This window comes from Phascolarctos cinereus, unplaced genomic scaffold, assembly GCF_003287225.1.
Source record: "Phascolarctos cinereus isolate Bilbo 61053 unplaced genomic scaffold, phaCin_HiC Scaffold_2;HRSCAF=192, whole genome shotgun sequence".
NCBI lineage: Eukaryota > Metazoa > Chordata > Mammalia > Diprotodontia > Phascolarctidae > Phascolarctos > Phascolarctos cinereus.
Window position 1 is genome coordinate 314,104,722 of NW_027555625.1, and position 71,493 is coordinate 314,176,214.

A 71,493-nucleotide genomic window follows, 5' to 3' on the forward strand; every position below is an offset into this window, starting at 1 on the left:
TTGGACACACTGAAACTTGACTCTAGCATAGTGATGGCATTCTGGTCCTCTTTGAGAACAAAGGACAGGGGCGGCTAGGTGGCACAGTGGATTGAGCACCGGCCCTAGAGTCAGGAGGACCCGAGTTCAAATCTGGCCTCAGATACTTGATATTTACTAGCTGTGTGACCCTGGGCAAGTAACTTAACCCCAATTGCCTCGCCAAAAAAAAAAAAAAAGAGAGAGAGAACGAAGGACAACAACCAGCTCATTTTCCATAGGCAACTGGGTAGAGCAGTGAATAGAATGATGGACTTAGAGTCAGGAAGTTGTTAAGTGGTTTTTCAGTCATATCTGACTCTTCATGGCCCCATTTGGGGTTTTCTTCGCAAAGATACTGGGTTTGCTATTTCCTTCTCCAGCTCATTTTATAGATGAGGAAACTAAGGCAAACAGGGTTAAGTGACTTGCTCAGAGTCACACAGCTAGTAAATGTTTAGGGCTGGATTTGAACTCATGAAGATGAGTTTTCCTGATTCCAAGCCCAGTGCTTTATCCACTATGCCACCTAGCTGTCCAGAGTCAGGAACACGAGTTCAAATCCTGCCTCAGACGCTAGCTATATGATCTTAGGTAAATCATTTAACCTCTTTCAAGTAAGTTTTCTCGTCAGTGAAGTAGGGATAACAATAGGGTTGCTATGAGGATAAAATTAGATATTATTTGTAAAACACCTTACAAACCTTAAAGTGCCACACAAATGCTAGCTATTATTATTATTATCTCCTTTGTGTAGGTCCTTCTCTCTCACTGTAATAACTGTCTTGGTGATTTCATCAACAACTTTCATGGGTTCAATTATCACCTCTATGTGAATGACTCACATCTTTAAAATACATCTTAGCTACATCCTCTTACAGAAGACCTTTCCTGATCTCTTCATAACAGATAGGTACACATAATCCCTTGACTGGAAGCTTTGTGAGAGCTGGAACTGGGTCTTATTCGTCTCTAGACTTACCTTAATAGCCATAATTAGAGTTTAAATAGCACTTTAACATTTGCAAAATACTTTATATATTATCTCATTCAAACCTCAAAACAACCCAGTGAGGTGTCATTATCATCCCCATTTTAGAGATGTGGAAACTGAGCCTGAGATAAGTTAATTTACCCAGAGTCAAATAGCTGGTAAGCCTCTGAGACAAAATTTGAACCCAAGTCTTCCCAGTCCTAAATCTAGCACTCCACTGTACCATTGCTGCTTCCTCTCATGTGCTCAGGCCTCTACTCAGAAGCCTTGGGGGAGGCAACACAATTCAAAAATTATTAAGTTCTAGCCACTGTGTTTCTCTGCGGGAAATATGAAGATTGAAAAAAAAAATCTAATCTTTGCCCTTTGGGAACTTACACTCTGATAGTAAAATAAGTGTTCTGTATACTTAAATGTTCTGTATACATAACTGTTGAGTACCTGGGCACACAGCAGATGTCGATCGACACTTCAAAGATCTGTGGTTTCATTGGGGTGAGTAACCCTCTTCACTCCTTACTACACGTAGTCTCAGTCAGTTGTTGTAGCTGAAAAATATTCATTATGTTGGGCAGGTAGGTAGTGCAGTGGATAGAGCACCGGCCCTGAAGTCATGAGATGTGAGTTCAAATCCGGCCTCAGACCAAACACTTGACACTAGCTGTGTGACCCTGGGCAAGTCACTTAACCCCAATTGCCTAAAAAAGGGGGGGGGGGAATTCATTACCCAGTAGCCAACACAATGTTGAGTTTTTCTGAACTTAGTCTGGTCCTTGAACGACAGACGTATAGCTCACCCTGGCTTGTGTTTAAAGTCTTTCCAGCTTGATAGGACCCGACCTGGCTTGTGCTTGACTGACATGTTCTTTAGGAACCCAGGACCTTATGGTAAATAAGTGAATAAAATATCCATATACTTTGACCCAGAGATCCCAATGCTAGGCACATAACCTAAGGAGGTCAGAGGCAGAAAGAAAAGTCCCATATACCACAAAATATTCATTCAGCAAAAACAAAAAGCATCTATTAAATGCATTATTATTAAGTGCTTATTATGCACTGGGCTAAGTGCAGGGAATATAAACATAAGAAAGAAGAAAAACAGTCCCTCAAGGAGTTTACATTCTAATAGAGGAAAATACACAGAAAAGGAAGTTGAAAAGGGGGGTAGGCAGAAAGAGAGAAGCTACCTGCAGGGGCATGATGGAGAAAATCCAGAGAGTTAGGAGCGGAGCCAGAGAGGAATGAAGATACAGATGGCTTGTGCACTTTCCTCAAAATGAAGGTTTGGAAAGAACCAATCAATCAAAGGAAGAGATGTAGCGAAGAAGTAAACTACTAGCATGAGCACTTTTTGTGGTAGCAAAGAATTAGAAGGTAGATGCCCATTTATTGGAGAATGGCTTAATAAAATGTCATAAACGAATAGAGTATAACTGCATTGCAAGAAGGAATGGATAGGAAGAATTCAGAGAGGCATTGGGAAGAGTTATATGAACTAATGCAAAGTGAAGTAAGCAGAACCAGGAAAACAATATACATAAAGACTACAAATGATGTAAACAGGAAGAATAACAAAGCAAAAACAAATTGTGAGCTCCTTGGGCAGGGACTGTCTTCTGCCTTTGTATCCCCAGCACTTAGCACAATATCTGGTACATAGCAGGCACTTAATTTAAGTGTTTATTGACTGACTATTGGCTGAAATTAAATGTGGTGACCTTATAATGACTAACTGTGGTGCCAAGAAGACATACGAGAAAGTACCTACCCCTCTTCTTTATAGAGGTAAAGACTGTGGATATGGAATATTTGACTTTTTGATGTGTTGATCATTTTTGCTGGACTTACCCTCACCCCCTTTTTTCGTTCCTTACTGGGACAGATGGTCCTCTGGGAGGCAAAAGGAAGATTGATTTACTGGTAAACATAGGTGATGTTAAAAAAAAATGTATTTAAAAAAAGAATTCAAGGCTACCTCCACCTATAGGGGAGCACTAAAGGACAATTTTAGTAGAGGAGTCAACATAGGTTGATTAAATGAATGTGAATAAATAGGATGAGGCACTCATAAATTTGAAACAGGGAACAGGCAGAATGGAATTATCAATGTTATGATGCATTCAACTGGCTTGGTAGAAAGTTTTCCTGTCTAGGAGACAGGATCCCTGAGTTCTGATGCCAGTTCTTCTTCTTCTTCTTTGGTTTTGTTTTGTTTAAATTTTGAATAATATTTTATTTTCCCCCAATTACATAGAAAGACAATTTTTAATATTTGTTTTTTGAAAATTTTGAGTTCCAAATTTTCTCCCTCCCTCCCCTCCCCACTCCCTGAGACAGTAAACAATTTGATATAGGTTGTACATGTTTAATCATGCAAAACATATTACCATATTAATCATGTTGTGAAAGAAGATACAGACCCCCCCCCCAAAACACACACACACACACACACCCAGAGTGAAAAATAGTATGCTTTGATCTGCATTCAGATTCCATTAGTTCTTTCTCTGGAGGTGGATGGCATTTTCCAGATAGCATTTTCCGTCATGAGGGTTCTGGAATTGTCTTGGATCATTATATTGCTGAAAAGAGCTAAGTCATTCATAGTTGATTATCACACAATGTTGCTGTCATTGTGTAAAATGTTCTCCTGGTTCTGCTCACTTCACTTTGCATCAGTTCATGTACGTCTTTCCAAGTTTTTCTGAAATCAGCCTGCTCATCATTTCTTATAGTATTCCATCACAATCACATACCACAACTTGTTCAGCAATTTCCCAATTGATGGGCATCTGATGCCAGTTCTAACAACAGCTAACTCTATGTTCTTGGGCAAACTACCTCTCCTCACTAGACCTCTAGACTTCCACCAAATGAGGGGTTTAGACTAGATGATCTCTAAGGTCACTTCCACCTCCAGCCTCCTAAGTTCTAAGACTGAGTTATTTTACCTTTGACATTCTATGCATAAGGCCTCTTCCTATTCTAATAGTCTATGTTCTAACGCCCCTTCCTGCTGTAATGTTCCATGATCTAAGGCCTCTTCCATCTAGCATTCTATGACCTAAGACCCCTTCCAATGCTAATATTCTATTATCTAAGCCCCTTCCATCTAACATTCCATGTGCTAAGGTACTTCTCAATATTAACATTCTATGTTCAAGGTCCCTTTTCTATTCCAATATTCTGTGTTCTGTGATCCTTACTAACTCTTAAATTCTGTAAGGTCTGCTATAGCTTTACCCCAGATGTTCAAGGGCCTTGGCTCATCCCCTCCCCAACCTCTATGCTTAGTATATTGGGGAATGGGGGTTGGGAAGTGCTTACAGGCTAGGAAGAGTGGGCAGGAAATGTGCCTGACTGCTACTCCTGCTTCTGAACATCCCTACTGATCTCTGTCACTCCCACAGCCCCTGCCCCAGGCTCGTTCCCATGTGGGGGAGGGATGGGAAGCTGCTGTCAGAGTGGAGTCCTGGGACTTGTCCCTGACACAGAGGAGTGGGAGGATGGGATGGAGGGGAGAGAGGGAGGGATTGAGGGAGAAGAGGTTGGGCTCTAACTCTCCTTCTACCCGACTCTAGGAGCAGCTGTTCTCCACCTCTATCTCTCCCTGGGCAAGTAAGCTGAATCGACCTGCTCTGATGTCAAAAGTGGTGAGTTTAGAGCCCAACTATGCCCAGCTTAAGGGGTGGGGAGAAAGGGGAAAGGAGGTAGAAAGGGAGACCAGTCATCTAACCCCAGGATGGAGAGAGGTCTTGGGGTGCTGGGAATTATGGGTTTCTTTTCCCCAACTAAAGGTGGCTAACCTTTCTGTTTCTAGATGTTAAGAACTGTTCCTAGCACCTAGACATGGGTACCCTCTCCCAGTTCCTGGATATGAGTTTTTCTGTCCACAGATGTGGGGCACCTCACCTAGATCCCCAGAAGTCATAGATAATGGTATCTCCTTCTGACCCCCCCCCAAATATAGGGAGCCTTTTTTATCCCTTTTTAGAAACTGTATGGGATGAGGAGAACTGAAGATGGCTTGGGTTTCAGCAAGCCTGAGAGCTTCTATCAGGATACCAGGGTGTGTTGTGTGTGTGTGTGTGTGTGTGTGTGTGTTGTGTGTGTGTGTGTGTGTGTGTGTGTATGCTGTGAAAAGAAGAGCTGATAAGCCAGATGAATGTCCCCCTCCCTTCCTAGGTTGCATTAAGCACGTAAGCTGACAATTACTAAGGACCTGCAGGACCAGAGACAGAACAGACGTGGAAAGCTTGGTGGTGGGGGAGGGGCCACAAGCAATACCTGGGTCTGGGAGTTGGACAGCCAGGCCCAGGCCAGCTCCTCCCATACTCAGAACATATTCCAGATGGGAGTCAGAGTCTTAGAATATTAGAGATAGAGGGGCTCTTAGACACTATCCAGTTTAATTCTCTCTTTTTAGAAGGAAGCATGCTGAGGCCCAGAGTGGGGAAAGGACTTGCCCAAGATCACATGAGTTAGTGGTATCAAGAGGCACAAAACTCAGGTCACTGAACATTCTGCCCCATATCTCAACTACTCCCCTGGAGTCAGAACTCTACCTATTCCAAAGAGGGGAAACTGAGACCAAGAAAAAGAAACACGTTTTAAGAACCAATCTATGGGCAGCTAGATGGCGCAGTGGATAGAGCACCAGCCCTGGAGTCAGGAGGACCTGGGTTCAAATCTGGCCTCAGATACTTGACACTTACTAGCTGTGTGACCCTGGGTGAGTCACTTAATCCCATTGCCTAGCCAAAAAAAAAAAGAGAGAAAAAGAACCAATCTATGGGGAACCTTGTGTCAAATTTAAGAAAGCCAGGGAAAATTTGGTGGGAGAGGGAATTAAATAGCTATAGCCCTTGGGAGGACTCTGGGATGGGATGAGGGCCTTTCTCCTACTAAGATTTCTTTGGCCAGCCAGGAGTAGAAGCAGAGAAAGGTGGTCTGTCCCCAGAAGGTATGGCTGGTGCATGGAGTCTCTGAGCTTCAGAATGGATTTTCATAAATGGAGAGCTCTGCTGCTCCTTCCTGTAGGTCACACATGGAAGATCATTCCAATTGTGGGAAGGGGTGCCTCTTTTCAGGTGTGTATACATGGGAGGAAGCCCTGGAGTAGGTATTCTTGGGCCTGCGTCTCCTCCCTTACTCCCTATCCTCCCTTCCCACAGATGTTCTTTCTGCCCTACTCTCCCTGGTTCACCTTGGTGAGGAGAGGAGCCGTGGGGGTCCAAAGCATCCGGCAGGCCCATGGCTCAGGAGATACTGGTAAGGTCCACACCAGCCATCCCAGAGAGGATACCCAGGGTGCTTAGGTCCCCAAGAGCTGATCTGGCATGGGGGAGGGCAATGAAGATAAAGAGACAGATTGGGGGAGAGAGTTTGGCAGGCTCTGTCTGGAGCCTTTCAGACCATGTTCCCTCCCTCTGTCCCTTCCCTCCATTCCCTCTTCCCCCTTCCCATGGGGCCCCTAAGCCCGAAGAGTTCAGTTCTCATGGCCATGAAAGCAAGAACAAAGAGCCAAGTTCCTACAGGAAATGAAGTGCCGTGCAGCTGGACTCTGGGAAGTGTCATTCTCAGATATCTTCATCTTATATGTGCCCAGATGTGTTGGCCACCATCTTTGCCACAGCGCCACACCAAGTCCTAGGATCTGAGGTTCTGGGAATCTCAATCAGCCTGGCACCTGTTTCTGGCACTTACTAGGCACTAAACAAACAAATGCTTGTGGATTTGACTGGTCCAGGAGAGGGGCCTCTTGGGTTGGCATAGCCCAGACGAGTTGAGGACAGATGGCCTTTTGAGCACACTAGGGCGAGCCTAGAAGATGGACCCTGAGTCCTTTGGGACTCAATGAGAGGGAGGAGGTGCCCTTCTGGTTGTCACTCTCCACATCCATGGAGGAACAAGAGGAGGGGTTTGTGTGTGAAAGCAGGACGAGTCTTCAGTCAGACAGAAGGAAAAACATGCTGATTCTCAGAATTATTAGGACTGAGGAGGTCATGGAGCATTTCTCCCAAAGAAAGGATAGAGATAGCAGCACTTTGTCCTGAAGAGTACAGGTTTTCCTGCAGGTAGGGCCCAGACCGTATGAGCTCTCAAAGTTCCTTCCATGAGATGCTTAAGTATCCACAGGAAACCTTCCTGGGGTGAGGAGCTGACATATCCAGGGAGCATCTCTGAGATCAACCAACAGGTAGGGCCAATTCTCTCCTTGTCTCAGAATCTCTTTTATTATACAGTGAATCAAGCAGGAGTTTATTAAGCACTTGTTATATGCAGGGTACTGTAAAAAGTAAAACACTTTTCCTCTTGAGGAGCTAACTTTCTAATGGGGGAGACAACATGTGCATACATAGGTACTTACAAAACAGATGCATGGTAAGTTTGAGGGGAGAGGCCCAAGCAGCTGAAGGGACCAGGAAAGGCCTCATGCAAAAAATAGCACTTGGGCTGAACCTTGAAGGAAACCAGAGATTTCAAGGGGTGGAGGTGAGGAGGGGCTGTCTCCAGGCATGGAAGCCACCTAGGGTAGAGGCTGAGAGACAAGAGATGGAGGGCTGTGAATGAGGTCCAGGAAAAAGGCCAGTTGATCTGGGCCACAGAGTATGTGAAGGGGAGTAATAGGTAATAAAAAGCTGGTAAGTTAGGGAAGGGCCAGTTGGGAGCAGTTTAAAATGTCAAACAGAAAAGTTTAGAATCACCAAATATAAAACTTGGAAGGGATCTACGAGGTCACCAAACCAGTTACTTCATTGTACAAACAGGGCCCAGGGAAGTGATATTTATCTAAGGTCACACTGCAAATTAGTTAACAGAAACAGGCCTAGAGCCCAGAGAGCCTGATTCCTAGACATTTCTTCCATTCTTTCAAGAAATATTAGCACTGACAGTGTCCCAGGTTCCATGGAAAATAATAATAGCAATAATAATAAAAAACATTTTAAAAGCTCTCTTTTCTACACTGCTTTCTAGTTTGCAAAGCCCATTCCTCATTACCACCACCAGCACCACTAGTTTTGGGAGAGATGTTTGTACCACTTGTCCTTACTAGACCTTAGTAAATACACAATCCTAAAATTCTAAAAGGTAATTAAGTCTGGCTGACTAATTGATATCAACTGATAATCATGGGTGAGAGCTTTCAAACTATAGCAAGAGTGAATGTCATTGAGAGGTTATTTGATGGAGAAGAAAGAAGACTGAATCTGATGTCAGGATACCAAGGTCCAAGTTCTGGTTCAGATATTTGCCAGCTGTGACACTGGGTATAACACTTCATTTCTCTAGTTCCAGTCTGTTTTCTCATATGTAAAATAGGTATAATAATCTTTGCTCTACCTCCTTCTCAGAGTTGTTGGGAAGAACTTACTTTGCAAACTGTAGAGTGATATAGAAATGTGAATTATCAGTATTGTTATATGTGTGGTACAAAGTGTGAGGATGGGGGGGCAGCTAGGTGGCACAGTAGATAGAGCACTGGCCCTGGATTCAGGAGGACCTGAGGTCAAATCTGTCCTCAGACACATAACACTTACTAGCTCTGTGACTCCGGGAAAGTCACTTAACCCCATTGCCTAACCAAAAAAAAAAAACACAAAACCCAAAAAACCAAAGTGTGAGGATGGTAGAAGAGAAAGGATTCCACAGACCTGGAGTTGTCAAGGAAGGCTTTTTGGATAGGAAAGTTGGGAAATAAGGTAGGATTTATATGATTTATACACAGAAACAGAATGCTGGAGATAGGGAACCAGGAGGGGAAAGATCACAGGATTCATAGCCTGGACCTTAGAACATAGAATGTTAGAGCTGGACAGGACCTTAGAACACAGAATGTCAAAGCTAAAAGGGACCTTAGAACATTCCACACCAAAACTGGGAGAAACTTTAGAACATATAGAACATCAAAGCCGAAAGGGGCCTTAGAATTTAAAGCAATGTTGGAGCTGGAAGGGGCCTTAAAGTCTAGACCATGGAGGGACAGTGTGGTTTAGTAGAAAGCACGCTGGACAGTATCAGGCTAGATATGGTAAGAGAAGGTTCTGGTTTTCTTGAAACAGAAGCAAGATATTTTAGAGTCTCTCAGAGTCTCAGTAGTTTATCTGTATAATAGGGACAGTAAATATGTGCATCCTTTCCCTAACTCACAAGGCTGCTGTGAGGAAGGCATTTTGTAAGCTTCCAAGTGCTATAGAAATGCTGCTTACCATTAGTGCAAAGTACTCCTCATTTTATGGATGAGGAAACTGATACTAAGGGGAGTGGTCTGAGCCAAGATGAGGAGGGAGGAGCAGGATGGGGGGGGCAAGAAGGAGGTGGGAAAGAGAGGGCAGGAGATGCAAGGGGTCGGATGATCATGGGCCTCTTCCCAGGGGGGAAATGTTATGGATAGGTGGGGAGGAGGGCTCTGAGTCTTGTCGCCCCTAGAAGTAAGGCTCTGGGAGGAGACTGGGCTTCTGTAAAAGGGAAAGCTGGGGCAGGGTCCTCCTCCCCTCCAGCTCAGCCTCCTTGCAACCCTAGCCTGCAGCCAGAAGATGCCTCCATACTCGAACTACCATGCAGAGCGCAATTACCCCATGCCGGATGAGCCCTTCTGTAGTGAGCTGAGCCCCCAGCAGCGGGCGCTGAAGGAAAAGGAGAAAGGACCATGGCAACAGCTAACAGATGCTGAGAAAGTGGCCCGTAAGTTCTTGGTGGGGTGGGACGGTGGGATCTGCCTGGCAGGGGTGGGAGGGGAGTGAGAGTGGAACAGGGCTGAATGGGGTGGAGCTATTGGCCTAGAGCTGAGTATGGTGCTAGCCCCAGAAACCTCAGACTCCCGTTTTGGTCAAGCTCACAAAATGGCACAGGAGAGTGTGAGTCGGCAGAGATTAGGAGGGGGCCTGGAAGCAGCTCTTCTCTGAATACATGAAGTTGGAGCTCATTTTGAGACAAAAGAGAAAACTTCTCTATTCCCCTGTCAGGATGAAGGGGAGTAGGAACAGTGGAGAGCAGTGTGGCAATGGACAGCACTAGGAGCCTTGTGCCACGTGTCATGCGAAGAACACTGAGTTAGCTAGAGGAATTCAACTGGAATTCTGCATCAGCCACTTCATATCTGTGTAGACTTGGGCAAGTCACTTTCCTTTACTGGCCCTTAGATTCCTCCCAGAAAATAATGGGGTGGCGTGGGATGGATTCATGGTTTCTAAGGTCCTGTCCAGTTCTAAAATTTATGATACTGTCTGTTCACAGAAATATTCCAAAATAATAGCAGCTGTCATTTCTACGACACTCTGAGGTTTACAAAACACTTTCCTTACAACATGGTGATAGGAAATGCAAGTAGTATTTTACCCACATTACCAGGGAGGAAACTGAGGCCCAGAAGGGAAGTGACTTGTCTAAGGTCACATGGCTACAAGTGTCAAAGCTGAGCCTTCAGATTCAGGGTCAGCAGCCACTGTCCATTATAGAATCATAGACTTAGAACTGGGTAGGACCTGAGAGGCTATCTAGTCCAACTGCCTCATTTTACAGATGAGGAAACTGAGGCCCAGAGAGGAAGTGACATCCCCAAGGCCACATATACAATAAATAGTACAGCTGGGATTCAAACCTAGGTCTTTCTCTGGCTCTAAATCCAGCAGTCTTTGTCTGCCACTTCTCTCATTCCAGAATGGCTACCTGGACCCAACCCTCTGCCTCTATAAAGATACAGAGATATCCTTGCCATCAGAAAGGAGAGAGGGGAAGAGAGCTAGAAATCAGGACATCTACACTTACAGCTGAATGAGAGGCTTTAGGACAGTGAGAGTTGTAGGAGCTGCAGGGAAGGATAGATCCTCTTGGGCCTGGGTAGTCAGGGAAGGCTTCTCAGAGGAGGCAGGTTGTAAGCCTTTAAGGATGGAGAGGATTTAAAGGTAAAGAGGGAAGAGGTAGTACATCATGTTTGAGGGACTGAGAAAATTGGTAGAGCAGAAGACAGGCAGAGGTACCTACCTGCCTTAGGGGGATCCCCCCTGGATAACTCAGAGAAGAGGGGAATGGAAGGAGCCATGATGGAGGCTCCCTGACCTCTACTCCCTTGGCCGTGGGTTAGAGGAGTGGCCCTCAGGGATATGCAGAGCCCTGAGGACCACCCTTACCTCTTTGGTCCCAGTTTATCGAATGCAGTTCCATCAGACCTTTGCAGAGATGAACCGACCATCCAATGAATGGAAGACGGTGTTGGGGGGAGTCTTCTTTTTCTTTGGCTTCACTGGAATCCTGATATGGTGGCAGCGGCTATATGGTGAGTGGCTGGTTAGACAGGGACGCAGTGTGGTGAATGACAGTTTTTACTTTCCCGCCACCTACCCTCTGGGACCTTCTTTCAGGCCAGCAAGGCATAGCTATGGGGAGGTTTTAGTCAATTTGTCTAAAGCCACAGATTAAGATAGATGGAGTGGGGAGAGGAGTGTTTTTGAAAATAGGGATTTATCCTTAGACATTAGAAGTATTTTACAAGAGCTTCAACCCATTCCCTTCCCCTTGCCCAGAAAACAGTTTAATACCCAGGCTTTAGAGGTGGATGGGCAAGTCATTGGTTCATAGTATTGATGGAAGTTTTTAGAACATAGAATGTCAAAGCAGGACTTTAGGAAGAAAGGGAATAAGCATTTATTAAATGCCTACTGTGTCAGGCAGCTGCTATGCTAAGTGCTAAACAAATATTATTTCATGTGATCCACACAACAACTCTGAAAGTTAGTCACTATTATTATCCCCATTTTACAGTAGAGGAAACTGAGTCAGAGGTTAAATGGTCACACAGTTAAGTGCCTGAGGCCGAATTTGAACACAGGTCTTCCTGACTCCAGGCCCAGCACTCTATCCACTGTGCCACCTAAATGTCAAATTTTCCAAGTATGAGGACTCTTTTTTAATGTCCGAAAATATCATGCATCCCCACATGATAGTAATTCCATTAATTCCATTGACTGAGAAAATACATGATAAAAAAAATCATAATATAAAGATGAATAAAAATCAGCAGCAGTTTAAATGAATTTCTATTTTATTAAATACAATGTCAACTATAGACATTTGGAAAATAATTGTTTGAAATATTCAGCCTACAGAAAGCATGTTCGTGTTATTTGTGTATTTGCAGGCCCCCTGCAGTTAACTCCAATTACCAGCAATGATCGGGAACCACAGCCTTTGAACATAGAATCCCCACACTGGATAGAACCTTACAACACAGAATATTAGAGCTAGTAGGTGTCACAGTGAGTGGTAGAGTCAGGAGTAGAACCCAGGTTTCTGAACTCCCAGCCCACTGCTCTTTTCTTCTCATGGTAGTAAGAGGGAAAGGAAAATATTCTGGAAACATATGTGGCTGGCCAAGGGGCTGAAGAGGAAAGGGCAGGCAGATATACGGAAGCTCTCCCTCCCTATCTTACTCCTAACCCCATTTGAAGTTGAGCCTGGAGGTCTCTTGGAGAACCCCTAGGTCATTTCCCATTTCGGTCAACACTGTGAATATGGTCTTGGCCCTAGGGTGGCTGAGACAGGAGGATCAGGTAAGGATGGTCCCCGAGCAACAGTACCAACCACTCCTCCCCTTTTGCAGTATTTCCGGAGAAGCCCATCACATTGTCTGAGGACTGGAAGTCCAAACAGCTGCAGCGGGTATTGGACATGAAGGGAAATCCAATTCTAGGCTTGGCTTCCCGGTGGGACTATGCTCGGAATGACTGGAAGAAGTGACTCCCCAGTCTGAACTTTCCTGGCTCAGCCTTTCCAAGCCAACAGGCCCGTGGCCACCCAACCCCATTCTTGGGCTAACTCCCACTGGATGCTTCTCTCTATTCCCTTCACTCCCTTTCCTTCCCCTTCTACACCTGCATCTCTCTTCCTGAACCCTTTTTCCCTCAATAAATATCAAACCTGGTACCTGGCCTTCTTAGAGTACAATTTAATTAATGGAGATGATACATTCACAAGATAACCAACAATTCAACATTGTGTGTGCTCAGGGTCCTGTGAATGTGAGTTCAAACACTAGGGGCTAGATGTTCAGGGAAGGTTTCTCAGAGCAAGTGGGATTTGAGCTGGTATTTGACAGAGAGGGAGAGAGAACGTTCCATGCAAGGGGAACTCTGGATTTATGTGGCAGAGTCGTAGACAAAGAGATAGGAAAGCTCAAGGTATGTCTTGGGAATGTTGAGAAAACCAAATTGGCTGGATCTGAAGAGATTCTAAGGAGAAAAAGAATCATAGAATTTTAGAGACTCAGTGACCTTGGACAAGTTACTTTCCCTCCGTCAGTTCTCTCCTTTGTAAAATGAGGGTGTTGGACTGACTACGTGGTCTCCTAATACAGTCAGCCATTCAAATGAGCCATCAATGGAAAATGGGATAAGATAGCATGAAGACAGGCTGACGGATGAAACATGTGGCATTTGCCTCTGTTCATTCCAGCAAGAGGGCCTGCTTGAGAAGGCTCATCGGTTCATAGAGTTAGGGACTTTTAGAGATCAACAAATCCAAACCTTTATTTTTACAGATGAAAAAAGTGAAGCCCAGAGAGGTCACGTGACTTGCTTAGCTAAAGCCACAGCAGTAGCTAGCAGGAAAATCAGGATTGAATCCCAAGTACCTTGGTTCTCAATTTCAGCACTCTTTTCACTACACCACATTATTTCAAGTTTGTGCAAAGGCAATGGCCGAAGGAGGGGAGGCTGTGGTCCAGTGAGCCTGGATGTGACAGTATCAACAGTGGGCACAAGAGGGCAGCTGAACCCTCTCTCTTACACAGAAGTATGGGTAGAGACTGGAGGTAAGGCCTGGGTTAGGAGCTAGGATTCAGGTCCAAAGGGGAGTGATTCTCTCCTTAACCCCCAAAACATTCCAGAGAAGAGAGAATGATGCTATGCAAGGCCCATCCCCATGGCCCTGGGAGTGGCTCTCCCACCCCCCACTCTGGACCTCCCTTTTGTACTCCCCCCATCACACAAGAAGCACTCGCTACCAGCAAATCAAACACAATTTATTAGTTGAACTGCACTTCCACCATCACACAGACTACTTCAAAGAGCCAGGATATGGGAAAAGGAAGACCCCTAGGCCTGGGCTGGGGAATAATCAGTCTCCCCTATACCTAGGGGGACTGAAGGGGAGGGTGGGGTTAAATGGGGGAGGGGGAACCATCTCCCCAAGCGTTCACCACACGGCAGCCCTGCAGAGCCTCACATAAATACAGACACGCTTAACAAAAATAGTTATATCATCTTCACAAGGAATAAAAACTAATCTCAAATATATACAGCAGAGACAAGACTATGATACAGGGGCAAGGTGGTGTGGGGAGGGTCAAGGGGTGGTGGTGGTGGTGAGGAATTGGCTGATCCATCAACTGGGATAAGGAAAGCATTTTTAATAGTAGGGTGGTGCCACTTACATGACAGACTCAGACCCATGAGAGAGGTCATAGGTTGGCTGGCTGTGGAAAGCGACAAACAGCCTGCCCTGGCTAAGCAGTAAGCACCCCAAATATGAATTCTGAAAGCTCTGGGAGGGAGTTTTGGGGTATGGCCTGAGAGGGAAATTAGTATGGTGGAGTCAAATCTTTCTCAGAACGAACTTCCCTTCTCCCCCCTCCCCTTTTTCAGTCGCCAAGCAAACACAGTCAGGCTCTCAGGATCTTAGAGATCAGCCAGTCCCATCTCCTCATTTGACAGAAGAGAAAACTGAGGCTCAGAGGACTGATTTGCTCAAGGTCACACAGATCCTTCGTGGTGAAGTTGAGATTTGGGCCCAGGTCTTCTAAGTCTTAGGAGCAGTATTTACTCCACTAGAACATGCCACCTTAAATGGGAGGGATCCCGAGAGCCCCAGTAAGCACCCCCAGGTATTGCTAGGCATCCTGGGGCCCCCCCTCACCTTTGGGTCTGAGTTCCACCTTTTTTTCAGGGCAATGACTGAAAGTGATTCAGGAGAGAGGCAGGTCCACATTCTCCTGGGATCTCCAAGAACTAAGATGACTAAGGAATACAGCTCTAAACAGCTCTCAGATGCTACTTTTCCTGGGTCTCTCTCTATACCTCCTGTTTTCTCTTAATGGGCAGGAGCTAAATGGGGGGGAAGGGGGGCTATTCCGCAGTTCTAGGACTCATATATGGTGCTGAACTGACACCCATCAATACCTTCCTTCTGCAAGTCCACTAACTCCAGCAAGAAATATTGGTCCAACTTGCCAGCCAAGACAGTGGAAGCCAGGGCAAGGTCACTTTCCCGTATGACTGGATTCCTAGGCTACCTCTGCAGGTAGTGGGCGGGGTATGATCTGGAGTACCAGAAGGAGCAGTATGCCTGCAGAGGTGCCTAAGGCTGGCCAAACCTGGTGATCTGGAACCTGTGACAACTAACTACAGGGTTACACAAGCGACCCACCCACCCCCTGCTTCAAGCAGGAAGTCCTTAGGGAAAATCTGACCTCAGCAATAATGCAGAGGCCTGGCTCTGAGAACACCTCTTCTTGGCCCTTCCCAACATTAGCGACTGCAAGGGGAGTAAAATTATCCATTCTCATAACACAAAAATAAAAATGAAGTTGATTTATTATTTTTCCCCCCTGGAAAATTCTATGGGTGTTTTCATAAGTTTGGGGTTTTGGGGGCTTTTTTTGATCCTTCTTGATTTGGTCACGTTCAGGGAAGGGCCCAGTTATATGAAGTCTGAGGAAGGAGAGAAGTCATGACCAGGGAGCCAGCACTCCCAGTGTGGTAGAGGTTCAAGAAGTTGCATGTTTTTGTTTTTTTCTTTTTGGAGGACTTAGAAATTGAACAGAAAAAGGGCCCAAAGGGTCTCAGACTGCATACTACTAGGGACCTTGGAGGTGGGGAGGGGATTAGGACCATAGAAGAAGGCCAGGTTTAGCCCCATGTGATAGACATCAGCTGCATGTAGTAGATTTCCTCTGTGTCAGGACAGAGTACAGGCCAAGATGGGTTGGAGTGGGTGGATCAGAGAGGTTCCAAGGCAGATTCAGTGCATGGTCACTTCCGGCTGAACAGGGACCCCAGCAGGACTACACCAGCCACTGTCATGCCAGTCAGCAGCCATCGGTTGAAGCGTTCCTGGCCCTTCCGGCTCTCTGCAGCTGCATCGTTCCCATAAAGCTCCACGAAGGTGTCCTGTGGGGGAGAAAGGATTTGTTGGGGGCAGTTGCAACTAGGAGTCAGGGGAAAACCAACCCGGACAAGAGCCCAAAGCACTATCTGGGAAAAAGGAGAAAGACCAAGGACTTTCTTGCTACACAAATATAGTGTACAGTATATAGTGGCCATTTTTTTTAAATTTCCCAATCCCAGCCCACAAAGTTACCTATCACCAGTCCAGTAGCAAAATAAAGAAATGCAACCAAGTCGTTCTTGTAACACCAAACTGAGGAGGGTAGGGCAAAGGCCCAGAGGCCTGTTTTCTAAAGGCCAGGGAGAACATCACTCACTTACTAATCATGAGACTCAGTATGGAATCATAAAAGGGACACTGGACTGGGTAAACTGGGTTCTGCCATCTACTAAGTGGGACTCTGGGCAAGTCATTTAACCTCTGTGTTGGTATCTCATTTCACTGAATGCTAGAACAAGAAGGTCCTTAGAACATGTTGGCACAAAGAACATAGAACATCAAAACTAGAGAGGACTTTAGGACATTAAGTAGAATGAAAGATCTGGAGAGGACCACAAAAGAGAAGGAATAGAGAAAGGAGAATGTCAGAAATTGGAAGGGCTCACAGAACACATAGAATGTCAGTGCTTCTGAAGAGCTGAAATAGATGTCAGGGTTGAAAAGGACCTTAGAACACAAAACAGAAAATGTCTGAGTTAGAAAAGACCTTTGATATCATCTAGCCCAACCCCCTCATTTTACAGATGGGAAAACTGAAGTCCCAAACTAGCAGAATGATAGAGATGAGAACCCAGTCCACACGTACTTATTTTAAGCTGCCTTTCTCTTTAAAAATGGGCATAATAATCCTGTCCCACCTCTCCTGAAGGTAGTTGTGAGATAAGGGATTGCATTGTGCTATACAAACATAAGAATTCAAGGAGGCAAAGTATCACCGACCTTAGGTGGAGGAGGAAAGAGGAGGAAAAGAACGGAAGGGCTGTGTAGGCCAGGGAAATAGGGTTGGAGATCCATGTGGGAAGGAGGGACTATGTCCAGAAGACAACCGTTTGGTGGTTCCGCTGATGGATGTACTCTCAAGGGAGGCACGTGCGATGGAGTGGGAAGGCATAAAATTAACCAGATTTGGAGGCACAGTCATGACAGAGCATGGCTTGCTTTGCTTCAAGGGGAAAAGCAGATTCTCACTACCAAACCCTATCCTAGTCAATGACCCCAGCCAACTGCTTCTGGACCTCCTACCTCTCTAACTCCTCCAAATAACCTGAATTCTAAGAATCTAGGCAGGGGCTCCTCCTCCTCCTCAATATACTTCCTGTACCTTCTTAAACCTAGCTCAACACACACCTCCAGGAAGTCTTCTAGGATTGCCCTCCCCAAAAGTACCTTTATTGCATCTCATCCCAGCACTTAATCAATTTATACTAATCTACACTTGTACCTATCTGCCTCAGAAATTTATTAAAGCATTTTCCCAAAGCTACTGGATGACAGGATCTTCTGACTCCAAACCCAGGGCAGATACCTGATGGCAGGGTCCATAACTTGGCGTCCCTCTGATCCCCACCATACATACTCATAGGATGACTGGATGTGAAGGGGTGGAAGGGATCTTAGAAATCATTTGAAAAGAGAAGAAACTGAGGCCTGGAAAAGGGACAGGATTTGCCCAAGATCACACGGGTAGAAAGTAGCAGAGGCAAAAACTGAACTCAAGCTTTTTGACTCCAAACCCAGCGTTTGGGTTCTCAGGTCTGGGCATCACATGGAGGCTTGGATTAGGAAACTAAGGTCTCTTCTAATTTTTAGATTTAGATTTCAAGCTAAGAGGACACAGCAGACTGATTACCCATATCCAAGAATCTCTTTCTACAAGATGACAGACTGTTAAGAGCTGGAAGGGACTTTAAAAAGCACCTAGTTCAATGCTATTTTATAGAGAAGGAAATTGAGGCTAACAAAGGGGAGGAGATTGTTCAAAGTCATACTGCAAATCAGTGATGGAGCAACAACAGGATTCCAGGTCTCCAGATTCTCAGTCGCGCTGACTCTTTAATATGGACCCTAGAGCAGCAGGCACACTGAGCAATTTGGGGCCAGGCTTCAAGTTCATCCACTGAGGCTGAGCCTACACTTGAGAGCTGATTCATCACCAACAAGCATTTATGGAGCCCTATATATGCAGTGCCCTCTGTTTGGTACTGTGAGATATATAAAGGTATAAAAGACACATTCCCTAATCAAAGCATTTGTAAGGTAGCCGGAGACACAGGACATATGTATATCACTAATAATCCAGGCCATCTGTGCTAGTGTAGTACAACGGAAGGAGCAACAGACTTGGAGTCGGAGGATTTGGGTTCAAAGCCCAGCTCTGCCAATTACTACTTATTTGCAAAACCTTGAGCAAATCATTTAACCTCTATGGGCCTCAGTTTCCTTCTCTGTAAAATGAGGTACCAAGATCCTTTCTAGCTCTCAAAGCCATTCATCATGGTGCCGTGGAAAGAACACGGGGATGCAATCCTCAATCTGCCATTTATTGTTATCTATGTGACCTTGGGCAAGTGACTTAACTTCTCCAGGTGACAGTTTGATCATCTATAAAATGAAGAGCTTGAACTAGACAACCCCTAAATGGTCCCTCCCAGCTCTAAGTCTACCATCCTATGAATCCACATGATCATGGCTGGCTGGCATAGTCAAGTAAAGCTTCACAGGGAAGTAGGACTTGAGCTGAATTCTGAAGGAAAGGCAAGACTCAGATAAATGGATCCAGGGTGGGAGGAAATGTCAGGGTCATTGGTCAAGAGACCTGAGGAACCAACTACAAAGGAGTGCCCACAATGGAATGGAGTACTTTCCATTATTGGAGGTGAGCCAGATCCAAATGGATTCCTTTTCCTGGGAAAGACATCAATAATTTTTCTAATCCCCAGGGAATGAGGGATCCCAGGCAGAAGCCACACGATCTATTTAGAGAAACCCTAAGGGATTCAGGTCTCAACTGTAACCCCTTCCCAGCTAGAGGGAGGATCAAAAAAATCAAGTACAAATGAGCAGCAAGGATCACTGGATCAAAACCTAGTTATTTGGTGGGGCAGAGGAGGGTACCCAACATCCCAGTGAGGCTATCTCTTAACCAGAGGAAGAGATGCCTATGTTCTTGGCAGGCCCCTTCCTAAGAACTGAACTGGGAACTACAGAGAGTTTTAGGTCCTTGCTGGGGCCTAATGAGTAAACAGGCTCTTGTCCCCACACAGACACAAAGCACATACTGTCCAGGAACAGGCACTCAAAGAGAGCAGAGAACAGTAGCTTTGATGCAACAGCAAACAAAGCTCACATGTTTTCCTCTCTCCTCCCTGCCCCCCCTTCAAGCTCTGGTGCATTCCTGTTCAGCTTCTGGGGAGGTGGATAACAGGAATTCATTCCGGGTAAAACACGCCAGGTTCTCCCTGGAATGTGGATCCTGGGCATAGGTCTGGGCCCAGAAAGATGGGCTCTGTTTTTCTAATGCAGCGGAGAGGCAGTGGAGTGTGGGTATATTTAGCTATTGGTTCACACAACACCCTTGGAAACAACCACAGCCATTTTCTCTGTTGGCCCTGATAAACAAACAGGGCTGCCAGTCTGGAAAAGCAGAGATAAGCCCTGACCTGCCCCCTTTCCCCCAGGCCTCCCTCATCACCAGTAGCTTAGGTGGTATGTTATATTACAACTAGGTTTACGTTTGCGGGTGAGCGTTCTGCAGCTACAGAGGCAAAGAGATTATTACGGTTTCTGGGAAGTTACTAGCGAGGAGACCTTTGGCTTAGGCCAGGACAGAAGCAGGGACACTGCTAAGCTAATGGTAATAGCTGCTATGGGGAAATATGCGGAGCTTCTACTTCCTTGTAGCAACATAGTAATGGATGTCATCCTTTGCCAAAAGCTTCCAGTTGGACACCCTGAAGAAAGCTTACAGTACCACAGAATGGTGGGGCTGGGAAAAACTTTAGAACACGGAATGTTAAAACGTGTAATGTTAGAGCTTCAAGGGACCTTTGAACATGCAATGTCAGAGCTGTTAAGAAATTCAGATCATCTAGTCTGACCCCTTCATCTGAAAGAGGAAGAAAGAACCTGAGAAGTGGTCTGTCTAGATCACTAGCTAGAAGCAGAGCTTAGCCTCGAACCCAGCTCTGCGGGCTGCTCAGCCGATATCTAGCCAAAGCCGCTGCTTCTACAAGACTGGTCAAACTTATGGATCCTCAATTCCTACCTTTATGGCTTTTCCCACATCTTTCTTCCTCCTCTTTTCTTCTTGAAATCACACCCTCTATGCCAGCTCATGGTCCTCTCTTCCTCAGAACTCCTGATGTTCTTCCTGCCACGTGCCCCTCACAGGGTCCTTGGCACTGTCAGTGATTTAGCTCTCTAGCTACAGCCTGCTGCTCCGCAAGGCTTGTGTTTTGTTCCTTCATCTATTCCTAACATCGAACAGCCAGTGCCTTCCCAACTTAACTCATAGTACGTCTCCAATGACACAGGATGGCGTGTGGTGCTATGTAGTGAAAAATGCAATTGACGTGGAGACAGAGAACTTGTGTTCAAGTTCTGATTCCAACATGTACTAGCTGTGTAATTCTAAACAAGCCACTTCAACTCTGAGCCTCAATTTCTGCCAGTGTAAAACTTGCACTATCTACACCTCACACATGGTTGTTTTGGTAAAGCATTTTGTAAACCTTCAAGTTTTACAGAAAACACGAGTTAATCTTAACCTCTTCCTGCAGGAAGGACTGTAATGCTCTTGGGTATGCAATGCCAATGAATAAGAGCTACACTTGAGGGCCAGCTACAGCAGCTAGACAGGAATGTCAATTCTGAGGTACCACACCACACCTATCAGATCGGCCAATGTGACAAAACAGGAAAATGATAAATGCTGGAGAAGATGTGGGAAAATTGGAACACTAACGCATTGTTGGTGGAGTTGCAAAACGATCCAACCATTTTGGAGAGCAATTTGGAACTATGCCCAAAGGGCTATAAAAATGTGCATACCCTTTGACCCAGCAATAGCACTTCTAGGGCTATATCTCAGAGAGATCATACAAATGGGAAAAGGACCTACATGTACAAAAATATTTATAGCAGCTCTTTTTGTGGTGGTGAAGAATTGGAAATTGAGAGGATGCCCATCAATTGGGGAATGGCTGAACAAGTTGTGGTATATGAATGTAATGGAATACTATCGTGCTATAAGAAATGATGAGTTTGGAACCCAAAGTTTTAGAAACACATGTTTAAAAAAAAGTTTTCACATGCAACTAGGAAACAAGAAATATAGGAAATGGGGTACAGAAATCTATCCTGCCCTACAGCAAAGGAGGAGGGGAAGGGGATAAGAGAAGGGTGGGGAGAGACAGAAGGGAGGGCAGACTAGGGGAAGGGATATTCACAATGCATGCCATCTTGGGGTGGGGGGAGGGGCAAGATGAAAATTAGAAACTCAAAATCTTGTGGAAGTAAATGTTGAAAACTAAAAACAAATTTTAAAAATATTTTTTAAAGTATTAAAATAAAAAAAGAGAAGTGATGAGCAGGCAGACTTCAGAAAAACCTGGAAAGATTTGCATGGACTGATGCTGAGTGAAGTGGTTCACCAGGAGAACACTGTACACAATAACAGCTACATTGTGCGATGACTAATATTGATAGACTTAACTCTTCTCAGCAATACAAGGATCTAAGACGTGTCCAAAGGCCTCATGATGGAAAATACTATCTACATCCAAAGAATGAACTATGAGTTTGAATGCTGATCGAAGCATACTATTTGCTATTTTTTTTTCCTGCTGTTGTGTTTTGTTTCCTCTTTCTGATGGGTGGTTCCTCCTATTGGTTCTAATTCATACTTACATCACTAATGTGAAAATATGTTTAACAGAAATGTATACGTATAACCTATATCAGATTGTGTGCTGTCTGGGTGGAAGGAGGGGAGGGAGGGGGAGAAAAATGTAAAACTCAAAAGCTTATGGAAGTGATTGTTGATAAATCAAAATAAATTAATTTTTAAAAAATGAGTGGACCAATGTTCAACTATCCCAGTTTAAGCACTGAGCTGGAACTATCAGTGCTTCCTGGATTATTTTCCATTTTTCAAGGTCCAGAGGAAGGCCCATATCATCTATGAAGCTTTCCCTAACCACCCAAGCCCAAGGTCAACTATCCCTCTTCTGGCCTCTTACAGCCCTGCAGACACAGGCTTGTGCTTGCAAGAAATAATTCCGACCTCAAAAGAACTTGTGTCTTTATCCTGTCTTCCCAACCAAACTGTAAACTCCTTAAGGATAAGGGCTGTGTCTTGTACCTTGAATGTATCCTACATAGCTCTGAATACAGGACTAGGCATACAGGTTAGATATGAAACAGCCACTTGGTAAAATATCCCTCAAGTGGCTGAAGGTAGGAAGATCAAGTGACACCACAGGAAGAGTGGGAGGAAGGAAAGGTTGTTGTTGTTCAGTCATGTGACCCTGTGGACAGATCCTCAAGTGGCCTGCCATTTTCTTCTACAATGGATTAAGGAAAACAAAAATTAAGTGACTTGCCCAGGGTCACACAGCTCGTGAGTGTCTGAAGCTGGGTCTTTCTAACTACAGGCCCAAGTGCTCTATCCACCGAGTTACCTTGCTGCCTCTTGGGAGGAAGGGTAGAGGTCATCAATAGTTAGATTTCAAAGTGTTTGGAGGATCTAGTGCAGGAGACCTTAAGAGACAACCAAGCCCAACCCACCATTTTACATGAGGCCCAGGCAAAATGACTTGCCTACAAGCTTCTCCTTCTACTTGCTTCCCTCTCTTTCTACTTTCAGAGCACTCATTTATGTAACTTTACAGAGTGCTATACATACATACATGCATACGTGTGTGTGCCGATCTTGACAACAGCCCTGTGATATAGAAGTATAAAGATTATCCCTATTTTAGAAACGAGAAAACTGAAGCTCAGAGAAAAGTAATTTATTCCAAGTCACCCAACTCATGAGTGCCTGAGCCAGAAATCCAATTCAAATCTCTTTTACAATCCAGGGTACTTTGTAACATCATTGAGTAAGGGACTTTCCTTACCTGGACCAACAGATACTTTGTTAGTGGGGATGATAAAAAACAAACAATTGATCTGGTAGGCCTCATTATCTGTTGAACTGTGGAGTGCTCTCCTAGTATAAAGGCTCAAAGTGAAGCCAGGCCAGTGATAGTGTGAACAAAGTTGATTGCCTAAACCTCAGCAGGCAGAGTGAGAATGGATGACAGAAAAATACACAATACAGGAATGAAGAGGGAAAATAAAACACTCCCTTCTCCATGTCACCATTAGGGAACCAACTCCAAGCAAACCCAACCTGCCCTTCCTCTTGGGTGGTTCCAGAGGGGGCTGGGTCCATTGCTTCCTTCCGGGCTATTTTGGGAAGAGGTAGTCTGAAGAAGAGCGGTGGGGTGGGAGGGAGAAGAGACGGGCGGTGCACTCAGGCAGAACGATCCCCCACACCCTTCTAATCTTAAATCCAGCATGAAGGCTGTGTCACTCACTGAGTCATTTCCCCTTTCTGTGCTTCAGTTTCTCCTTTGAACAAAGGGATGATAATATCCTTTGGGTTTAAGAACAAGACTATGTTAGGAGAGTCTTGGGAGACAGCAGGAAGAGAGTGGAAATGGGGGAGATGGGAGTGTCTATTTAACACTCCTAACAAATTAAGAGGTCAGGGATTTCACCAACTGACTCACTGATTCAAGGGACCCTGGACATCATTTAGTTCAGTATGATCATTTTACAAATGAGAAACCTGGAGCTCAGAGAGACCTACCTGAGGTCACACAGAAAGTAAGAAGCAGAACTGATAGTCCAATCCTGGTTGGTAAAACCCAAGTTCAGGGCATTCCCCCCCCCCCACACACACACCCCTCTAAGTCTCCTTATTTCCTCTTTCTTCAAGTGAACACAACAAGTTCCATATCCCAGGAGGACTGGAAGTTTTGGGGGTTTTTGGATGGGGAGAGGAGAGGAGGAGGGTAAGAGAGAAAGGAGAGGATTTTCTCCAGAGGACTGTCATGAACTTGAGGATAAAAAAATGAGACTTCAGGGAAAGGGTTCACAGAGATTACTATGGAAACTGGGGCAAACTGTACCTGGGGAACACACACAGGTGGGTTTCTTGGTATTGGAAAGTAATGAGACAGGTCTCTTCATGGCTATCTTTCCCCAGCTCTGAGGTTAGCAGCCCTCCCTTCCCCCTACCTCAACCCAATTAAATTCTGAGAAGCCACCCACATTTGGCATTCTCATTTCTTGGAAAAGGAAATGGGGGAGGGGAGAGGGAAGAGAAGATAGAGAGCTATCAGGCACTACAGACAGTGTTCAGAATCTGCAATAGGTCCTCAAGAAGGCTAGTTTGCCAATCTTAGGGTCTGACTCCTACTCACTGCAGGCCCACATTTGCCATTGTCCAAGTGGGAAGTGGAATTAAAGAAGGGCACTGTGGCTAGGGAGATATAGGGCAAGTAAGTTATGATGACATCCTGTGAGGGACAGACCAGAATGCTTTCCTCTCTGGCCTTGTTTCCTTATCTGTACAAAGAGGTAGCTGGATTAGACAGTCTTTAAGGCTCCTCCCAACTGAGGCATTTTATGTTCTAAGAACAAAGTGATTTGCATTAAAGTAAGAATTACTTTTTTCCTTCTTGGGTCAGCTCTGTGGGGTAGCTCACTCTTATTAGTACTTAACAGGCAGCATGTAGTAGGATGAGCACTGGATCTAGAGGCAGAGGATCTGAGTTCAAATTCTGACTACTACTTATTGCTTGTCTGACATTGGACAAATAATTGTTCCTCCTCAGAGCTCTGTTTCCTCAACTATAAAATGAGGGATTTTAATCAGATTATATCTAAGATCCATTCCAGCTCTAAATCCTATGATCCTGTCAGTTCACTACTTTACAGTGTCATGTATCTTGTTCCCCCAATTTGAGAAGGCCTTGGTCTTAAGCATATTTCGCTCTATAAAAAGACCTGTTCTTTCCTCCTCAGTCCTATATTCCACCAAACTCCCTTGCCAACTTGGGAAAGGTAGGAAAGCAAGAGACACTGTAAACCTATGTTCTATCCTCTAAGTAAGATTTTTAGAGACCCAGCAGGGAAGGAAAAGAAAATGGTACTCTCTCATCTCCCTTTCTAGGCATCTCTCACTCCTGGGGTCTTCTTACCTTGGTCCACTCAGGTATCCAGGGGCAATCAAAGTGCTTCTCTAGCTGACCAGGGTATCCTCTGTGCTGTTGCCTCCCCCAGGTTTAACCTTTTCCCAACCCCTCCTCCAACTTTCCTTTCCTTACCCCCATTTTCATCATGGTTGACCTTCACTAAGTGTTTGTGACAAGGTAAAAAGAGTCAGAAGACTAGGTCCCCTCTAGTCTTCAATTTTCTCATCCCTAAAATACGTGGACTGCAGCAAAAGACCTCCAGGGTACCTCCCTTCCAGTTCTAAAATCTATAATCTCTGGTTCTGAGTCCTAGTTCCAGATCTATGATTTAACTAACTCCTTGTGTAATTTTGGGCAAGTTGCCTCCCTTTTCTGAGTCTCAGTTTCCTTCTTTGCAAAACGAAGGGGGAAGACTAGATGATTTTTCAGCTCCAATATTCTAAAATTTTGTTTAAAGTATTTTATGCTAAGGTATGAATGACTAATAAATGGCCTAAACCTTCCCAACGGCTCTTTGTAATCCCAAAATAGAAGAAGATTCATTAATTAGTGGAATGAATGAGAGAATATATTTTTCCTGTTTTTCTGTTTTGCTTTCTCCCCAACCCCAAGCCAAATGAATGTCATATACTTGCCAAACTCTTCCCACACCCCACAAAGGTTCACTATAAATCATTTAATGTTAGAGGTGCAAGGGACCTTAAGAGAGAGAGCACAGAAGAATGAGAAACCGGGTGGTCAAGTGGAAAAAGCACTGGAGTTTTAGCTAAAAATCCTAGTTCTGATACTGGCAAGGTGTGCTGCTTTGGACAAATCACAGTCTCCCTGTGTAATTTCCCTATTTATAAAATGCTGGTTTGGGACCAGATGGTTTCTAAAAGTTCCTTCTGACTCTATCCTAGTATTCTTTGAGATTCACTAGTGTCTAATCTAATCCCTCCTTTCACAGATGAGTGAACTTGAGGCTCAGAGCAGAAGTGACTAGTAAGTGGCAAGGCTAGGATCAGAACACAGGTCTCTGGACTCTCTGTTCTAGAAACTACAACTACTATTTCCCGGAGGCTGGATCAGGCTATGAGAAGCTGCACTTCTCTACACAGGCTATACATGAGGCTCCCCAGGGTGCTCCGGACAGCCGCCTGGCCTGTGTCACTGAGACCTTTTTGCCCCAGCACTAGCTCAGACTAGCCCAGGCAAGTCTGGATATTTTCAGGAACCTTTATCTGATAGGAAATGTTTGGAATTCCTGAGCTGATGGCAACAGACCTGGACCCCCCAGATACCAGCAAATCTCTGTAACATCCCTTTCTCCCCAACCCCCACCACTTCTCCTGCCAAACAAACAAACAAACAAAAAAAAACCTCCTCAAAATTAGCGGGGCCTCGAGAGAGGCTCAGAGTATTGCATTTCCTACATTCCAGTCTGCCAACGTTCTGAGTCCCTCCCCTATGGTCAGTCTCTCCCCTGAAGATGCAGAAACCAAGATGTCTAAGATAAGAAGGAAAATCCCCTGTCCATCAAGAGCTTGTGTAATCAGTACCCTGAAGCCAACCAGAGTGTGGTTCACTATTTACAGACCATCAGCAAAAAACAACTTGTTGATGGTTTTCCAAGGCTATCTCAGAAGCTCCCTGGTCATGCATTGTGTCACATTCCCTTAGTCTCACTGTATCCCATGGGTTGTTATGGAAATGAGAAATCAATTTGGTTTTACAGATGAGGAAGCTGAGGCACAAAACTGTTCAGGAATTGGGGAAAATCAAGGAAGGCTTCCTGACAATGAGGATATTTGAAGTGGGCCTTAGAGAATAGTCTTAGTAGAAAAATACTAGGTCTTAAGATCTAGATTCTACCTTCATCTCCATCTCTGACTGAACTGACTAAATGACCTTGGACAAGTCATTTCAGCTACTCCAGCTCCAGATTACTAATTAGTAAAATAGATGTAAAATGCTTTTCAGGAAAGACTTTTTTTTTTTTGCCTTTGTATCATTACAACCTCATGATACTGCCTGGCACACAGTAAGACTTGCTCAACAAATGTTAGTTGAATTGAATTGAAGATGAGGATCATAATGGTGAAGTGGCAAAAATATTTAAACTAGAAGCCAAGAAAACCTGGCTTTAGTCTCAGTTCTGCTACTAGACTCTCTACTAGCTAACTCTGTGAACCTGTGTAAGTCATCTCTCTGCATCTACATTTCTTCCTTGGCAAGAAAAAAAAAAAGGAGGAAGTGATTTGGAGTGGCTCATCTCTAACCCTAACAGTCTATGACTATATGACAGTGATGGATGGTGGAGAAGAACCAAGGATTTCTAATTTCCAGTCAAAATCTGGAATATACTTATACTCTTTTTTAAGTTGTACATAGAAAATGTTGGCTTCCCATATGTCCAAAGAAGACGGTAAAATTTGGGTCAGATTATGAAAGTGAGAAGTTGATGGCAACACAGCAGTAAGTGATCCTCTGTTGTCTTGTCTAGCCCGGAAATACAGACCTACTCATAGACCCAATCTTGCTGGGATGGCAAGGGAGCTTTGACCCCCTCCATATCTGTCCCTATTAAGCTACCTGATGGCTTTCAATGCCAGGGGCTCATCACATTAATGCTGAACTTAGTGCAGACACATATCAGCTTAACCCACTGTTGCTCAGAACCCTCAAACTCATGAAATTGGCCAGCTTCCCCAGCAGCAATTTTATAATGTATTACATCTATCCTGTTTCCTTCACTCACCAGGGTCCTTCTTGCCTCTTGTGTGGACTAACAATACCTTACTTGTTCATTTGTTTGTTTGTTTGTTTAGGCACTTGGGGTTAAGTGACTTGCCCAGGGTCACACAGCTAATACGTGTCAAGTGTTTGGTCTGAGGCCAAATTTGAACTCAGGTACTCCTGACTTCAGGGCCGGTGCTCTATCCACTGCTCCACCTAGCTGCCCCTAACAATACCTTACTAACTGACCTCCCTGAACCCAGCATCTCTCTTTTCTAATCTGTCATCCTCACAGCTGCCCAAATGATATTCCTACAGCACAGATCCAACCATGCGCCACTCCCTATACATGCCGTGCCCAAGGGCAGCAATGCACCCCCCCCACTGCACATTATGGAATCCCTGCATCTTTCACGGCTCTGCTTGGGTGCCACTTCCTACAGAAAGCCTATGCTGAACTCCTCCAGGAGACAATTATGGTACCTCCTTCTACATATCATTTGATATTTAATTGTTTGTGCATGTTATTTCTCCCCTGATAGGATATAAGCTCCCTGAGAGAAGTTATTTTCTCTTTGTCTGTGTGTCCCTAGCACTTAGCATAGTACATTTAGTTAGATTAGCAAATGCTGGTTGAATGAATTGTGCAGATGTTTAACATTCTCCACTCTAAAGTGTCCTCTGGCTCTGGCACACTTCCAGGTCCAACATTCTATGGAGTCAAGGGCACAGTTAACACAATAGGTGGCAAATGCAGGTAACCCAACACATACTAGGAGGTGACTTTCAGCATTGTAGTGACAACATATTTCACTCAGTTTCCACATTCTCCCTGCCTTTTTGGTAAGTCACTTTGATTAAGTAAGTGTCTTTCTCAGAAAGCAAACAACAGAGGGTTAGGCTATTAGTTACCCCTTCTGGGATAGGAATTAGCCCTTAGCCCAACCTATCTATGGGGTCACAGGAAGGATTATGCAAACTGTACTGCTTGGCTTTCAGACATTTCCTCACAGCCCTAGCAAACTATGGAAAGTACAACAGCATAATTCCTGTTAGCTTCATGGTGGCAAAAAAAAAAAACCCAAGAACTTGTCAGCTATGCTTCAAAGTCACAAATAAGAAAAGAAAAGGATCTGGCAGGCAAAAGGGAGAACAAAGATTCATCTAAGACAAGGCCAACCCCTTTGATGGTTCTCCACTACAGGGCTCACTAACTCCAATATTGGGTTTACCCCCAATAGCAAAATGTATATTTTAAGGCTGGAAAGTCTTTAAAAATAACCTAATAATAACTCTTTTGACTCTCTCTACACACACATTTTCTCCTTTAACCTGACTCGTGAGATACAAAAGAACAGAACACTCCTGGTAGAGATATCTGGCTAGGTGGCAAGAAGCCTAACGGGCTAATAGTGCCCTCCTCCAAGCTAGGCAAGGAGCCAGGGGCATCTCCAGCAAGAACAAAAGCCTGCCGAATTAGTACACCAGGACTGCTGAGTCCTATGGGGCTCCTGTTGGGGGGGACGGGCATGCACAAACCTGCAGGTGAAGTCCTGGGAGGCCAGACAGCTGAGAGCAGAAATGAAAACAGGGCTGGTCCCAAAGGAAACCATCTTCCATCCCACAAACACCAGATAGTTGTAGGGGGATGGGGGAGGGGAATGTCAGATTTGGCCCAAAAGGGATAAGGAGGAATGAAGAGAGTCCACAGGGAGAAAAAGCCAGCCCTACATAAGGATTTCCTGTCTATCTACCTCTGAGCCAGGCCCAGGTGGTGTCCAGGAACCCTTCTGGTTTCTCTCAATTCACTCAAATGGCTCTGAATACAGCTGAGAGGCGAGGCCACTGTTGCAGCTATAGGTATATTGGTGCAAGTTACTAACTGGAAGCAGAGAAGCCTAAAAATACCACTTTCAACAACAGTCCAGACATTCTAGGTCTCTTGTACACCTCTGTCCCCATGGCAGAGAAATCAGATTCTTGCCCGTTCCTGATGTGATCTGTCTGCTTGACCCTTTCTTTGCTGTTTAGTCCAAATGCAATATATCCCATGGGTTTTAGCCCATGCTGCTGTAGGTGTGGCAGGTTATTAAACTGGGGTAGTTATAACTGTCATGCCCACAATGGATGACCTCGAACTCCATGGCTGACTGACTCCAAAGATAAATATCAGGGATTTCAGTTTCCTTTTCCTCAGTACCTCAGCCCCCAGGGAGGGTTGGGAGAGCTAACAGTTCGAGAACAAGTGCAGTAGGAAAGAAGCTGAGCTAGGCTCCCACCTGGGGGAGGGGGGTACAGTAGGTAACTGAATGACCAAACTAGACCAACTCTGGCAATCTCCTATTTTTTCCTTGCTTTAGGGGACTCCCTCATTAAGAGGCCCACTGACTGGGGAATGGCTCCATAGGCTGCAGTACAAGGGAGAAGGGAAAAGACATTTATACAGCACCTACTGGCCGTCAGGAACCGTACTGAGTGCTTTATAAACATTATCTTATTTGATGCTCACCACAACACCGAGAGGCAGGTGCTGTTGTTATCCTTTGTTTTGCAGTTGAGGAATCTGAAGCAAACAGAGGTTAAGTGACTTGCCCAGGGTCACAGAGCTAGCAGCAGGCCTGTTCTGAACTGAGGTCTTCCTGACTCCAGGCCCAGAGCTCTATGCACTGCACCATCAGCTACCTCAAAGTAAAGGAATGTAAAGGAACAGTACTATAAGAAACAGTGAATGTGATGAAAGAGAAGGGGAAACCTGATATGAACGGATGCAAAGTGAAGTGAGCAGAACCAGAAACACAATTTACAAGATGACTACAACAACACAAATGGAAAGAACAACAAAAACGTCAAAAATGAGTACTGTGGAATTATCATGACCAAATCTGGCTCAAAAGAGACTATATGAGAAGGAACCTTTGTCCCTTCTTTTCAGAGGTGGGGGACTGTGGAGGTGGAACATGGCAAATAAAGTCAGACTTTTACAAACTGCTCTTTTTCACAAATTTTACAATTTTACAAATTGCCACCATCCTACTCTGCTTTGTTATAAAGCAAGGTCCTAGTTCTAAGGAGGGGCAGTAGGTTATAATAATGTAAATGTAAGTAACATAAAAACAACAGATATCAAGACAAATTAAGAAACAAACAAGCCTTTAAGGACTTGGTATTTTAGCCAGCCACCTCTCCCTCAAGGTATCACAGAATCTGGAGCTAGCAGAGACCTTAGAGGTCATCTAGTCCATATCCTTCATTTAGTGATGAGGAAACAGACTCAGAGATGAGAACTTGCCCGTGGTCACAACGATCAGAGTCAGGTCTAGCAGAGCTAATATCAAAACCAGGGTTCTTTCCACTCTATAGAAGGCCCTTTAGATGATGTTTCTTTGGATTCTAGGTACTTCTGGGCCTTTTGTTTTGATGGAATGGCACAATGATTTGGGAGTTAGAGGCCTGGGTTCTTGAGCTACGTCTGTCATTAACTCACTGTGTGGTTTAGGACAATTCACTTCACCCTTCTAAGTTTCATTTTCCATCTGTATTTAGAGATTAAACATATTTACTACAAGTAAAAATGCTTAAAATGCCCAATCAGACGGCCCACCAAGGTATATGGCCTAAGTGCTTTAATAAACTCCTTTTTAGGGGCAGCTAGATGGAGCAGTGGATAGAGCACCGGCCCTGAAGTCAGGAGGACCTGAGTTCAAATCTGGCCTCAGACTAAACATTTGACACTTACTAACTGTGTGACTGTGGGCAAGTCACTCAACCCCAATTGCCTACAAATAAAAAATAATAATGATAATAATAATAAACTCCTTTTTAACTTTAAAAAAAGGTACTTTATAATAATGGGTATCATATTTCTTGCTTTTCAATGGGTGGGAAAGGAGCTAGAGGAAGATTTTGAAACAGAGAATAAAATTTTATTTTAAAAGTACTATATGAATGTACAGTATGACTGTTTCTTTCACAAATGAAGTTCATTACACACCCTTCCCCAGGTTGTCAGAGTACCTGTCATCATCTCTTGATCTCTATGGTGTCTTCTAAATTTGACAGTCTTTATTCCAAGTTCCTTTTTGGCTCTTGCATCCTATGACCAGAACTACACATATTGATACTATAGCAGGAAAATCTCTGGACCATGTAGAGATACCTCTTATGGCCTGCAGATGACACTATGGGAACTATGTGTTTAATTAAATGTCTATAGCACATGTACAGAAGATAGAAGGAAGGGCAGGTAACAGGATGAATACAAAAATGGGGATAGGCCCATAAGAATTAGGTCAGGTTTACTACAGCTGACAATGAGAAGAGGCGAGTGAGGATGGCAAAGAAAGCCAATGGAAAAAAAATGTGTGTGTGTATGTGTACATATACATGGGGGAAAAAGGATAGAAGAAGGGATAGGACAACATCTTAGGGAGAGAGGGAGAATGAAATGAAAACAGCAGACAGTGGAGAGAAGGTAGACTGGGACTAAGAGAACAGGAGATCAAGGAAATGGTAGGCCAGGCTGTTCAAAAGGAGAAGGGCTTGGGTAGAGAAGACAACTAAGAACCGGGTGCTGAATTTATTATGATGGAAGGAGAGTGACCTGAAGTCCACAGATGAAAGCAAAAAGGATACGAACAGGCTACAGTACACTTTAGAGGAGGTGGTTACTGAATTATAGTGGCAGAGACAGGGTATGACAGTAGCAGTGGGAAACAAGGAGTATGCCAACTCCTCCTCCTGGCCTTGGACTTCAGGGGATAAGAGAGAAGAAGAAGCCAGCTTTGGAAATGGTGCCAAGAAATGTAGTATCTTCAGAAGCTGGGTTTCAGTAAGCACCAAAAGATGAAGCGAATGTCAGAGGAAGTGATCTAGTATCCACTGATAATAGAGGTTTCCAAAGAGTACAGTGGAAAGGGAGAACAGAATATGTTAGAGCTAAGTTTACTGTATATGTTTTCGTCTGCGCTTTGTAATGGAGGAGGCTGTGCAAAAGCAGCTGGTGTTCACTGCCTTTTCTGATAATCCCTGACATCCTTCATTCTAGACCAGGTGGTATGTTGGGGGCAATCCTGGGGGATGGTAGCTTGGAGGCCAGGTGAGGCTGTAAGACTTCTCCATGCTGGGGGGATGGAGTGCCGAGTGAAGTGAGGAAATACATTCAACAGATGTCACCATGTGGGACAAAATCCTGGTTGCACTGTTCTGGCTCTGTCCAAAAATTATCTTGCCAAGCTAGAATTGGGCCAAATTTAATAAGATGAAATTCAATGTGGACAAATGCAAGGTCTTGCATTTGGATCCAAAAAATCAACTTTACAAGAACAAAATAGTAGAGTTGTGGCTAGACAGCATTTCATCTTGCAAAGATAAGGGTTTTAGTGATATAGTTCAGTATGAGTCAACAGTGCATTGAGAGGTATGATATTCAGGCCCAGAATGGGGCTGTCCTGTGTGTCGCCCTTATCAGACCTCATCTAGAATACTCTATTCGCTGTAGGGCATCGCATTTTAGGAAAGACCTTTAAGTTTAGGAGTATTAAAAGGAGAACAATGGGATGGTAAAGAACCTGGAAATTCTGCCTTGTGAGGATGGTCAAAGGACTTGAGGGCATTTAGGCTAGAAAAGAAAATATTCAGGGGGTGACTGGTGTCTTCAAGTACCTGAAAGACTATTATATAAAAGAGATATAGGCTTGTTTGGTTAGGCCCTGGAGTGCAGAACTAGAAACAATGGGTAAAAGCTGCAGAAAGGTTTTCTGTGAGTAAAAACTTCCTAATGATTAGAGCTATCCCAAAGTAGAATGGGCTGCCTTAGAAGCAAGTGGGTTCCCACTCACTGAGGTCTTGAAGCAAAGGCTGAACTTGTCAGGAAGGCAACAGAGGTGATTCTTGTGCAGGCACAGGAGGCACACTGTGGCCTACTTGGTCCCATTCAACTCAAGATTCTCAGCTCTGTAGGATAGGTGCTCCAGACAATAAACCTTTAGATTGAGATATTTAAGATATCTACAGTAGGTACATATAAGAAGTGCTCTGAGTACTTCTACAATTCCACCTCCACCAGTTGGGTCCACCTAAGAGGAAGTTTCCTAGCCTCTCTGGGCTACCCATTCTACGGAGTTCCCTCCCAGCACAGTTCTACCTATACTAGCAGTCTTGCTTGTACTCGGGCCTGCATAGATACCCACCGTCCCTTTCCAGATCAAGGTCAACCCCCTAGAGATGATGATAATGTACCTCATCTCATTCCTCAATAATTTAGAAATAATCACCCCATCATGTCCCACATCCCATGATTCCAAACTCCAAGCTGTCACTGTTCAAACCCGATTCTGTCCCCCACTGCCCAATCTCTTATTCCCATCTCCTTTGATTCAACTTTCCTCCACACTCACTGTAAAGATAACCACACCTTCCCCTGTGCACTCTACTATGCTTTATCTATGCCTTCTCCATGGACAGAAAACTTGCTTGCATCTTGAACTTTGTCCTTTCTCACTGTTTTGTCTTCTTCCATTTATTGAGACCTGGCTCCCTCCTGATGGATGACACAGCTTTCCTGGCCATAGTTTCCAGCACTAGTTGCTTTTATACGCATGCCCACTCTCTGTACTAGCCGTGGAGGAGATGAAATACTCCCTGCTTTCCATTGCCACTTCCAGGCTCTCCCTCTACCACCATCACTCAGTAACCACTCCTCCTTTGAGATTCATTCAATCCATATTTATTACTCAATCAATATTGACCTTTGGGTCACTCCCTTTCCTTCCTCAGTGAGTTCACTACATGATTCAAAAGCTTTCTCTCCTTTCCAACTCCTGCCCCCATAACAGAAGTCTTTAATGATACCCCTTCAAGTCCCAGTCTCCTAGCTCCTCAACTTTTTCATTTACAAACAACCTCTGTGAGGAGTAGTAAAAGCTGCCCCACTGGGGACACAACTACAATGGGATGACAGTTAGGCAACACAGCTTTTTCTTTCTTTCATTCTCTCTCTCACCTCTCTCTCCCTCATCCTTTCCTCCCATTCCTTTCCCTCTGTCCACATAGGATCATAACCTTACCTGCAGGTGCTCTGCCCGAAGGAATATAAATTTTGATCGCTGAATCTTCACAATATCTTAGGATTGATAGACTAGATTTCTTTCTTAAGGACCATACCTTAAAGCCAAATCACTCAAGCTCTCATTGATTGACCAATAATAGGTCCCAGGGCCAACTAAGCCACAGTTTGGACCTGACTGGCTCAGAGTGAATGTAAATAGCAATTGTTTCTGTTCTGGCCAGAAGCCCTGAGGGTTTTCCCCTCCCAGAATTGATTTTTTTTTTTTACTATGTAAAAAAATGCCTTATTTCTTTCCTAGCCTTAATCAAGGACTGGGCATTGCCTCAGTCAAACTGAGCCCTGGGAAAGACCTTAGCTTAAAAGGGCCAAGGTGTTCTACTGCATCCAGGGCCATCTCCAGATCTGTATTTTGCCACTGGACCCAGATGGCTCCACAGGAGAAAAGTAAGGCTGGTGACTTTGTACATCCCTCCCTCACTTAAATCCAATTCATTTGCATGTCATGTCATCACCTCTTTGATGTCATGATCCTCTTCGAGAATGAAGGACAAGCAACAACTCCTCCTCCTCCTCCCATAACAGGGCAGGTAGGTGGCACAGTGGAGATAGAGTGCTAGGCCTGGAGTCAGGAAAACCCATCTTCATAAGTTCAAATCTGGCCTCAAACACTTACTAGCTGTGTGACCCTGGGCAAGTCACTTAACCCCAATTGTCTAAAAAAAACACAACAAAACAAAAAAACAATTCAAGTCACTTAAGTCTCTCCCCATTCCAAACCATTCTCCATTCAGCTGGCAAGCTGGCTTTCCGAAAGCACAGATCTGACCACATCACTCTTTACTGAATAAACCTGAGCGGCTCCTGTAATATTACCTCTAGGATCAAATATAAAATTTTCTCTTTGGATTTTAAAGCCCTTCATATTTTTCTAGTCTTCTTACATTGTACTTTTCTCCATGTGTTCTTCTAAATAGTAACACTGACCTTTTTGCTTTTCCTCACACATAACATACCACCTCCCAACTCTGGGCATTTTCACTGGTTATCTCCTAGAACTTTCTCCCTCCTCTCTGTCTCCTGGCTTCCTTCAAGTCCCAGATAAAATTCCACTTTCTATGGGAAGGCTCTCCTGATCTCCCTTAATTCTAGTGCCCTCCCTCTGTGATTAGCTATTTGTCTGGTATATATCTTGTTTGTACAGTCATTTGCATGTTGTCTCTCCCATCAGACTCCTTGAAAACAGTTTTTTTTTTTTCTTTCTTTGTATCCTCAGCACCTGGCACAGTGCCTGGCACACAGAAGGTGCTTAATAAATGCTTCAGTTGAGTTACCATGGTAACTTTATTGGAGTTGTTACCCATCACCCAAGAAATTAAGTCTAAACTCCTTGGCCAGTGCTCCAAGATCTTACAAACACTTGTTGACTCATCTCTTGCCTCTCCCCTGAACATCCTCTATATTCTGGTCAAATGAACGACTTGATGTCTTCCAGTAGCATGAATTTTCTTCTCTCCCTGCCTTTGCTCATGCTGTCTTTTCCACCTATAATGCCTTTTTTGCTCATCCTAGGATTGGATTTTACAGCTAGAGGGGACCTTAGAGATCATCTAGTCCAGACCCTTCATGAGATGAAGAAATTGAAGGTCCAAGAAATGAAGTGAATTGCCTAAAGTCAGCCAGCTAGCAATCCGTGAAAGCTCAGATCAAATGCCACCTTCTCCACAAAGCCTTCCCTGATCCCCCTAACTAGAGGTATTTCTTTATCTTCCAACTCTTTTAATACTGTTCAGACTTGCCTTGCACTATTTGTTTCCATGTTTTATTTTCTTACTAACTCATGTACTCCTCAAGAAAATAATCTATATCTAATTCTTCTTTGTATTTTCTTCACTACAAGAATGTGGCCCTAGGTATCTCAATTAATATTTGCTGAATTACCCTCCTTGGAGATATGGACTGTTACTGCTGCTGCTGAGCTCTGAAGGGTTAAATCTACCTCTTTCTTCAAACAAAACAAAACAAAACAAAACCCAGCAGCTGGAGCACAGGGGGAACCCTTGGCTCTGGCTAGATCTAATCTGGATCAAGCTCAAAATCTAGGCAGCAGCCTCCCTGAAGAGCCTCTGGCCAGGTGGAACCTACAGATCAATTAACCTTTGGTGAACCATAGCTGGCTTCTAGATACATGGAAGGTACTGTCCGAGGTTTAAGAAACAGGTTCCCCATAAAAGACACGGGTAACAGCCTATAGCTCTGGCACAAAGCAGGAACAGTAGGATTAGCACCTGCTGGGAATGGGATTAGGATTCCTGGGACGAGCCCTTTTAATGCTCCCCAAATGCTGTCTTGCTACAGCTTTTCTCTGCCCGACAGATGGTGTCTGAGCTGCAGGGAAGAGAAGAGTGGGTTGGTTTGGGGGATGGGGGCTCTGATAGTCTGGAAACTTATGTGGAATTGGCAGAGAGGAAAGAACCAGGCTGAAGGAACCAGAAATCTTGCCTAGGTCCTTCTATCTCTCTCATTCACTGAGGCTAGGGTCCAATATCCCTTTCTTATTACAAAATGTCCTAGCTATCACATGCAGAGTCATACGAGTTGGAATAACAGTACGTTCAAGAGAAGAGAATGCGGTCCTATTAGAAGGCATAGACCATCTCATTATATAATGGGAAAAAATATGGCACAGGGGAAAAAACACTGGCACTGGAGTTGGGAAACCTGAGCTCTGACTCCAACTTTGCTAATAACAAGGTGTGACCTTTGGCAAGTTACTTTCCTGCTCTGGGCCTCAGTTTCCTCATCTGTAAAATGAGTTTGAGATAGATTATTTCTTTTCTTTTCTTTTTTTGGCAATTAGGGTTAAGTGACTTGCCCAGAGTCACACAGCTAGTAAGTGTCAAGTGTTTGGTCCGAGGCCGGATTTGAACTCAGGTCCTACTGACTTCAGGGCCGGTGCTCTATCCACTGTGCCACCTGGCTGCCCCCTGAGATAGATTATTTCTAAGGTCTCTTCCAGCTTATGTTCTAAGGGCCCTGCCACCTCTGACCCTCAATGAGTGGTCTAAGGTCCCTTCTAGCCCTGATATTACACATTCTAAAATCCCTTCTAGCTCAAACATTCTTTATTCTATGTTCTAATATCCAGTTCTGGAATTCTATGAGTCAAATATCTCATGAGATATATACATGTTAGGGAAGGATACTACTGGTCAGCAGCTCATTTGCTTGACCTTATAAAGAATTTTTCCTGAGTCTGCACTCCTGCAAGTTTCTCCTGAACTCCCACTTTCTCTCTTACCTTCTCTAGCTCCTACTCATTCTTAAAAGTCTATTTTAAGCCTTATCTCCTATGGGAAGCTTTGCCTGAGGCCCCCCCCCCCATTTCCCTGAACTAGACTGTAAGATCCTCAAGGACACCAACTACACATTACACTTCTTGCTATTTCACAGAGTGCTTTACACAGCAAGTGCTCAGAAAGTTTATTAACTGATCTTACCACACAGACCCCAAAGAAAATAAAAGCATCATAGCTCTTGGAATTAGAAGGGAGTTCAAGAGGCAATCTAGTCCAATCCCCTGTTTCAAATAGGCAAAATACTGTAATCCCATTTTACAATGAGGCACTGAAGACTAGAGAGGCAAATGTAGAAAATTGTCTTATAGTTGTCTGACATTGTAGACACTGTCTGAAAAATATCTTACAGTAACACAGTGGTGTGGCAGTGAAGAAATAGAAGGCAAGTCTTTCTTCTGGTGTAGTACTCCTATTATACCATTCTGCTTCTGCTACAGAACCCTTCAAGCCTAGAGCTTCCCTTCCCAGGCTAAGCTGAGTCTCCAAATTTAGCAACTAATATAATGGTATAATGCTAAGAACATGGGCCTGGGAATCAGACTTGGGTTCAAATGCCTGTTCCAGGCAGTGGCAGGTCACTTACAAAAGTCACTAAGCCTTTGTTTTCTCATCAGTAAAATGGGATGGAGATAAAAATATCTGTATGCTCAACATCAGAGAGTTGGTCCATAAATTGTAAAGCACTCCAAAAAAGGAAAGTTACTAGGACAGGGGAGCTGTGCCCAACAGAGGCAACCCTTGGCTAGGCAGACTTCCCACTCTCCAACTTCTCAGGAGAGAGGGTGAGAGAAACTGCTCTCCGTTCCTGTTACTCAGCAGTACAATGATATTGATTCAGCCCCATGATGTCACTTTCTACAAAATCATGACTAGCAGCTGGGGGTAGAGGGAGGAAAGGAAGCTGTGCTCTAGCAGTTAAGCCTGGACATGTCTGTGGAAAGATACTAGGGTAACTGGGTGGTGCCTGGGTCATTCGGTACCTTCACTGGAATCAAGGGTCATACTCCTAACCACGGAACCTACTTTGTGCAATGGAATTAAGAGTCAGGGAACAGGAAGAATATGGTAGACTCTCTACAATCCCAGCCTAAGTTAGATGCTATAAAAATGAGCAGTGACACAAACTTTCAGAACTGATTATAGTCAATGTTACTCCAAGGTGCTCCCCTAACCCATTCTCCTCTCTCCCCACCCCCACTTTCTTTCTTTAAAGCAAGGATTTTAAAGCATTTTACTGAAAACATCTCTCTGCATCTCAGGGCGCAGATGAAGGGCCATTTCCATTTAACAACTATGTTATAAGTGAAAAAGCACTGAACTTGGAATCACCAGACCTGAGTTTGAGCTCCAGCCTTGACACTAACTCCGTTGTGGCCATGGGTATCCATGGCTAAGTCACTTAGCCTTAGTTTCCTTATCTGTCACATATGGACTAGATGGATATTATGTTCTGGTTCAACTCTAAAAGTCTATGATATATATATCCTAGAATGCATTCCTACTACTATCTTTATTAGTTCTATCTCTAGCAATCGAGTTTCTGACAGCGAAAAAGTAATTTTTTAAAAAGCAGTAATTATTACTATAGTACTTTAAAGACTACCCTGGAAAGTAATTCTGCTCCCATTATAGAGATGAGGAAACTGAGGCTCTTAGAGAGATTAAAAAGTAATTTGTACAAGGTTCCAAAGCTAGTCTCTGGACTCAGATTTGAATCCACGTCTCCTGATTCCACTTCCAGGGCTTTTTCAACCACACCACACCACACTGGTTAAATGGAAGTTGTCTTTCTCACGATGCAGCTTCTCTATAAACATAAAAGTCTTATTTCTTAGTGGAAGTATTACTGTATTTCTTTATGTTATCCCTAGTAGCCAGCACACTGTCTTGCACAGGGTACATCTACATGCATTTAATAAATGTTCACTGAGTTCAATAAATATTGGCTGGCTGACTGGTTGATGAAGGGAGAGAAGGGGTCTTTCCCAGAAGAGGAACCTGTAGGAAGTTCAGTCCTCTGGTGCTGTGCCCTGGAATCCCCCAGGTTTCCCTCCCCATGGCTTGGGATATTAGTTTGGAATCTCACTCCCACCTCTACATGTATCTGAGACGCCCCCTCCAGGTGCTGCACCAGCTTCCTCTGGTCTGGCTTCTTGCCTGTTCCTGTCCATCTCTCTCAGTTTCACTGAGTGGCTGCCAGCCCCACTCTTGCCTGCACCTGCTGCTTGCCAGTATTTGAAGATCCCCTTATTGCTCCCAACATTTGACCTGGATTCCCTTGACAAGGACCAAAAGTTCTACTTTTGGACTATTCACTGGGATTTTTGGCTGATTTGGAGACACATGGCATTCTATCCACCTCTGGGAAATGTGGGTAGAATGCAATTTTTTTTTAGAATGAATCAAAGTGGTGCTTTCAATTCAGAGTTAAGGCCAAGCAACCCTAGGAAATGTAGCCTGGAGGCAGCACTCATGGAGTCAAGATTCCCTTCAGGCTGGCCTGGGTGGGAAAATCTAAAATCCAATATGCAGCATCCAAGGAAACTCTCCACCTCAGAGTGCCTGTACCTGAGATAAAGCAACAATGGTATCACATATTTGTATAGTGCTTCAGACTTTCAATGTGCTTTCGCTCTCATTTCATCCCCCCAACAGTCCTGTGATAGTAGGTACAGCAAGGACTTAACAAATAGGAAAACAGATGCAAAGATATTATATAACTTGCCTCAGATCACTCTAATGGACAAAAATAGTGGTTTCACAACTCTTAGTCAAGTGTGATGAACGGGGAGACTACTTTTCCCATCACCAAATATCAATCACTCAAGGCTGGTCTTTATTCCTTGAGCCAGAAATCTGCTATGGAAAGAAAGAGAGAAAGAAACAGACACACAGACAGAACAAAAAAAAAAACCTCTTTGAGGGCAGGGAGCACGATGTTTTTCACTTTTATATCTCCAATACCTAACACAGTGCCCCACAAATAATAGGAACTTAAAATCAGTTACTTCATCCAACCTGGATTAAACATCTACTGTATGGGGAGCCAGAGGGGGGGAAAACCAACAATATCAAATGCTGTAGGGTGAAGGAGAATGAAGACTGAAAAAAGGTCACTATATGGGATTTGGAGATTTGACAGTCTTGGAGAGAGCAGTTTCATTTGGGTGTTGGAGGCAAAAGTCACACCACAATGACTTGAAGAAAATAGGTACAGTTGAGAACATTTACCTGCCAGCTTTATCTCACACTACTTGCCCTTCAGAGAGCCTGTATTCCAACTAGACGAGGCTTGGTACCATTCCCTGAACACATCTTCAAGGCCTTTCAGCTAGTGTGCCTTTGCTTATGCTTGTCTGTATCTAGAACATCATCCTCATCCTTCAAAGCCTCGCTCAAATACAGCTTTCCCCAGTTCCCAAAGTTCGTAATCACCTTTTCCTTATCTGAATTACTCTGTACTCCTCTTCTATACTTATATTTGTGTTCTATTTATCTTGTCTTATTTCCCAGCTGAACTCTAGATTCCTTGAGGACAGGCCTGTTCTCTTTCTCAGATCTCAGTGCCCAAATCAGTGTACGTCACCTACCATCTTACATTTCTATACTGCTTTACAATTTTAAAAATACCTCAAATATATTATTAGTTGGAGAAGCTGGGAGTGGTTAGCCCAGAAAAGGGAAGACTCAATGAGGATAAGATAGCTGTGGTCCAAGAATCTGATGAGCCACCATGCAGAAGAGGGACTGGCCTTCTGTTTGACAAAAAATGGAAGAACCAGGAGGACTGAGTGGAAGTTGCAGAGAGGCAAACTTAGTCTCACTATCAGGAAAAAAAACTCCAATTAGAGGTATCTCAAAGTGGAAAAGGCTGGCTTGGGAGGTATTGAGTTTCCTTTTGTTGGGAGTCTTCACTTCTCAGAGATGACCACTTGTCAAGTATGTTATAACAGGAACTCCTTTTGGCTATGTGTGGGTTGGAATTGGTGGCCACTGAAGTCCCTTCAAATGGTAAAATTCTGTGATCTCATTTGATTCTCAAAAATTAGAAATATTCTCATCCTTTTACAGATGAGGAAATGGGCTCAGAGAAAGGAAGTGACTTGCTAATACATTGGCAGAGCTGGCACTTAAGCCCATATCTTATTCAAAGGGGAAGGATAGATGGAAGAAAACACACACAGGCACGAAAACTAGAGCAGGACCTAGGTCCTTTCTAAACTTTTATTTCCTCCAAAGCCTAATATAGTGTCCTGCACAGAGTAGGCATTTAATAAACATTTGTTTGTAGCAAATACCACCTACTATGAAATAGTTGTGGCCTTGAACAGTGGATCTTCCTCAACAGAGTGCTGGAGACAGGCAACTGAGAAAGAAGCTCCAAACAGCAGCCCTTTGCACTAGGTATAGCCCGCCCCCCCCCACCCCCGCACTAGAAAATGATCATAATTTGGAGCTGGAAGACACCTTAGAGGCCATCAAGTCCAACTTCCTCATTTTACAGATAGGGAAATTGAGGCCCAGAGAAGTTAAGTGACTTTCCCAGGGATTAGAACCCAGGTCTTCCTGACTCCAAGTCTAGTGCCCTCATCACTGTGTCATTCAACACTCCCTCACAGCTTGCTCAAGTCAAGGCAAAGGCTGCTGTCATCCTCAATGTAGTAGGAGTCCTTCTGTTAAAATCTCAGGGGATAAGACTTGTCAGCTGTGTTGGCTTCTCCTTAGAGAGAACTGGAGGGGACCACCTGTGCTTGGAAGGAGGGATGTGTCTGTGTTCTCTCCAGGGGGGACCAGGGATAACAGGAAGAAACAGAGTGGATCAGATCACACAAACTACCTACAGGGAGTTCACTCCTGTTAGGCCCTGTCCTGTGCTCTGAAAGATGGCCAACCCTCCACTGAGTATGACCTCTTAGGACCCCCCAAGAACCTTTTTTGAACTTCAAGATGCAGAAAAAGAAAGAGGCATACAGACTAAAATGAACAAACCAAGCAGGCTGTTTCTAAGCACAGTAACTAGGTCAGTTGACTGCTGAAGAAGCCAGCTGGGGGGCTGAGAAGGGGAGAATTTTGAGGGGCCCCCCCCAGGGCTCTCTGCTTCCCTTCAGGCCCTGCCCCTCCTGAAACTCACACCTGTTCCTCAACACCCCCAGCTGTCAACGGTTGCCACCCTCCTCTCCCCACCCCATGGTCTTGCCTCACCACCAATGGGCTGGAACTGTTTTTGCTTACATGACAAATTACAGTTATCTTTATATGAGCCCTTCAAAGTCTAAGCTGCTTGTGGTTACTTAACCCCTAGGGGTCTGGGCTAGCCAAAGAGAGGAGGTGGTAGACAAAGACTTTAGGATTTCCTCTTTAGAATGTAGGGTTCAATTCAACATATGTACCTCCTATGGGACAGGTATCATACTCAGTGCTAAGGAAGTAGAAAAGAAAATGAACCATAGTACCTGCCATCAGGGAGTTTACAATCTAATGAGGTGGGATACAACACACACACACACACACACACACACACACACACGATAAAAGTAGAATGTGATATAATGCAATGTAGTATAGTAGAAAGAATGCTAGGCTTAGGATAAGAGGACCGGGTTCAAATCCTAGTTTAGATACTACCTATGTGACATGAATCAGTAACTTAATTTCTGTCATTAAGTTTCCTCATCTATAATATAGGGGTAATGATTCTAGCACTACCTACCTTATGCAGCTATTTTAAGGAAAGTATTTTGTAAACAAAGTGCTATAGAAATCTGAGATATTATATTATCATAGGACAAAGGAGAGATTCATGCAAAACATCTCAGGAAAACCAGGGGAGAAAAATCACTTTCAGTTGGGGAGATACATGGAGAAGTTTTGTCTCACCCAAGGGAGCAAGCAGGTTGGGGCACTTTAGGGATTGCCAAGAGCTCCATTACTACCATCACTGCAGGTGGCAGGAACCAGGTGATGTTTACCCTTCTTTGGCCAAGTCTGCCAAAGGGCTACAATCCAGCTTCTGAATCTGCACCTGTGATTAAGGGCCCAGAAATAACAACTTAAGTGACCTACCTGATCTGCAGGTGCCTCTGTTTGCTTCCCTCTCAGCCAGCCAGAGCTAGGCAGGAGCCTTTTCACTCTAAGCCTCAGGCTGTAAGAGTCCTCCTCATGAGCTGACTTCAATGCAAAAGTATGCCAGGCCCATATCCAAATCTGCCCACCTCTATGCTAACCCTTATTCTCCACTGCTAAACCTACCTATAGGATTAAAGCCAAATTCCTCAGCTTGGAATTTGGTTCCTTCCAAGATCTGACCTCTTCACTCCCACTACATGTATCCTTCCCACCTGTTTTCACTATATTCCTCTCCTATGCCTGGAATGCCATCTCTTCTCCTGATCCATCATAAATCTTTGCCACCTTCTTGCCTTTGTACCATGACTCACTGTTTCCTACACTTGCAATATCCTTTCTTCCTCTTCCTGTCTTTTAAATTCCTATCCATCCTTTAAAGGTTAATTCAGATCACACCACCTCAAGATTTCTTGGATGCTCCATCAGTAATGAACATTCCTCCCTGTCCTCACCTCACACAGCATATCTCTAATGCTCTAAGCTCTATGAGGGCTGTGTCTGTCTTACTCAAATTTTGCTATCTTTATGAGTGCCTAGCATAAGGCTCCACCTAATACAATTTGGGGGGGGAAGGGTTTGAAGAAAAAAAATTACAAGTCAGGGTCTCAAGTTGACTCTCTTCCAGCAAGCCTTATCTGGTTGAAGAGTCAACTCAGCACATGGACCTTAGCCCTTCCTGACTTCTTCAAGTACTTAGGCATCTATATTATACATTTGCCTTTTAATTGTGTTATATATCAACATGAACAACATATATTCTCTAATTAAATGATCAACTCTTTGGTGCAGGGACTAAGTCTTAAACTTCTTTTAGGGTCCACATGACATCTACCCTTTCAGTCATTTTTCAATCATGTCCGACTCTTCATGATCCCATTTGGGGTTTTTCTTGGCAAAGATACTGGAGTGGTTTGCCATTTCCTTCTCCAGCCCATTTTACAGATGAGAAAACTGAGACAGAATTAAGTGACTTGCCCAGGGTCATACAGCTAATAAGTGTCTGAGGCCAGATTTGAATTCAGGAAAAGGAGTCGTCCTGACACTACGCCCAGCAGTCTCTCCAATGTACTACCTAGCTGCCCCCTACACCTACTTAGTACAATGTTATGGGAATGCTTAGTACATGCGTAGTAAGCTAAATTGAATCTGTCTAGCCCAAAGTGATACAGTTTTAGTCCTCCCTCCCGGTTCTCCAAACCATTTGCTTGCTCCTTCTCAATCTCCTTTCCTGCTTTTCATCCAGGTCACATCCACTAACCATGGATGTCCATGGGGCTCTTTCCTGGATCCTCTACTCTTTTCCCTCCATACTATTTCACTTGGTGATCTCATCAGTTCCCATGGATTCGATCATGTTCTCTATGCTGATAATTGTCAAATATACTTGCCCAGCCCAAGCCTCTCTCTTGACCTGCAGTCTCACATCTCTAACTGCCTAGTGGACACCTGGAACTGGATGTTGTGTAAACATCTCAAACTCAACATGCCCAAACTGAACTCATTATCTTTCCCTTCTTCCTAACTTCCCTATTACTTTGGAGGGCACCACCATCCTCCTAATCACTCCAACTTGAAATCTAGGTGTCATCCTAGACTCCTCACTCCCCTCCCCCTCATCCAATCTTGCTACAGCCTATCAATTTCATCTTTATAACATCTCTTACACATGTCCCTTCCTTGCCTCTGACACGGTCACCACTATAGTACAGGCCCTTATCATCTAATGCTTGGGCAGCTGCAACAGCCTGTTAATCTATGAAGACCACTCCAAACTATCTTCCACTCATCTGTCAAAGTGATCTTCTTAAAGCACGAGTAAGATCATGTCACACATACCCCCTCCCTGACTCAACAAACTCCAGTGGCTCCCTATCGCTCCATGAGCGCACACGCACACACACACACACACACACACACACACACCACACAGCCTTTTGCAAGTACTCTACGAACCACTGACACTAACCTTCTTGTTCCATCTCCCAACTTCCAGGCATTTTCACTGGCTGTTCCCCCATACCCAGAATCCTCTCCTTTCTCATTTCCACCTCTTAGGTTACTTCAAATTCCCGCTAAAATCCCACTTTTTATAGGAAGCCTTTTTTTTGTTTTGTTTTGGTGAGGCAATTGGGGTTAAGTGACTTGCTGAGAGTCACACAGCTAGTGAGTGTTATATGTCTGAGGCAGGATCTGAACTCAGGTCCTCCTGACTCCAGAGTCAGTGCTCTATCCACTATACCACCTAGCTGCCCCTAGGAAGCCTTTCTTAATCCCCCTCAATTGCATCTTCCCTCTATTGATCATCTCAAGTTTACAGGCTACATTGTTGCTCGTACATAGTTGTTTGCATGTTGTCTCTCCCATTAGCTGGCAAGAACTCCTTGAAAACAGGATACTGTCTTTTCTGTATCTATCCCCAGCACAAAGACTGGCACATAGTATGTACAATAAATGTCTACTGACTCTCTGTATTCTGTACTTGAATTTAACCTACTGTATCTGATACAAGCTGAAATGACATCTCTTACAGGTGCAGATATCTGATGATGCCTATGAACTCTATGAATGGCCCTGAAGTAATGTAGCTAGCCTTAGAGAGAGAGAGTAATATAAGACAAAGTCACCACTGCCCACAGAAGTGAAAGAGTTTTTAAGGATATCAATGCCTTTGCAGATCTAGTTAGCATCAGGGCTATTAACCAAAGTTGACCAAAAGTAGTGAAAGAGACACTGTTTAAAGCCATAAGCATTCTGAAAAATTATACCAGTGGTATTACTACCCCTTAACTCAGACTACCCCATCCTCAGCTTGTTAGCAAGTTTTCGGTAATGAAAGGGGTGCCCCAGCCTCTAAAAGACACTCCAGAACCAAAGGACCCATTGGGGAGAGAGATACCTGAGGACTCTCTGAATCAACATTTCGATGGGACCAATGAAGGCACCAATCATTAGGCAAGAGAATCAGGCTCTCTGGAAGGGACAGTATATTTCTGAGCAGCCTGCCTAGTCTACATTGAACAAAAATTTAAGGGAATAGGTTGGGAAGGGGAGTTTCCCTTTCACACAGATCAAAGAATCTGAGAATGGTGTGAATTCTAACACAGTCCATAGCAGCCTGATTTGCTATCATCCATTAACTATCCAACAGACGAACTAACTCCTCAGCCTTTGTAACTCACTCCCGGAGAGTTTGGGAGAAGCTCAGCAGACTAAGTTGTATCTCTTCTTTGCCCTCTGTACAATGTCTCCTGAGTCAAAATTTTTATGTTCCAAATGTAACTCTTAGGTGATCCACTGTCAGGGCCTTTGGAAGATTAATTAGCAGATGATTTGGGGAGATACAAATGGCACAAATGTATCTCTTGGATTAGCACAGTGCAAACTGGAATCTCCTGAGTGACAGAACCAAAGAGAACCCAGGAATACTGAACCACATAGCCTAACACACCCAGGCAATGTGGCTAGGGGCCTCAAGCACAAAGGTTTCAGCTAGAACTTTTCTCAAATGAACTGAAAGAACAGAGAAGAGTTCATTCACTGGCTCATTAGTCATTCAACAAACACATATTAAGCAATAACTATTCACAAGGCCTTCTGCTTGGTGTGGTGGTAGATATAATGATGAATATAAGATAGCCCTTGCCAATAGGAGAATACAAAGGAAAAGAATCACAAAGGACCATGCAAAGACCAGAGGGGAAAGCAGAGAGGGCAGAGAATACTTGGCCCAGGAGGAAAGGTGGGGGGATGGGAAGGGAAGAGATGCCAAGTGCCCAGAAGAGAGAGTGACATTCAAGGCACTACTTTTCAGTTTCCACTTTCTCATCAGAAGGAATCCTGCCACTTAGCTGGGACAGGAAAGTGGTTATGGAAGTCATTGCAATGGCATTTCCTGAAAGGCTACAGAAAAAACCCTCCCATTTTGGAGCCAGCTAGCAACAGCCTTATGCAATGAGCCCAGTTTTCTATCATAATGACAGACTTGATCCTGGTAATTTCACTAGGCAGCACTGGCAGTAGATAGACAGGAGTTCTAAGTCCAAAGGACCAAGATGGACTTAGAATCTGGGGACAAGGTCAAGAAAGTTGCAGGGCAGTTAAGTGGCAAAGTGGATAGAGCACTGGCCCTATAGTCAAGAGGATCTGAGTTCAAATCTAGCCTCAGACACTTGAGACTTACTTGCTGTATGACCCTGGGCAAGTCACTTAACCCCACTGCCTAGCCAAAAAAAAAAAAAAGCTGCCCTCTCTCAACCAGAAACTTCAAGAATCTAACTCATAGAGTTTAAGCCTGGAAGGACCTTAGGGGTCTGATTCAACTCCCTCAGGCCTTGGGGCCTGACAAAATCACACACAGCTAGTTAGTGATATATCAAGGACTAGAACCTTTTGGCTCCTGGTTCAAGGAACTCTTCCACATTTATGTTGCTTCAACATATGATGAAAAAAATTAGTTGTACTCTACCCTGAACTGTAATTTGGCGATACTTTATTTCTGAGATTATTTTGTTTCTTATGAGTTAATAGAAAACATTCACCAGAAAACATAATATAAATTATGATTTTAAAAATCATATTATGTTCTGAGTGAAGCAATGCTCACCATCAATAAGAGTTTGCTGAATTCCTACTATCCTCTAGCCATACTAACACTATAATGGCAAATACCACAGGATAAGTGATAGGCATGGAATCTAAAAAGATTATGAAGAATGTGTTGCTACCTCCAGCACTATCCTGGAGATCAATTCTTCTCAGTTGGTACCGGTTAAAAACAAAATGTTGAAAAGTTCAACTGGTTAAGCCATACTAGTTTGACAGAAATGTGGGAAGAATATCCAGCTCCAGGAGGGGTGGTAGAAAGACAGGACATTCATACAATTTTAATAGAATGTGAATTGATCCAACCATTCTGGAAAGCAATTTTGAATTATACTATGAAAACAACTAAAATGTTCATATACTTTGATCCAAAAATACCAGTACTGCTCATATACTATAAGGGCAATGGTAAAAAGAAAGGTCCATATTTATAACAAAATATTCATAGGAGCACTTTTGGTAGTTAGCAAAGAACTGAACGGCATGAGTTGATACAAAGTTTGCAGGTAGGTGGTGCAGTGCACAGAGCACTGGGCTTGGAATCAGGAAAACTCGTCTGCGTGAGTTCAACCAGGCCTCAAACACCCGCTTGCTGTGGGAGGCTGGGCAAGTCACTTAAGCCTGTTTGCCTCAGTTCTTTATCTGTAAAATGAGCTGAAGGAAATGGCAAACCACTCCAGCAGCTTTGCCAAGAAAACCTCAAATTGGGTCATGAAGAGTAGGACACAACCGAACAACAACAACAATGTAAGCAAATCTAGGAAAATAATATATACAATGACAACAATGGGAAATGGGAAGAACAAAACTAGTGCTATGAAATCATAATGACCCAACCAGGCACCAAAGAAGAGCTATGAGAAGTCCTGCCCCTCCCTTCTTTGCAGAAGGGTACAATTATGGGGAATGAGTGCTGTGTGTCAGATTTTTGTGACATTAGCTTTATTGAACTACTCCAATTTTTCCCCTTTTTTAAAACTTTTTTTTAATCATTTATTATAAGAGTAGATCTTGGGGTGGGGCATCTTGGGAAATGTTGGTAATATAAAAACAAACGCTAATAAGAATTTTTTTTAAAAAATCAAACAAAGAACATCGAACTTCCTATCACTAACTTTGTTAATCAAGGATCCTTCTAATTAATCATTTTGTTTCCTAAGTGAACTTGCCACGAGCAATGGGAGTTTGTACACATGGGTTCTTTGGTCAACTGTACCCATCAACATAGACAAATAAATTGGCATTTTTATTACTAAAGAAGTCTGTAGTGAGCTGATCAACTAAGGTGAATCAATTCTGATAACTCCTGGGAGAACAGATAAAAATGAGTTTCAGAACCTGCAAAGCTGAGGACTGTACCCTGGAACCTATGGTGACCTTGTAAACAGGCAGCTAGCCTATGATAGTTCAAAACGACCTGTCCTACCCTTACTCACTACATTACAAAGAGGAGGCTCACTCACCTGGTGGGATTGCTGTAGGAGGGGTTTGCCTTCCTGCAAGCTGGGAGTAGGGGGAAGACAGCCCAGAATGGGGAGAAACTAAAAAGTGGAGAGATTCCTTTCAAAGCGAGCCTTGTTGGGAACATGTTTGTGGGTATTAGATTGTGAGCTCCTTGAAGGCAGGAACTGTCTTTTACCTATTTTTAGGGACTTGGCATGGTGTGTGGCATGTAGTAGGAGCTTAATAAATTTTTATTTGGTGGTGGTGGTGTTTTTAGTGGGGGAGAAGCAGTTTGCTTCTGCAGAATGATAGTTCATTGGAAATCACCCCTAAAACACCAAAGTTGCTTAAAGAAACTCCCTGTAAGCAGATACAACAGGCAACGAATGCGGTTGAAGAGGGGGTATCCAAATTACAGACTGGTATCGATCTGGAGCAAGAGAAAAGAGAGGGAGGAAGGGTGGAAGGAAAGATTAGTCATCTAAACCAACCTGTAGACAGCCCAATCCTAAGACCAAGTGATTCTTACCAACTCCTTTGGAGAACCCCTAAAAAACTTTTTCAAGGATTTTCCAAAGGCATTTAGGAAGAGCCTATCTGGTAAATTAGGTGCTGTGGGGGGTTCTATGGAGTCCAGAAAACCTTGTGATGCTAACAGAGTTTTAAAGAGATCTCCCACAAGTGAATGCCCAGCAGGCCTGGCAGTCAAAGGGGAAGCACCAGCAACACTTCCGCCTCCATCACAGAACCTGAATGAGAGGTTCAAAATTTCCAGGTTTGGGGTTTCTGATGGGGTTTCCCTCAGAAAACCACAAAATTACCAACAGCTGCCAAGAAATGCAAAAGTTTGCATGGTAGCACTAAAGGAGGGAAGCCTACAGAAACCGAGAGACCACAAAGCCAAGAAGCCCCAGGGCAAAGTTCTAATTTCTCCATCCAAAACATCACTTTGAATGAACAATAATCACTCACATTTGCATAGAGCTTTATAACTTATAAGCTCTTTCTTCACAACAGCTCAGTGAGAGACAATATAACTAAGTAGTTTTATCTCCATTTTACAGATAAGGAATTGGCATCAAGGAAATGAAGAGACTTCCTTGCTCAAGGTCACAAACTGAGTAGCAGGCCTAGAACCCACATATTCTGATTCCAAGTCCAGAGCTCCAGCAACTACACCCAGCTGGGTTTCACAAAGGTCTATCAAGATGGAGAGTTTAAGTTTCCCTCGATTATCATCATGTCCTTGGTTGTCCACGTATAATAATGGAATTTCCCCTCCCTTCAAGGCTCAGATCCCCACCTAATCACTAGTCCTGGGCATATACAGCAATGACTCAAGTTGCTTCCTGAGTAATAACTTCAAGGATGAAACAGCTTCTTTGGTGAAGCAGGGAAGCCAATTCTGTTCTAAGAAAGTCTCTTACTCCATAATTAATGTGGATGCATTACCCCTTAATCTACATCCTTTATTGGAGTCTCCTCTCTGCCCAGGATGCTAGGTATTATTATCCCATTTTACCGGCAGGAGAAACCTACTCACAAACAGGTTCAATGTAGGTAACCAAGCAGAGAGGCAGTGGTATGGCTAAGAATAAAACCTGGGGAATACACAACCCCAATCTTTGACCCTCTACCTCCTGACCCAGTCGCAATTAAGTCAAAATATACTGACAGTCTTCCTCCTTACAGTACCCCCACCTCCATTCCCATAGCCCCCTGCACAAACAGAGCTGCCAGTTATTCACGGGGATTACAAGAAATTTCAGTTTTGGAGAAAAAAAAAATCAGTTCAAATGAGGGCATAACCCTAATAACTAAACACTACCCCTACTCCTCCTGAACTACCCAGAGCTGTATTAGGGGCATAGCTTTGGGCTCTTCCTGATTCATAATGTAAACATAATAGGATTTAAAGGCAGAAGGAATCTTAGAGATCATCTATTCTAATCCTCTGGATTTTACAAGAGGAAAACTGAGGCACAGAGATGCAGAGCACTATAATGGAAAGAACAGATTTAGTTAGAAGATTTGGGTTTAAATTTTAGATCTGCCATCCATTTACTACCTGTGGGGGCCTCAGGCAGGTCGAAACCTCTTTTGGACTTCAGTCTATTCATCTGATTTGGGGATTGGCCTAAATGATCTCTAAAGTTCCACCTAGCCCACATCCTACCAAAAAATGACTTATCCTTAACCACAATCTTAGTTATAACTCTAAATCCAGTGTTCCTGAATCCTGGTAAATTCTGCAGATTCCTAGAAATCCAGGACTGTATGTCCATGGAAAAGGCAGAAGACCTTTACAATGCTTTTACTTGGTTGGTTTACCCCTCTTCCCTCCCTAGGGGCTCAACATCCTGATGCTGAGCCCAAGAGTGGATGATGGATCAGTACTATACACTACATCTCAGGAAAGGTGTGATGATGTGATGAAAAGTACACTGGGAGTTAATAGACCTAGGGTTTTTTTTTTCCATATTCTGGCACTTATTATGTGACCTCAGGCAATTTGCTACCCTTCTCAGAGCATCATTATCTTTCTCTGTAAAATGAGGCTGGACTACAAGATCTCTAGGGCCCCTTTCAAGATTAAAGGCCTATCAGGCCTGGGGTGTAACAATTAGCATTCTGTACTCTCAATGAAGCAATCTTAGTTCAAATATTGGTAAAACTTTAGTTTTCATCCTAGGCAGTGTGGCAAAATGAAAAGAACATTGGCTTTGGAGTCAGAAGACCAGATTGTGGATCCCAGCTCTGCTACGTATTACCTGTATGGCTTTGGGAAAGTCAATTTACCTCTTCAGGCCTCAGCTTCCTCATGTTTGGGGGGGGGGGAATGATGAGAGATTAGATGACTTCTGAAGTCCCTTTTAGCTTATAGTTCTATGCATCAGGTCAGAATGACACCTTAAAAATAGATCTCCAGAGCTCAGACAAACCTATAGCCAACTTCAGCCTTCAAGACTGGTAGGAAAAATAGGTTTATGTCACCCTGATTGAGCTGCGATAACCTAGGAGCAAATGATTCCTTGGAAGGTAAATGTCTGAGTATCCTTTGTCCAGGCCTGAAAGTTGAGTGCCTTGAGTAATAAACTCATCTTCAGTTCCCCTCTTACCACAAAAGGTCAGAAATAATGCTAAAATATCTTATTGCAGCTCACCCATGTAAATAACATTTGAGGTAATATGCAAAGGATTCAATATGACTAGCTAAATAATTATAATAAATAGGATTTCCAATTTCAGGGGAAGAGAAAAAGGGAAGAAACAATATAAACAAAGCTTAACTCTTCTGCAGAGGGGCACCATCCAGCCTCCTCAATGCCTTTGGGCCCTAGAGCTAAGATGCTATTAAAAGGACATAGTGCCTGCCACTTAGCACAGTGCCTGGCACACAGTTATGTGCTTAATAACTGCATATGATTGACTGACGGACTGCTTAGCACAGTGCTTGGTACATAGTCGGCACCTAATAACTGTTTTCCTTTCCTTCCTTCCCCCCATAGAGATCCTATTCTTGGTAACTTATGTACCCTGGAAAGCCTAGGCAGAGCTCTCCACAGGCAGGGATTGAGGTGATCCTTCCCTGGCTGCTGACTGGCTACAAATGGCACAACTCACGGGGCAATGTCACAACAGGACAAGGGTCAGAAGGAAATGGTGCACATTCCCCACCAAGAGCTGCCACAGAAGATATATCTGAGGCAGTGGAATCCTGTCCCTCCTGTAATCAGCTGAACAAATATTTGCCCCCAAAGACAAGCTAAGCAGGAGGGCAAGCTGCACAACCAACAGGAACCATTTAATCATTATCCCCAAAGGAGTTCATTTACAGAGTAGATTTCCAGGGCTGGGTCAGCCAGCCAGGGGAGAGGGTCACAGAGTCTGCCAGGCTCCAGTTCAATCTCCTCCCTTTAAATTGGAGGTGGAAACAGGATTATGGAGAAAACAATGGATACCTAAATACTGGCTGGGGGAGGTCTTGGACAGGCTGAATACAGATGAGTGATCCCTTTAGCAACTTCAGAAGGCTCAAGCTATAGTTCTGAGACTGCCACACCCTGGGCACAGCCTAGGAACAATCACATTCCTCACATTCCAGAGTCCATGGTACAGCTACTCCCTTTCTCCTCAGCTCCTTCACTCTATCTCTTATTTTTGAAAATATGCTGGATTTCTTGGGACTCCTGAGAAGTCAGCAAGCTAATGGAATACCTGTACCCGCTCCCAAGCAATGAGAGAAAGGAAGATGCCTTTGGCCCCACACACCTCCCCCTCCACAACTTTATGACTTAGTAAAATGTGTGATGTTTCAGTCACCTAACCTGTCTGGGCCTCTCCTTCAACATCTACAAAATTGGAGGACTGCATTATACGCTTTTTAAGGTCTCTTCCAGCTCAAAAATATAGTATCCTTGCTAAGTTCGGATTTTACTCTTCTTAGGCAATACAGGGATAATAGGTAGTGAACAAGAGTTGCCTTTTCCTGGGAGGAGCAGAATTAATTGTTGCTTCTGAGTTCTTTGGTCTTGGTCCTAGCCTTAGTAGCAGAGTGCTCTAAGCAGAAGTATCAGGACCCTTTCTGAAAGAAGAAAATTGGGGGATGAGGTGGGAGAAAGAGTATGAGAGTTCAGCTGCTGTTTACTAACTGACATCAGGCAGTGCACAGTTTATACAGCATGACACAGCAAGAGCTCAGCAAACTGACAGATCCTGTGAAAAGTTGCACATAATGAAGAATTACAGAGCAGTGCCAGCCACAACCAGAATCCTGAGGAGCATGGCCCACTTCATCCTAAAAATTTACACCCATCTTTGGGTCACTGAGTCTCCCACCTGGCCAGGCCCATGCTCTGCATCAGTCCCATGTCTAAAAGCCCCTTTTCTGCTCTGGTGGGGAAGTATGGTGGGGAAGTACAAAGAACAGGGGACTAGGGTTCCCAGAAGTATTCCTACTAAGGACCAAAGTCTTGGGATTTGTATCCTGGGTCTGCCATCAATTAAAAGTGTGACTTAGGTCAAGTGATTTGACTTCAATTTTCTCATCTGTGAGATGATGGAGTTGAAAACTAGATTACACTGGAAGGATCTTACAGCTCTAAATCCTATAATCAGTCTACGAAAAGTACAGGTCAACTATAGGGTTTATTTACTTGTGAAGTAAACAGAACCTTGAGTTTTCAGAGGGGAAAAAAAGCTCATCAAAATAACTTCCCTTGCTTTCCCTGATACTTCCCAGCTCTTGGGACAAAAGGAATAAACCAAACTAACTTCAATTGTGAGACAGTGTACTTCAGGAAAAGCACTGGCCTACAGAGGCTCTCAAGATTTTCAGAGTTTAGCCAGCCTATCCATTAAAGGATGGGACCCGGTTTCTAGACAACTACTCCTTAGGATAAAGACACTAAAAATATAAATGGTGTTTGGCTATTCATTGGTACATGGTCCTCAATGCCCACAATGACTACCCATCGCAACAGTTTGACTTGTACTACATGTCAGAAAAATTTGGGGTATCTCTAGCCAGAGAGTAGGGAGAAAAGAGAAGCAGAAAGGGGTCCCTGGTCCTTACCCAACCGCCATTTTCTTGGATCCAAGGGTCTAGGTGGTCATCCAAGTAAGTGGCCATCCAGGAGGTGATTCGTCCTACCAAGACTTCCATCTCCTTATCCACGCTTTCCACACACAATGCCCCTCCGAAGGAGAAGAATGCCACAATTCGGCCCCAGTTCACCCCATCCCGAAAGAGTTCATTCACTACCTGCTCAAAGCTCTGATAAGCCGTCCCTGGAGTGATGTGGAGCTGGGATGTCAGGTCACTGAAGGCCCTTCGGTACCGGAGTTCAAATTCATCTCCTGCCTCCCTCAAAGCTTGCTTCACAGCAGCCACCGGTATTGTCTCATGGGCATCCAGGCTGCTGCTGTGTCCTGTGGCCCCACTCACTGCATGGCTGTCAGCAGGGTGCCAAGAGGGGCTGCCATTCACAGTACTAGGTATTTCTGTCCCTTCTGGGGCCTCAGTCCTATTCTCATCTTCAAATTGACTCCAACTGTATCCTTTCTGTGAGAGCTTGTAAGAAAGAAAGTCAACCACCAGCTCCCGGTTGCTGTGAGACATTTTTACATCAGGAATGGGCTGATCCAGTTCATTGTCCAAAGCACCTGCTCTCTGGGTCTGGGATCTGCTTGACAATTCTCTTCTGAGATTCAGGGCAAAAATGCTGGTTCTGAACAGACAGAAAGTGAGAGAGAACTTAAGGGGGGAAAAATGCAAAGGCCCCATCCACCCTACCGTATCTTATTCAACCTCCCAAGGTTCTAGGTTTTCTTACAGACCTCAGTAATTTTCCACCTATCTTTCAAGAGACAGGGACTGAGTAAGACTGAAAACCCATATCTAGGAACCGATCCTCAGACTGGGCTCTCCACTGATTATCACCTCCTCTAGGAAATGCCCCTTCCACCCGCACCATCCCCCCACTCCAGGAATAACCTTGCATTCAAATCAGCTGTCTGCGCCCGGGTCGCCCCCTCCCCCCGGGCTGCAGGTTCGGACCCAGGAGCCGGTGCTCTCACTCCCCCTCCATCGCCCGCATTGAGGGCTGCGCTGAGCCGTGCTCCCGGCCCCCGGGACAGAGCCCGGCCCCCTCGCCGATCATGCCCGCCCCTCCGTGCTCCGGCCTACCGGCGGGGCGGGCACAAAGGCTCTCGGGCCCAGGCCGACTCGCCGGAGGGGTGTGTAGCTGGGGTTGGGGTTTAGTTTGCTGTTTTGTAATGTTGTTTTGTGAGCGTGTGTGGTTTTAATTTAATTTAAAGGGCCCAGCCGCGAGGGAGGCTCCTCAATGGGAGCCGGCTTTCCGAGGGTGGGTTCTCAGCGCCGGTGCCTTAACCCTTTTTCCCTTCCCCGAGGCCGGGGAAACGCCGGCGGGCCGGGAGCCAGCGCGCTTTCCTTCTCCCCGCACCCGGCAAACGTCCGCGAGACCGAGGGGCGCCTCGGGTGGGCTCGGGGCCGGCTCCGCTCGCCCCTGGCGGCGTCCGAGCATCATGGCTGCCAGCGCTTCAGACAAAGGAGCCGGAGCCCGGGCCGGGGGGCTACGGCTGCCCGGGGGCGCCCGGCTTGGACCCGCGTGGGCCCCGCTTCTCCCCAGCTTTTCTTTCGCTGGGGGTCCCGGCCGGGATCCCAGGACTCCTTCCCCGGCCCTTGGCTCCACAGCGCCGCCCGCCGGGGAGGTGCGGCCGGGCCCAGCCCGAGCCACCCACGTTGCCGGGCAACCGCCTTCCTTCCCTCCCGGCGCCCCCCGGACCTCAGCACAGGCGGGAAGGAGGGGGAGGAGGGGGCGTCCCGCCCCCCGATCTCCCGGCGGCTCCGCCCCCCGACGGCCAATCAGAGAGGTGGTCAGGGCAGGGGGCGGGACACGAAGGCCTCCATGCCACCCTCCGATTGGGCGCGGAGCCCGTCACGCACCCCCCCCGGGCGGCGCGCTCACCTGCGAGCCCCACGAGTAAAGGGGGGGCGACATCCCCTCCCCCGCCTGCGTTGTCCCAACAACCGAAGGGCTCTTGTCGGCCGATCTCCCGGCAGCGAGCTGAGAGCAGGTGGCCTGCGCACCTACCTGACTGGCCTTCTCTGCCGGAGTTTGATTCCAGGCGGACCCGGCCTCAGTTTCCCTTGAAAGAGGCCGGGGGAACTTGCGAGCTCAGTCACTTCCGGTGCCTTGGCAGCGCGCGCGTGCCCGAGACGTATATGGGAGCGCGCACCCCGAGGCCGCCCCCCGCCCCCACCGAGGAAAAGAGAGAGAGAGAGAGAGAGAGAGAGAAAGAAAGAGGGAGAGAGAGGGAGAGAGAGAGCTCCCCTTGTGGGCCATATGGAGTAGTGACCAAATACCTCTTTGCAGTGGGCTAACTTCTCATTCATTAATTCCATTCATTCATGATTGGTGGCTTGGAAGGGACCTTAGAGGTCATAATTCATTTCATTAACACTCAAATTTTTTTATTCTTTATTTCAATAAAATTCAATAAATATTAATTAAGCGCCTACTATGTGCCATGCACTTTGCTAAGTGCTGGGATTTATTTGCATTCATATTTTAACATTAGCACGGTATGGCTTGTTTATAACTTAATTTTTCAAATATTTCTCTTCCATGTGAGGTGAAGAACTGGTCCAGATTTGAGTAGGAAGAGATCACACACATCTACACTGGGAAAACTGCAGTATTTTCAGTGATGCCAAGATGCCACAGTTGCAAAAGATCACCTTCCTAGCAGCAACATTCTTCCATTTATAATATATGACTTTGTATATATATGACCAGGGTTATGGCCAATCACAGTGAGTGCAAGGGCAAACTAACAGATCCAAATATTTCACTGGTATACACAAAATATTAACGAGCTCCTTGGGTCTCTTAATCTAGCATATTGACTTCTTCCATAAATTTGGAAAAAAAAATCATCCCCAATGAAGCATGTATAGACTGGAATCTGCACCAACAAAGGGGACACACAAACCAATGAGATCCATCAAAATATCACTGGCCTACATAGATGTAGATGTATGGATAGAGAGATGTATATGTCCTTTTGTTGTTGAGTCGTTTCAGTTGTGTCCAATTCTTCGTGACCCTATTTGGGGTTTTCTCAGTAGAGATACTGGAGTGGTTTGCCATTTCCTTCTCCAGCTCATTTTACAGATGAGGAACTGAAGCAAACAGGGTTAAGTGACTTGCCCAGGGTCACACAGCTAGTAAGTATCTGAGGTCATATTTGCACTCCGGTCTTCCTGATTCCAGGCCTGGAACTCTATTGACTGCACTACCTAGCTGCCCCACAGTTACTTAACTACTCTCAGCCTTGGTTTCCTAATTTGTAAAATGGGGGGATGTAGATTGCTTTGCAAACCTTAAAGCACTATACAAAGGTCAGCTATTATTATTCCCGCTCCATGAACCTTCTTTTATACTAAAGAAAAATAGTTAAGTAAAATCAACCAACAATATTACTGATGGGGTGCTTTGGTGCTTGTGCTTGGGTGCTTGTGCTTGTACTTGTACCCCAATTTCTCCCTAGCCTCAGAAACACTATCCCTGACAGTTTCTCCCCAGCCCAAGGACACTGTGCCTAGCAGTTATTCATGCGTGGGCCTCAGCACGACCCTTATCTCTCTCCCTGGTACAGCTACACAGAGCTGGGCTGCTCAGGCCCCAGCCCTCAGATCATGTGTCTGGAAGCCTCCCAATTCCTTAGTAAGTTCCTGTCTTGTAAGAAAGCTTCCCTTGTTGCAGAACATTCTCTCATCAAGACAGAGGGAGAGGGGTGCCTTGCCCAGCCCAAGGAGTTTTGTCCTTGGCCAGCCCAAGGACTCTTCCTCCTGCCAGATTCCAAAGATCCATACCTCTGTCATCTCCCTCCCTGTCTGCTATACTCCCTGTACTTTCCCATCCATAGCCCCCAAAGACACCTGCACCTTTGGATTACCTCATCAGTGTCCCTGGCATTACTTTCCCATGCTCTTTTCCATATAAACCCTAGCTGCATTCTCAGTCTCTTGCAAGATCCTTAAGAATCCTTGCCCGCTGAAAAGCGTAACAATAAACTTTGCCACCTTGGCTTAAAGAATGCTTGAGTCTGTGAATTCATTCCAGACGACCCCGTCCTGTACTCCGGTCTTTGAGGGGTCACAACCTCTCAACCTCTTACACCGCAACATTACCACATCTGAAAATATATGAAACATTTATCATTCACAGGCTCACACTTTTCTATTGAAAGGAGGGAAGTATATTTCAAAATCCAGGAGCAAAATTGTTCTGACTTTGCCTACCTCAACTCAACTATGAAGGGGGCCTCAACTCTCTCTGCCCACTCCAATCCATCCTCCATCTAGCCACTAAAGGGATGCTATAAAAGGCCTGATCACATCAGCTCCCCTGCTCAGTAAATTCTAGTAGCTCCCTATCACCTTCAGGATCAAATGCAAAATTCCTTGTTTGATGTTCAAAACTCTTCATAATCTAGTTGTTTCCCCCCCCTACCCCCAGCCCCCCAATCTTTCTGATCTTCTTCCCCCAGATATTCTTCGATCCAGTGACGGTGGCCTCCTGGCTGTTCCAAGAACAAAACACTCGTCTCTGGCATTTTCTCTGCCTGTTTCCCAGGCTCAGAACAACTAACTAGTGCCTACTAACCTCTCTGGCTTCCTTTAAGTCCCAATTAAAATCCCATCTTTTACTGGAAGCTTTCCCTGAGCACTCTTAATTCTAGTGCCTTCCCTCTGTTAATTATTTCCTACTTATCCTGTATATATTTATTTGTATGTTGTCCCTCCCATCAGACTGTAAGTTCCTTGAGAGCAGGGACACTTTTGGCTCTTTTTATATTCCCATAACTTAGCACAGTGCCTGGCACACAGTAGGCACTTAATAAATGTTGGTTGACTAATTTCTTTCTGTCTTAGACCACTCTGGAACACATGCCTAATAGTAGTACCATTGGGTCAAAGGGCATGAAAAATTTAATTGCTTTTGTCACATAATTCCAAATTGTTTTCCACAACTTTCAGACCAATTTACAACTCTTCCTCCTCCTATTCAATTAAATCAGCAAACATTTATTAAATACCTATTATTGGCAGGATTAAAAGACAAAAATAAAACAGTCCTTGCCATCAAAGAACTTACATTCTATTGATCATCATCGTACTGTCTTCCCACAACCCCAATAACATTATTTCTATAGTTTATCAGCTTGACCATTGTGATGGGTAGAACTTGAGGTGGAACCTCAGAATTATTTTAATTAATACTTGTTATTAATGATTTGGAATGTTTTTAATGGTTATCTGCAGCTTCTAATTCTTTTCAAAACTTCATATTCTTTGACCACTTCTCTGTTGGGGAATGGTTCTTATTGTTTCTTTTCTTTTTTTTTTTTTTGCTAGGCAATTAGGTTAAGTAACTTGTCCAGGGTCACACAGCTAGTACCTATTATGTGTCTGAGGTCGCATTTGAACTCAGGTCCTCCTGAGTCCAGGGCTAGTGCTGTATCCACTGCACCACCTAGCTGCCCCTATTGTTTCATATTTCTTAGATAAATATTGGATAATAGGTTTTTACTCAGAAGCTTGATACAATGTTTAACAATTTTATTATAACTTATTGGTTTAGTGCAAAAGTTTTTTGATTTTCTATCATTTGAAATCGCCTATTTTGTTTTTTTGGTTATAAACTTTTCCCATAGCTATAGCTGTGAAAAAGTATCACCTTCTGCTCTCCAACTTTTTCATGACATAACTTTTTTATATTTAATTTGTTTATCCGTTTGGAGTTTGTTATGTAATACATATATCTATGGAACATATGGTATAAGATGTTGATCTAAACCAAGTTTTTGCTAAACTATTTTCCAGGGTTTTTTTTCTTTCTTTAAAAGTAATTTTACTCATATATTGTGTTTTTACATTGCCTAAATTTTCCCCTGAGTCCCTTACTCCTCACACAGCAAGCTGTCACATATAGCATGGAATGCTTTCTAGGATTTTTTTTCAGTAGTTTTTGTCAGATAGGGCATCATTCTCCAAGTACTTTGCATTTAGGGTTTTATCAAACAGTGGTCTACTATATTTAATTGCATCTGGATCTCGCTAGTCTAGTCTTTTCTCTCTATCTGCCTCCATCACTCAGCAACTACTTTTCCTTTGACATTCACTCTATCCAAATTTATCACTCAATCCAGATCCTAGTGTCAGTTATCTGCTGGCCTCCCAGGTCATGCTTCCTCCTTGCTCAAAGAGTTCAGTATCTAGCTCACAGTCTTCATCTCCATGCAACTCTTGACTTTATAGTAGCTAGGGTGCTTTAACATACATATTGATGGTTCTTCAAACACACCTTAGCTTTCCTGTTTCCCAATCTCTTCAACTTTTGTGATGACTCCTTCCCTCCACCTCTGTCACATACAGGGGCAATGACCCCATTTGATCTCACTGATGCCCACAAGATTACATATCCCCTCCCAATATTAAGAATTCCTGAAATTCCTTTATCCAACCACAACTGCCACCATTTCATCTCTTCCAATGCCTTATTTCTCCTAAATCTGTTCTTCATCCTCATCCTGATCTCCAGTCCCTCCACCCCTGACTGTTCTCCTAGGCTATCACCCCTACTTCGGTTTCACCTTCCCTCAATTCTGGATCTTGACCCTGTAGTGAACCAATTCAACCTTGTACTTCCATCTGCTCTTGCCCCTTTGTGCTTTGTCAAACTCCAGTTATGTAAACTCAGACCATCTGACTCTTCAAGTGCTGCTGAACAGAGTTAGAGAAATTAATCAATTACCCTTTCTTAAGTCTCTATTATGCGCTAAGCACTGTACTTAACTGATTGGGATCCAAATACAAAGAATGTAAAAAACCATGCTCTCAACACCTGGGGAAACACTCTTGGCTCAGTTCCTACATAAAATTGGTCCCACCAAATTCATTTCCAAATGAGCACGACTGCCTAGATGAGTCCTCGTCTTAGATATTGATGGCCTGGGTCTGGAAGGTCACTTCTTGGTCCTGGGGGCATTGAAGTACTAGCTATAAGCCTAGACTCTGAAATCTGACCTTTTGAAACTTACATGGTAGGAGCCTTCATTCCCTTCAGCTACGATAAAAAAGAACACAACTAGCGGCCAAGGAACAATGCCTGTTTCTCAGAGAGGCCAAGAATGAAGAGGTTTAACCACTGACAAAGCAGCTGAAAGGACTGAGGCGATGAAAACAGTGGAAGCCCCTTCAACCGATCTAAGAACCACCCATTTGCTACATGGCTAGAATTAGTTACAGAATGTCTACACTGGCTTCCCAGAGCAGCAAGGCATTGACCTTAATGCCTCATCCAAACTCTCCCGGAATCAAGCTCTATAGTTTCTCCACTTGGAGAGATTGCATCAACTGAGCAGGCTGATGTACTCAGTGCATGTGCCATGCCTCCATCACAACAGAGTCTTCAGCTGGGGGGGGGGGAGGGGGAAGGGGTGAGGGGGGCCTTGGGCAGAGAAGAAGTCCCATGGAAGGCTTGAGAAAAGAAGTTTTGGACCAGCCACTGTGGAGACTGTGATAGAGAGTCAGCGAGGAATAAAGGGATCTCCTCACTATAGCAAGGGCCCAGTTGAGATTAAATAACATAAATTTATAATGGATTCAGTTAGCATGGCTGTGGGACTTCTATGTCCCAACTTGTCTATGTAGATTTATTATGCATTACTCCTCTTCACCCACTCCATAATCTAGCCAAACTTGCCTTACTGAGATTCCTTACGTACAACCTTCCATTTCTTCTCTCTCTGCCTTTGTATTACCTGCCCCCCATATCTGGAATGCACTCCCCCACAACCTATCACCTCTGGGCATCTTCGAATTCCTAGTCTCCTTTAAGGCTCAGCTCACGTGAAGCCTTTTCTAATCCCCCCCTAGCTGCTGGAGCCTTCTGCCCTCTGATATTTTATTGTTCAGTTTTTTCAGTCATGTCTGACTCTCCATTACCCCATTTGGAGTTTTCTTGGCAAAGATACTGGTGGTTTGCCATTTCTTTCTTCAACTCATTTTACAGACAAGGAAACTGATGCAAACAGGGTTAAATGACATGTCCTGGGTCATACAGCTAGTAAGTGTCTGAGGCCAGATTTGGACTCATGAAGAAGAGTCTTCCTGACCTCAGGCCCAGCATTCTATCTACTGCACCACCTAGCTCCCCCACAATGCTGCTTTTCTTAAATGTGTGGAAGACAGTGTGTGTGTGTGTTAATTATCCAATGAAGTACAAATTCTAACTTGCCCATCAGGTGGTGCTGTATTTGAGTTACCAGCCCACTGGCCTTCTCAGTTTCTCTCTGATCATGCCTAAAGGAATTCAGTTTACTCACATACAACCAGAAGGTTCTTAGCAGGTAGATACTGATACTTGTTACCCAAACCACCCAGTTCTATTGCAACAGCATCAGCATTATATAGTTCAGTTCAACCTCTGCTGGCCTGATCTGGAATTAATCTAGGGGAGGAAATGGAATATTACTCAAGATACTAAAATATAAAATCCATTGTCTGCACATAAATCATAAATCCCCAGCCCAGCTGGTCTCCCTTCTTTATTCATAATCTCTTGCATTCATACATTCAAAAACTTAGCATACTATAGTCATGGTTTATCACAGAAAGGGTAACTGAAAGGAAGAAAAATCCAGAACTTCTGTATGTACTCATCTGCCTTCAATCAGCTTCTCACGTGCCTCTGAGTTCTTTAGATGTGGAAGGAGAATTCTAGAGCACATGCATCACCAAGCTCATGGAAAGGAATAATGGGAAGGAGTATTTGTAATTTATGCCATCATCATGGATTATGAACAAGGGAAAATGGGGGAAAGGGTGGTGGAAATCAGTGTCCCTCAGAGATCACTAGCCCATCAGGATTCACAGTGGCTGGCAGTCTTGGCAACTTGGGGTCTTCTTTCTCTTGAGACTCTAGCCTTTGACTCTGTCTCTACTCCCACAGTGTTAGTGTCTGGTCATCTTGCTCCTTGACTGGATGCGTCTCTGTAGCAATCTCAGAAGCAGTGGTGCTGCAAACACAGTTCTGGCCATTCTCACCAGGCTCATGGAAACCCAACAGTCTGAAGCCAAAGTCAATGGCTACTTGCCCCATCACCTTCTTGAGAGCCCAGAACTCTTAATCCAAGGGCACTTGAAGAAATTGAAGAAGCCAACTCTGGAGAACCCCCAGTGAAGAAGAAGGGAACCATTACAAACTCTTCTGCCAGTTTCTCTGTCTCTGTCTCTCTGTCTATCTCTGTCTCTGTCTCTCTGTCTCTGTCTCTGTCTTTCTGTCTTTCTCTCTCTCTCTCTTTGAGTCATCATCACCCTAGGCCCAGGAAAAAGTAATAATTCAGAAAGACAACAAAGAACAAGAAAAGCAAAAGTTATATGTAGTTTGATTGATAGACAAATCTGTAATTTAGTATCATCAGTCAATCAATGAACAAGCATTTATTAAGTGCTTACTATCTGCCAGGCACTGTACTGGGTACTGAGGATGCAAGTACAATAAATTAAAGACCCTACTCACAAAGAGCTTAAGTTCTAATGAGAGGGACAACAAGTACATAGATAGGTATGTACAGAATAGAAAGCCGCAATTATCCTTTGTATTATATTGGCATGATATTGAGGACTTTAATTGTTAAGTTGAGGAGTTTGTATATTATTCTAGAAGTAATAGTGACTCAGTGAAGGTTTTTGAGAAGGTAAATAATATGATTAGTCTATATTTTGGGAATATTAATTTGGCAGTAGTATGGAAGATGAAATGGTGGGGGAAGAGACTGGAAGCAAGGGTTCTAATTTGGAGTTTGTCATAATAGTCTAGTTGAGAAGGTGATGAGAGCCTGAACTCTTATCAGAGTAGTGGAAATATAAGTAAAGGAAATTTGCAGGGGGACTGAGGAAACAATAGGAGGTTTGGAAAATCCACCGTAGAAAAGTATAGATGTGAGAGAGTCATAATTGAGGGAGAGAATCAAGGCTTCACAACTGATGGGATAGAGAAATGGAAGGAAAAGGAAGAGTCAAGGATGACTCTGAGGTTGAAAGCAAAGGAATCATAAAGGATAGTGGTGACTGTACTGGAAACAGGGAAATTTGGAGAATGGGGTTGTGGTAAACGATGGTGCATTGTGTTTTGGATATATGAAGGCTAAGGTGTGGAATTAGAATTCAAGAGAGTTAAAGCAGAATATATAGCTCTGCATAGAGGTCATAATTAAACCCATAGGAGCCGATGAAATCATCAAGAGAGGAAATAAAGGGAAAGGAAGGAAGCTGGCTTAAGACAATCCCATATCGACTGGGGAGAAGGCGGATGATGATCTAGCAGCCACTGTGAATCCTGATGGGCTAGTGATCTGGAAAGGACCCTGATTGCCTCCACCCTTTCCCCCACTGCACCACCCAGATGCCCTCAAATTTTTTTGGTTGTTCTTCCCTTTTACGCTATTGCAGTCATCATGTAAATTGTTTTCCAAGTTCTGCCTATTTCACTTTGCATCAGTTCATGTAGGGCTTCCCCTTCTCTACATTTATCACATTAACCTGAGCTGAAAAATAGCATCAGCGCTTACTAGCTGTGTGACCTCAGGCAAGTCATTTAACATCTATTTGCCTCAGTTTTTCAGAGTATTAAAGTGAGGATTATAATAGCACACATTCACAGAGTTGTTGTGACGATGAAACGCAATAATATTTGTAAAAAGCACTTATCACAGTGCCTGGCACATAGTAGGTACTCTATAAATGTTTATTACCTTCCCTTCCACTCCTTCTTCATTCCTTCCATCTGGCATAGAGCCCTAATTCCCTTCTGGTGACATTGAATCCTAAGTTGCCCTTTCCTGTAGTAGCTACATTTTCACTTGCGCGAAGGCGCGTGTGCACACCCACACACCCACACCCACACCCACACACACACACTGGTTGTGGTGGGAAATCAGAATATTCTCTGTTCCCCATTGCCACTTCCAGACTCTCCTTCTACAACCAGCATTCAGCAACCTCCCTTCAGTCAATTAGTCAGTCAATAAACATTTACTAAGTACTTACTATGTTCCAGGCACTGTGATAAGCGACTACAGATATAAAGGAAGGCAATGTCAGTCCTTATTCTCAAGGAGCTCACAGTCTAAAGGGGGAGATAAAATTCAAACAACTCTTTGCAAACAAGCTATATATAAGAAAATTAGAACTAATTAACAGAAGGAAAGGTACTAGAATTAAAATCAGGAAAGTCTTCCTGTGGAAGGTGGGATTTTAGCTGGGACTTGAAGGAAGTCAGGGAAGCCAGAAGGTGGAGATGAGGTAGGGAGAGAGCCTTCCAAACATGGGGGACAGCCAGCGAAGATGCTTGGAATCTTTGCAGTTCATTCAATCCAAATTTATAACAAAATTCAGATTCTGGTAGCTGTTACCTATGGACTTCCTTTTTTCTCAAGGAACTCAGTGTCTGGATCACAGACTTCCTTTCTAACTCAACTTGTTCCCTCAATTCTAGGGGATTTCAACCTATTATGTAATGATGTTATCTCAAATACCCTAATTTCCAAGTTGCTCAATCTAATCAACTCCAATGGCCTTCCTTATAATTTAAGATAGGACAAAGAAGTACAAAAGATTCCCCCTTCACTGGGGCAAACGCCTCAGTCCTTGGGAAGAGCGGGCTCAATTTAAATTGGTTGCCACTAAATATCCCAGCCACCACGTTCCCTTCTGACCGCTTCATAGCTGATGGATGAGTCACTCCTTTGTAGAAGGACACGGGGTCGTGGCTGCGGAGGTCAGTCCACTGCTGGGATCCCTCAGCTATACTCTTTTGGGAGTTCTATTCCTTCCTAGGCTGGGGAGCAGGCCCTCTGGTGGCCCTATACCAAAAGGAAAGAAGATACAAGCAGAAGGTGACCCTAGCCCCCAAATCAGCTTGCCTAGGAGGACATGCTCATGAACCAACAAGAAGGGAACTGCCCTACTAGCCTCCAGAGCACAGGAAGTTGTCCTTACACCCTGTGGGACATGGTAAGGAAAAAGAGTTATTTGGCCTGTTTGTGCCTTTAGTATTCCTATTCAGTTCTGGCTTAACTGGTAAGTAAAAGGTTTTTCTTTACCACAGAACAAGCATGTTTTTCTTTACCACAAAACCACAAAAAAACCCCATGTCCTTCTACAGTAACACTCGCATAACAACAATAACAATAGCCAGCATTTATATAGTGCTTTAAGGTTTGCAAAGTGCTTTATAAACATTAACCTCGATAGAGACGTCATCGCCGCCGCAGCCGGAGATGTAGCTGATCCAAGCAGAGGACCACCTAGGACATGTAGAAGAAGATGTTTTGATTCCTAAGATTATGAGAGAGAAGGCCAGGGAGAGGCGTTCTGAGCAAGTGCAAGACTTCACCAAACGCTGCAAAGACTCCGGCTTTCTTACGGTGGTAAAATGTCAGAAAGAAAATTCAGCATTAAAAGAATGCCTCATTGTGCACTACAAAAACCCGGATTTTTATGAAGCATGCAAAATGGAATATTTGAAGGAAAGAGAAGAATTCAGAAAAACTGAAATTTGTTCTAAGAACAAGTTGCAGAAGCTTCCTACCAACATTTAGCAAAATAGCTAATTATGAATAATTTTTACCCTAATTTCAATGGCAAGAGTATGAGGTGCAAGAAGCCAGTATCTTTGGTTTTGCCCCTTAATATCATGGAAATATTTTTGTTGTTTGAAATAAATACCTTTTATTTAAAAAAAAACCCATTATCCTCATAACAACCCTGGGAGGTAGGTGCTGTTATTATTCTCATTTTACTGACGAGGAAACTGAGGCAGAGATTAAGCAACTTGCTCAGTCACACAGTAAGTATCTGGGGAAGGATTTGAACTCAGGTCTTGCTGACTCTAGGGTCTGGTGCTCTGCTATACCAATTAGCAGCCTCTGGAATACCTGCAAATTCTCTAAAGAGGCTGGGCCCCTCCTTTTTTATGTCATGCATTTCTAGATGGCAGTGGGAAGAGGCCCCTCCCCATGCTCTGAAAATTGGGCTCCACTGTCTAGACCTCTGTAACACACTAATAAAAGAAATGAATATTAAAACAATGGTGAAGTTCCATTTTATCCCCCATCAGTTGGCAAAAATGACAAAAAAAGGAATGACAACCATGGCGGGGTGGGGGGCACGTAGGAAGACAGGCATATTAATACATTCTTGGTGGAGCTATGAATTGGTGGAAAGAAATTTGAAACTAGACCCCAAAAGTCACTAAATCATGTATTTCTTTTGATCCAGTGATTTAACTGCTAGTTTATACCCCAAAGAAATCAAAGTAGGAAAAGGATCCATCTATACAAAAATATTTAGAGCAATACTTTTCTTGCAGCAAAGAATTGGGGAAAGGCTGAACAAATTATGGTATGTGAATGTTCTGACTTTTATGTATTATGTATCCCATTAGAATACAAGCTACTTGAGTACACAGAAACTATTTTTGCTTTTTCTTTGTATCCCAGTGCCTGGAACATCATAAGTGTTCAACAAAGGCTTGTTGATTGATTGATTAATTACTTACCAGCCCCATAGGTGATTAGAGTAGGTTAAAGATGAATGTCATGGCAATTAAGGAGGGTGAGTGATTGGGAACCCCCAGGTACATCAATATCTATATTGAAGTCCCTGAATATTGTGTTGTTGTTCAGTTGTTTCAATCGTGTTCTGACTCTCCATGACCCCATTCGGGGTTTTCTTGGCCAAGATACTTGAGTGGTTTGCCATTTTCTTCTCCAGCTCATTTTACAGATAAGGAAACTGAGGCAAACAAGGTTAAGTAACTTGCCCAGGGTCACCCAGCTAGTAAGTGCCTGGGGCCATAGTTGAATTTAGGTATTCCTGACTCCAGGCCTGGCCCTCTATCCACTTTGCCATCTAGCTGCTCCCTGTTAGCTGAGTATTGTAGGGCCCATTAAAACATGACTGCCAATATTCATTTCATAGTATCTGGTTTGTGGGTTCTGTGACCTTTAATTATATAAGGATATGTGTACTTCTTAAAATGTGGTAACTGTTAGTGCCATATCCTTCCTCTAGGAAATATAAATGAATTGATATTGTCTTTTAATATTTGTGTGTATATATATATAGTAGTACATAGCTATATTTAATAATTAAGGCCTTTTCTTCATTGTGGGATTTTTGTGAATTGGGAAGCTCGTTCTCTTATCCTTGTATAGTCTGAATTAGCATTCATATGTAGAATTTCAAGAGAAAACTCCATAAAGTACCTCTGCTGGAGGGCTTTAGATCCTCACTTGAGAGAACAACCCAAGACTATCCTCTTGGCGATGGACAGGCAATTTAGAAACTGCACTCCTAGGGAAGACTCATGTACATATTAATTGGCTTCTATCCTGCATAACCATGTAGTTTTAACTACTTCTGGCTTTCTTATGAATTTGCTCCTCAAACCAGCAGATGAAATCTCTACCTATTCCTGTAATTATAACTTCAAAATGCTATAGCGAGTAGTCCTGATTTACTATGTATGCACGTAGGGGAATGGAATAGTGGAGATACTGAACTTTTCTTCTTCTTCTTCTGTTAAGTGACTTGCCTAGCTAATACGTGTCAAGTGTCTGAGGCTGAACTCATGTCCTGTTAACTCCAGGGATGGACTGAACTTCTTTTTATTTATTTATTTTTTTTATTTAAGCTAGGCAATGGGGTTAAGTGACTTGCCCAGGGTCACACAGCTAATAAGTGTTATGTGTCTGAGGCTGCATTTGAACTCAGGTCCTCCTGCATCTAGGGCCGGTGCTCTATCCACTTCGCCACCTAGCTGCCTCTGAACTGAACTTCTTAAGAAAGCCGAAGTGACCTGGTATCTGGAAGATAACTCTCTCCAGCATCTGAATAGGGTAATATGTCTGGATGGAGTGAAATTCAAATAAGGAGAAGGTGCTCACTGATGGTGGCCAATAGATAGGCTTCCTCCTTCTGACAGTGTGTTGGTATTGGAGAAGATCATGGATGCAGTGTCTTGGGGGGAGCCAAGTTACCCTGATTGCAAGAAGGCAGAAGTGTGAGAAACAGAGGCTTAATGGGAAGAGAATTCCAAATGGCCCAGTATACCTAAGGGTAGAGCAGAATGGAATAGGGCTCAGGGACAGGCAGAAAGG

At 44.1% G+C, this 71,493-nt stretch overlaps 2 protein-coding genes and 1 pseudogene across 7 annotated transcripts; 2 read left to right on the plus strand and 1 right to left on the minus strand.

Moving 5' to 3' along the window:
• The first annotated feature begins 4,544 nt into the window (after positions 1 to 4,544).
• On the plus strand, positions 4,545 to 12,937 carry COX4I2 (cytochrome c oxidase subunit 4I2). 2 transcript variants are annotated; one of them, XM_020990694.2, is made up of 5 exons: positions 4,545 to 4,668; positions 6,190 to 6,286; positions 9,539 to 9,700; positions 11,160 to 11,291; positions 12,615 to 12,937. In XM_020990694.2, exons 1-5 carry the CDS (start codon positions 4,657 to 4,659, stop codon positions 12,749 to 12,751), a joined length of 540 nt encoding a protein of 179 aa, XP_020846353.1. In that variant the 5' UTR covers positions 4,545 to 4,656; the 3' UTR covers positions 12,752 to 12,937. The 2 variants fall into 2 exon arrangements, with proteins under 2 accessions (XP_020846353.1, XP_078006324.1); XM_078150198.1 differs by lacking the exon at positions 4,545 to 4,668 and adding an exon at positions 5,947 to 6,105.
• Positions 12,938 to 15,585: 2,648 nt separating this feature from the next.
• BCL2L1 (BCL2 like 1) lies at positions 15,586 to 58,436 on the minus strand. Of its 5 annotated transcripts, none has more exons than XM_020990688.2 (3): positions 58,353 to 58,436; positions 56,312 to 56,966; positions 15,586 to 16,179 (listed from the first exon to the last, which is right to left on the minus strand). In XM_020990688.2, the coding sequence occupies exons 2-3, from the start codon at positions 56,855 to 56,857 to the stop codon at positions 16,042 to 16,044; spliced, it is 684 nt and encodes a 227-aa protein (XP_020846347.1). In that variant the 5' UTR covers positions 56,858 to 56,966; positions 58,353 to 58,436; the 3' UTR covers positions 15,586 to 16,041. The 5 variants fall into 5 exon arrangements, with proteins under 5 accessions (XP_020846347.1, XP_020846351.1, XP_020846349.1 ...); XM_020990692.2 differs by lacking the exon at positions 58,353 to 58,436 and adding an exon at positions 58,227 to 58,310; XM_020990690.2 differs by lacking the exon at positions 58,353 to 58,436 and adding an exon at positions 57,233 to 57,388.
• A 10,174-nt stretch (positions 58,437 to 68,610) lies between these two features.
• Positions 68,611 to 68,931, plus strand: LOC110211285 (COX assembly mitochondrial protein homolog pseudogene; annotated as a pseudogene).
• Positions 68,932 to 71,493: the final 2,562 nt, after the last annotated feature.

Bases quoted from the DNA above. Each gene is read 5' to 3' on its own strand.
- COX4I2 (XM_078150198.1), top strand. From the start codon at position 5,992: ATGGAGTCTCTGAGCTTCAGAATGGATTTTCATAAATGGAGAGCTCTG. The intron at 6,106-6,189 runs GTGTGTATACAT...CCCTTCCCACAG, and splicing joins GAAGGGGTGCCTCTTTTCAG to ATGTTCTTTCTGCCCTACTC. The intron at 9,701-11,159 runs GTAAGTTCTTGG...CTTTGGTCCCAG, and splicing joins AGATGCTGAGAAAGTGGCCC to TTTATCGAATGCAGTTCCAT.
- BCL2L1 (XM_020990688.2), bottom strand. From the start codon at position 56,857: ATGTCTCACAGCAACCGGGAGCTGGTGGTTGACTTTCTTTCTTACAAG. The intron at 16,180-56,311 runs GTAAGGACCAGG...TCTCCCCCACAG, and splicing joins TCCAAGAAAATGGCGGTTGG to GACACCTTCGTGGAGCTTTA.